General features: G+C 39.4%; 1 long non-coding RNA gene across 1 annotated transcript; it reads left to right on the plus strand.

Moving 5' to 3' along the window:
- Positions 1 to 5849: 5849 nt before the first annotated feature.
- Positions 5850 to 15705, plus strand: LOC118012260. Its single transcript, XR_004679657.1, has 4 exons — positions 5850 to 5860; positions 7075 to 7099; positions 12782 to 12859; positions 15560 to 15705. It is a non-coding gene; the product is annotated as an uncharacterized LOC118012260 (long non-coding RNA).
- Positions 15706 to 72089: the final 56384 nt, after the last annotated feature.

Genomic DNA, 72089 nt, shown 5'->3' on the forward strand with positions numbered 1-72089 from the left:
GATGAAAGAAAGGATTAATAACAGCGCTCAACTTTGCAAATTTGCCAATCAACTTGTTTTCAACGTATAGTTCCACATGAACTCTGAGGTTTTAAGTGTAAGCTCATGGGATGGCAAATTCAACCTAACTCTGTGAAAGTATGAATGGGAGGATGATTTGACCCAAGAAACAGGACTCCCAGAGTCCTTTTCCAGCACTTGTCCCACATTATTACCCACTGTGAGCACTATATTGGTGAGCCTGGGAGCAAGTGACTTTGAATTAAGAAATGTGATCTTCCTTGCTGAGGAAGAAGGGTGACTTTTTTGTTTGTAGCAAGCCTATTAGTAGTAGTATTAAGTACAAAGACTCCGATTTTATCTTCATCTTTAAGACAAAATTATGAAGAAAATAGCCAACAGAAAGGGATAATGAAAATATATGTGGTTTTAAGAGACAAGTAACCACATTATGAATAAAATCAACAAGTCTTCCTTTTAAGGTAACAAATATAAAACCCATTTCTCAGTTGGAACAAGTCAATAAGATTTGAAATCTTTTCTCCAAACAGAAATAATGATATTCGCTGCCATAGCAATGATTTTAATACTTCAACCCTAAACACACTCACAACTTCTTGGTTTACATGGATTTACTACTCTGAAATCAAGAAGAAACCAACTTGAGCCAGTCTCACAGCTGTCTATTATTACCTCTACCTTTTTTTTCTCAGAAACTTCAGCTGGAAGAAAATCAACTTAGCATGATTTTACATGAAACTATCCCAAGTATCAAAAATCATCATTTTAGATCCACTCATTCACTCAACATAAAAGCATTTAAATGATTTAGGAAAAGTGAAGCATTAGGAAGAAGGTAGCACTTTCAAATCCAAATCTTACCTGGTCAATTGAAATGGAACAACACCCCTGAAAGCCTTCTTGATTTGTGCTCCTCTCCTCAAGGGACAACTAAATCACGGCAGCCTATATTCTTAAACCCTCAAAGAAAAATCAGGAAGCTTGATCTGTGCACATAATGGCCTGCATAATGTAAGAAAGCACCGTTTCTTGGCAACTAGAAAACAATCCTTTTCAATTAACTCACAGCAATTGGCCCACATTTGTTGTTAAACACAGAGTAAAGAAAATGTTTTAAGAACTCAAAAGAACTTGGTAATAGCTCCACCAAGAAAGTCGGATCAGTTTGTTCATTTTGAAAAGCATTTTTAATTAATTGACTGCCCATTCCAATTGCCTTACTCTTTCCTAAGACCTTTCATCGACATACCTGTCTCACTTCCTTGTTGCATATTATTTACTTAGAACCCCAATCCTGAATAGTTGCATCTGCTATTGCAGTGAAAACCGGAAAGATAGTTCTAGCAAAGCAGTGGCATGTAATGTTATCCTGCTCTTGTTCATCTTGTATACCATATTTACTTTCTAAAGTAAAGAAAGTAAAGTTTTCTTCTCTGCCAGCTTCAGTGTAGTCCCGGATGTTCATTAGGATACATAATTCAAAGCAGTTGTAGGTTATATTCTCTTAGCTGTTAAAGACCACCTCCAGCAGGCATAAATTTTAGGTGATATATAAGAAGTGCAGCTGGGCTAGATTGATTTTGTGCTACAGTAACTGTTTTGAAGGGGCTCATATATACTTATGAGAATTTGGACAATCTTCTTAGGGCACTGTGCATTCTTACCTATGTATTGGGAATTTCATGTATCAGAAGGAATCCATATATGGGACCCCTATGTAAGAATGTCTGTTCAGAAAAGCAAGTGCTTAAGTGGCTCAGTTGATTAAGCATCCAACTCTTGATTTCCACCCAGGTTATGATCTCAGGGTCTTGAGATTGAGCCCCGTGTTGGCCTCCGCACTAGGCATGGATCTGCTTAAGATTCTCTCTTTCCCTTGCTCTCTGCCCCTCCCCTCCTAAAAAAAAGGCAAGTGGTGAGGAAAATACAAGTTATACACGGATAATTTTTGCTGTTAAACTTTACCATTACAAATAGCAAAGGTTTAACTATCTGTATGATTCTATTTCCCAAATGAGAAGATAGCTAAAGATGGATAATTTCCATATCCAACCAAAGCCAAATTGCTTGAATTTTGTCTTTATCCCTCCCCTTCACTTTGCTGGGATTGACCAAGGGTATATATTATAGTGTTTAACTTCAACAGCTCTTTTATTTTCTTTTTTCTCCTTTTATCATCCAAATCTTTCTAAAAGGTGTCTACCTTATCTTGCTATCATTAACAGGCAATTCTTTTTAGGTATTATTTTTAAACTATATCCTTTGGGAGGCATTATCTTTGCATAAAGCACCTTTCTGTTGGTGGGAATTTGAGGCAGTGTTGTATACTGTTGAAGGTGATGTATTTAGGCAGAACTTCTGGCACCTTCAAATCATACTCTTGACAGCTGTGTTCACTTTCTATGGATAGAATGGGCTGGGATAATTTTACAAGTGTTTCTTCAGCTTTAGTACTAACTCTTCCCCTTGCTCGCTCTATGACCTTTGGCAGATTTGTTAAACATTTTATGTCTCAGTTCTCTTTTCTGTCAAATGAATTTAATAACATTTACATAGTAGAATTGTTGTGAGGGTTGACCAAGATTACATATGTAAAGCTTCTTAAAACAGTGGCCAGAAGATGGTAAGTGCTCAAACGTTAGTTATGTTATTAACATCCTTGTTATTAGTATTCATGAACTAAATAATTTCCAAGGTCTTTTTCAAAGTTAGGAATTCAAAAATCCTATATAATTCTTATGTAAAAATCTGAAGTAATGTAAAAAAAGGTTCTTGAGGCATTTAATATAAAACTATTTTTCCCTTCTTAATAGATCAATCCTCATTTACTATCTGTCTAATATTTAGAACTATTGTATGCCCTTTCACTAATAAAAGAAAACACACATTTATTTAAAAAGTGAGATGTTTCTTTACCTTTATGAAAAATGCACTCATATTAAATACATTGACTTAGCTTAGCCATAGGCATAGAGAAACAGAAATTCTGAAGAATTTTTCAAGACATTTTATTACATGTAATACAATTATTAAAAGATTCACAAGCCTTTCCTCTTATATTCCTAAAATGTATGGACCATTTGCTTCAGTGTTTGACATTCCTTTGGGTGTATTTTTAGCCAGCAGCTGCAAATACTAATATTTGAGAGGAAATATATGCTTTTGAGTATTTGCTGTAAACACAGTCCTGCCAGAGTGGGCCATAAAGACTCCACCTGATCCTCTCCAGTTTGAAAGGCAAGTTTAACCTGAGGTAAATCTGTTCTGCAGCTCCCTCAATCAAAATCCCTTGCCCTCTCTCTGCTAGGAAAAAAGTCGAAATTAGTTAAGAGGCCAAATGAACCAGTTTTCCTCAGAGGGATTAGATTCAGCTACTCAGGTAGGTATTTACTATTATCTGCTCTGTACATGACAGTGCAACCCTTGTTTTTTATTTCTGACAGTCTTGTTTGCCTCAATATCTTGAAATAGCAAATTTTGGCACAGGGGAGATTAACCTATGAAATCTGCAAAACAAAAACAAAAACAAAAACAGAACAAAAAAAACCCTTAAAAGGACAATGTTTGTTTAAAAGTGCTGAACTCTGGAGATTGTAACAGAAATACTCTGTAAAATATCAGTCTGGTGTCTCTCTTCACAGAAGATTACGTGTAATATAAAAGCAGTGCTGAGGGGCGCCTGGGTAGCTTAGTTGGTTGAGCGTCTGCCTTCGGCTTAGGTCATGATTCCCAGAGTCCTGGGATTGAGCCCCAGATCGGGCTCCCTGCTCAGTGGAGAGCCTGCTTCTCCCTCCCCCTCTGCCTGCCATTCTGCCTACTTGTGCTCTCTCTCTCTGTCGAATAAATAAATAAAATATTTTTTTAAAAAAAGCAGTGCTGCATACTCTAGTGGGAAATGTGAATTCTTCATCACAAATTCTATGACGGTCTAACTCACAGAGTAAATTTCCTTCCATAACTCTGAAAAAGTCCTCAAAGTTCAGTCCTACCAGCACAAAAGCATTGCATAGCATGATATATGGCATTTATTAGTAACTTTTGGGTACCCCTATTTTTAATTCAAGTATAATGCTGATTTACATGAGAAACATCAGCATTTAAATAAAAATAAAGTCAGCACTGTTCCACAAATATATGTAGAAGTCATAGATAATCCTTCCACAAATTATCAGTTTGCAAACAAGGCATCAAGTCTCATCTGACACAAATTGATGAGGACTGTGCAAAACAATTCTTTTTTAAAATTTTTTATTATGTTAATCACCATACATTACATCATTAGTTTTTGATGTAGTGTTCCATGATTCATTGTTTGTGCATAACACCCAGTGCTCCATGCAGAATGTGCCCTCTTTAATACCCATCACCAGGCTAACCCATCCTCCCACCCCCCTCCCCTCTAGAACCCTCAGTTTGTTTTTCAGAGTCCATCATCTCTCATGGTTCGTCTCCCCCTCCAATTTCCCCCCTTCATTCTTCCCCTCCTGCTATCTTCTTTTTTTTTTCTTAACATATAATGTATTATTTGTTTCAGAGGTACACATCTGTGTGTGCAAAACAATTCCTATGGATAGTATTTAATGATGAAATATTTTACAAAATAAAGTATTTTATAAGCATTGACTAAAAATAGGAATAAAATTTCAGCAGATTACAGTCAGTCATAATATAATAGAGGCAAACCAAATATTTCAGAGTTCTCATTTTTGGAACAAGGGAAAAAACATCAGGTATAAGAAATTGCTTGAATGTCTATCAAAAGAGTGCTGTTCCTATAGTCTAGAATTTTAATATGCAAGCCTCACAGTAAGAAACAACTGACCTTGGGAAACTTGTTAAACTTGCAGATTCTTTGGCCCCAAGGCCAGAGACACTCAGACATACTGATTGAATGTCTTCAGTAAGGCCAAGGAATCTGTATTTCAGGAAGTGTGTCCCCTTCCCCCTTCTCCCTGCACTGAAGCTGGTGAGTTTAAGGCCATTGTTGAGAACTACCCATCCAGAGAAACACAAGTTGGCTGGGTTTCTGCTTCTCTGACAGAGGGAACATTTGGATAACTGAAAGAGGAGGAAGGTGGCCCAAGGGAAGAAATGTGATTGGTCATGAGAAAGAGTAGAGAGAGCTCAGTTTCCCGGGGCCAGAGAAAAGGATGGAGAAGGGTGGTGAATGAATCTTGAGAGACAAAGAGAAGATGTGGATATACCTTTAATGGTGTCCTATTTCATACTTGTCATGCCATTTAATGTAATGACGTAAAAGCCGGCATTCATAAAATAGGCTATCAATCAGACAGGCCCCTCTTATGTCTCATTTCTTACTATTCCCTTAGCTGACTCCTCTTGTCCTGCTAACTATTCCTTAAAACACAGTGTCTTCCTCTACTTCCTTCACCTCTTTCCTTAAATGTCATCTTCTCAAGAGTCCTTTTCTGACCATGCTACCTAAAACCACGCTCACTGCCCAACCTCAGTGACACTCCCTTTTCTCTTCCTGTCTTAGTTTTCCCTTTATCATTTGTTACTGTGTTCATATTGTTCATTTTCTCTCCCCCCCCCCACTTGACTGTACACTCTATGATGGCAGGGATTTTGACCTGTTTTGTCTCCTGGTATATGCCCAGCATCTAGAATGGTACCTGGAAGACTGTAAGTAGTACTACACAGGATTAAAGAGGTTCCCTATTAAAAGGAAAAGGATTTTATTCAGAGCTAGAAGTAGAGAAAAAGTTTATTTTAAATATTCGATTTTTTAAAAATTCCTCTGTTTTCTTCTAGGAAAAAGAAAAAATAAGAAAGAACTGAAGTATGGGAATCTTTTCAAATGTTTCACTGCTTGAAGGTAGATTTGTTTTCCATTCTTTCACAAAAATAAGCATGGGTAGTTACTGTTTAACTCTATCAAAAGCTAATAATTGTGTCACTTTGGCCTTGGGGAAATGAAAAACAGGAAACACTTTATTGAGGTGCATAGATTCATAAGTAATATTTTAAAAGGTTACCTGAAGGTTGTTTTTGAACAGAACTGTGTTAAGGTAAAATAAAAATATATATTTTTGAAAAGGCATTAAAAAAACTAGAAAGTTGGCCACTGATACTCTGTCTCTTAACAGACATGGCTAAACCTGAGTATTATTTTTTGAACAAAACCATTACAGAAATGAGCTTAAGCAATGGAAATTATTATTCTAATTAATAATGGCAAGATTACTGCACTTTATTGCAGAATGTGTTTCTTCCAAATGACCTGACATATGAAGATTGAGGATAGGAATGACCTCACCAATTCACCTGAAAAGGGAGAAAAGGCCTTGTCCACCTAAAATCTTTCCTTCACTCCTTCCCCAACTCTAGTTCCTTAGAAAAGTCCACTTTTATTTGTATATCACACTGGACTCTCCTCCCATTAATAACATGAAAATACCTCTCAGTTATTTGCAGTGACACTGTAATGGCCTGGTGGCTTTTCAACTGCTTTACCTAGTGGACAGCTGAGTCCTGTTCAAGGGACATACCTCTGACATTGGGTACATGGAAGTACCAGGCCAGGTGCAGAAGTATGGTTGAAATGGAAATCCCAGGGGGAACAGGAAGTGGGAAATGTTTGTGACTTTCTGTTTCTGTACAGAAGACTAGTGAGTTTCATAGTGACATACATTTCCATATATTTCCTGACATTTCATTCCTGTCCCATTCCCATATCTTCAATATTCAAAATCTCTTCATCAGATAAGTTAACATTAATAAATAACCATCACATCCATACAGTGTCTCCAACAGGGTTCTCTATGTCCCTTTCAAAATAGTCTCTCCCTCTGTCTTTCTCCCTCTCTTTGTTTCTTTCCCCCATCGCTCTCCGCCTCCTTCCCTGCTCTCTCATACACACACACACACACACACACACACTACTTACTAAGAGTGTGTGTTTACTCTTATCTAACTTGTTAACTGTGCATGTACTCTGTGCCAAGCACTGGTGAGTAAAATACATATGTTATCTCATTTAACCATTAAACCAATCCTAGAAGGTGAATAATTTTATCTTCAATGTTACAGATATGGAAAACGAGCCACAGAGAGGGTAAGTAAATTTCCCAGTCACATTTATTAGTCAGAGAAGCTAAAACCAGAGCAGACCGACACCAAAATCTATACATTTAACCAACACATTCTATGTCCTCTCCTCAGCCTCCTGCCATGTCCAACAAGTGAGTGTACTTGAAAAGTCTCTGACCTTTGTGGGTTGAATAAATGATAACATAAAATGAAATGCCTGGCAGATCTATTGCTTGTGGCCCTCAGAATGGATTTCTTTAGTGTAATTAATTTTTTTTTTTTTTGCTATTTATAAAACACCATGAAGTACTTTTAAAGACAAAAGAAGCAGACATTTTCCTGCAGTCTTATGTAATGATGAGCAATTTAGACCTAATCCTTTTAGCCCAGAGATGGCAGACTGACACTCTAAACAAAACTCATTGTGTTCTTTTGTGCTGCCATAATAAGGTATTTAAAGGATGAAATTCTGGCTGGCAGATGGATTTCTTGGCATTACTATACATGCATCACAGAAATTATTTTGTTTCAGAGGATTCAAACAAGATACTTGACATTTCTCAGAAGATATTTCCACTTGTAAATATGATAACTTGTTAGGTGGTGGTGTTAGTGGACAATAACAAAGGTTTTTAAGGCTTGTGTCCTGTTTATAATTTTGTGTGATGTGTAAAAAGTGAATTTATTGAAACTCATTCTAACTCAGAGTCTAGGTATTTGGTCTTGGTATATAATATTCCTATAGCTCCCCTCATCCACACGTGGGATTTCTCTGTATCCCGTGGCACAATATATGGAAACACTCTACTATATACCCAAACTAACAGGGAATAGAGAACATTCAGCTGTATATCTTTGTGGCTGGAGTTGTTCCTGGAATTGAGTGCCTGAAGAGCATCCATAGTTCTCTCAGATCACTTCCTTTCCATACGTTACTTGAGGCTGCTATAGGTTATCATAATGCCACATATTCTTGGAGTACGGGAACTTGATTGTCATTAAAAAATTCAAGTAAAAGCTCTGGTTATGTAGGAATCTCCCTTGGGCCTAGAATAATCAAAAAATGAAAAGGGCCAAGAGAAGAACATAAGGGTCAGCCTTTTGCTTTTAGACAAGTGACTGCTTATATCACATAGTGGTGTCTCCTCTTCTTAAAGATCTCAGGGGTGGAGCCCTCACATGGTGCCTCACTAGTGTTAGCATAAACACAGAACTTCTTTTCTTTTTCTACCAAAATTCATTATTTCAGCAAACCCTCAAGGAGTATCCCCTAGGTATCTGGTATTATCATAAAGGCTGGTGATACAAGAGAAGGCAAGACAGCAAGGCCCCTTTGGTGGGTTTTAAAAAATGGTTGCAAAGTTCTTAGATACTCCTCACATTGAGAGATGAGTATACATTCCCTTACTTTGAATGTGGGTGGGTTTGTAACTACTTTGACTATAGAGTAAGGAGAAATGATGCTATGTGATTTCTGAGACCAGGTCATAAAAAGGTGATACATCTTTTACCTTGCTCATGAGAACACTTATACTTGGGGTCCTGAGTTATCATTTAAGAAGTCCAACTACCCAAAGCTACGAGGGTGTGAGGAAGCCAAGCCATATGTACATGCCCCAGGTGACAATCAAGCTGAGCTCCCAGCTGACAGCTGGCTTCAGCTGCCAGACATGAGAATGAGCGTTCTTGGACCTTCAGCCCGGTTGAGCCTTCATATGACCAATATAGCTCTGGACCACATTTGACAATGACTACATGGGTGGCTCCAGGTAGGATCTGCCCAGCTGAGCTCTTCTGAAAATTACTGTCAGAAAAAAATCATGAAAAGAACGAAATGAATGTAAGTTTTATATGGATTTGCTATCTATCAAGAGTAACAGATTTTGTTACCTGGACATGGGTGTTACCAGGACCAGTGAGCCTCAAAATGGCCATCAGTGAAGGCTTGAAGGAGGGTGAGTGGAATGGTATTGGGGGCTAGAAGATAGAAGATCTTTGATATATAGTGATAGAAAGTTTGGGAAAACTGTCACCTGCAGAAATAGAGAAATGTATCTAGTGAACTAATTGATCTGGCTAGGGCTATTTCTACGCTAAATGTTGAAAGTGACAACTAATTTCTTTTAGCTGCATATCATAAGATAAAGAGATATGAGCTAAAGTAGAAACTACTCCATTTTTAAGAAGAATGTAGGACAAATAAAAATGGCCCTTGATCTGCTAGTTTCAAAATAAAATATTTCTCATCCCTATTTTCTCCCTGAAGAAGACTCTCAAAAGTAAGAAAGAGCCTCTGGGGAAAGATCAAATCCAGGGTGCTGTCAAGAAATGTCTTAGAATAAACATGAAGCAAAATGTGTGGCTGTAAAACCCTTTCTTTTTTTTTTTTAAGATTTTATTTATTTATTTGACAGAATGAGAGAGCAGGAAAGCACTAGAAGTGGAAGCGGCAGAGGGAGAGGGAGAAGCAAGCCCCCCGCCGAGCAGGGAGCCCGATGTGGGGCTCGATCCCAGGACTCGGGGATCATGACCTGAGCTGAAGGCAGACGCTTAACGACTGAGCCACCCAGGCGCCCCAATTAAATATTTCAATTCTTAAGAATGGGTTTTACAGGGGCACCTGGGTGGCTCAGTCGTTAAGCGTCTGCCTTCAGCTCAGGTCATGATCCCCGAGTCCTGGGATCGAGCCCCACATCGGGCTCCCTGCTCGGCGGGGGGCTTGCTTCTCCCTCTCCCACTGCTTGTGTTCCCTCTCTCGCTGTCTCTCTCTCTGTCAAATAAATACATAAAATCTTAAAAAAAAAAAAAAAAAAGAATTGAAATATTTAAGGTGATTTCTCATAGACCTTTTCAAAAAGTCTACAGATCTTCAGGATATCCCTCCTAGGCCCTCTATTTTCAATTAACTCTTTCAATAGCTCTTCTAAGAATCTTAAAGGAATAGGTCCCCCATAGCCTCACAAGGAACCCAAGGTAGAGATCCACTCTGAGGTCAACTTTCCAGTTTTTGTTTAGGGACACACTGTTCAAGATTGAATATTTGAAGCAAAAATCAAGGTATCAAATCATTATATAAGCCAAAATCATGCCAAGTTACAGGTGAGGGATTTTTTTAGAGGTTTACCTCAACAGACTCTAAAATATAACTTTTTTTTTCTAGCAGGAAGTGTGTATGTGGCCATTGGGCTTTTGCCTCTTACCAAGCCCTATTTGTTGAGTCCCTCCGATGTAGGACATCCACTCTTGAAGCAGGCGTCAGGCATACATTGGAATCCCCACGAGACGTGGCTAACCTGTTAACCATACACTAGATACATTCTCAGGCCGTCCAATTCCAGGGAATGACAGAAGGATTTTGAGCTTGAAGAGAGCATGCTGGGTTGCAGTAGTGGCAGGTTTCAGAGGCGGAGATGTGAAGATTAAAAGGAAGTTTACGGACTTGGCATTAGGAGGTACATATGATCTCAGTCCTGCCAGAGCTTCACATCTGTGACGAAACACTTGACAGCATCCAATAGTGCACTTGATAATGGGGAGAGTTGCTGGGACTCGCACATCCACTTCCCCACCATGCACCAACAGGAAGGAGAAGAGTTCTCTGGAAATGTGTTAATAATAGTCTTTTGCAATGAGCCGTATGACAAGGTGTTATTGAACAGTTTGGAAAACCGGATTCAGTTAAAGCATGTTATTACAAGAGCAACATACAGCAAGGCCTTATTAGAGAAGCTTTAGAGTTCATGGGAGATCTAAATTCTCCTTGTTAGCAAAGCTTTATTCAAGAAGAGGAGAAAGAGAGGTGACAGATGTTGTCTTTATGGAACCCAACCAAATAGCAGAGTTGAACTGGAGGCCGTAGTTGAGACTTGGGGAGTTGCAGTTGATGGTGCTGGTTTACCACCCTTCCTAGTAAGTCGGCTTCCCTGCAAGTAAGGTCCCACAAAATGGTTTCCGACCTCCAGCCCTGGTCTGAAATTCAGGAAAAAAAAAAAAATGTGAAGCCTGGTGAGAGACTGTGTCCATTAATTTAGTTTTAGTGTATGACATCTGAGTTCAGAGAGAACAGCTAGGCCCATCCAAGTACAAACTACCTTTAACTTAGAAGCTACCCATTTATATGGTACTTACTCAATGCATAAGGTTGCCAAAAAAGGAAAGTATCTTCCTCCCATTTTTTGAAAAAAATTGGTTATAGAAAAGATGGGTATTTTTTAGCAAACAACAGTTGCCATGGGAAGCTTTCCTTAGCCATATAGAAATTAAGATCATAAAACAAGGAAGAACCAAGGAGATGAGTCGTCCCTGCAAGCAAAATTGCCCAATAGATATTCTGGCTCCTTCTTGTAGGAGGCAAGGATCATGCATGCAGGGGCTGAAAAGAAGAGAAGCTAATGCTTTTCCCTGTACGTACGAGTCCTTAACCTAGAAGTAAACCTTGATCCTGAGTGGAAAAGATGATAGAAGACACTAGTGAGAATTTTTTTTCAGGCCCATATTTTATAATGCTACAATCTGCTAGCTAAGGACAACTACATAGCCCCCAGAAGGCCACATGCCAGAGACATGTCGGCTGATGCAGGGAAACCCAGCTCGATTAGGCTGGGCCAGTGGCCGTACTGTCATGGGTGACCAGCACTGTGGAGGTGAATGTGAGAAATTTTCCCAGTATCCCAGTGACAGGGCAGAGCCAGAAATAAATACCCCGAGTGCCAGTTCAAATCCTCAAAGAGAAAAAGTTGTTTGGGCTCAAAGGAGGAGTTGGAGGCTCGGACACTTCAAATAAATTCAGTCTTGTTTTCTTTCCCATAACTTAAGAAGATTTTTATGGAAGGTGAGCAAGAGGCTGACTTTTCCCTCTCAGGGATGCCCTATAGGATGCTGCCGTGCACTACTTAGATGCCCTTGTTGGCTGGAATCTGGATGCTGATGGCTCACAGCTGCGTCCTCCTTCAGGCATTGTCCTTGGCTCACAGAAGCTGGCCTCGCCCAAGGTTATGCCCTCTTCCTGTGACACAGCACACATCCAGTGTCTGGGCAATGCAGGATACAAGGGCTTATCCCCCTGGCCTTGATTCAGGACATATCTAAAGGGCCACGCCACCTTCAGAGATCCTCATGGGATTCACTGAGGCTGTGAGACTGTTCTTGTGAGTACCTCACAGGTCAGCTTCTCTTCTCATGTGTCTTGGATTAGTACTAAATCCCTTAACAAATGAATTTAAATACTGGGTCCTAGCTTGATGTTAAAACACTTTACTAGATTCTGTGAAAATCAAAATTATGATCTGGTCTCTGCCTTCAAGGGGATTTTAACATATAGAAATGATAAATAACTACAAAATATAATACAAGGCTGTGTGGCCTGAGTATAAGGTGCCAAGGCATTCATTCATCAAAGCGTCAGCACCTACTGTGTGCTTTGTGCAGCAGTATGAAGATAGGTAAAATAGGCCCTGTTATTAAGGAATTCAGTGTGCTTGGGGGAGGGAAAATCTATTCTTGACAGGAGTTTCTTCACTGAGTCTCAATTTGTTTGTTTGTTTAAGTCCGCACTAATGTCCAAAAAGAATTTGAGTTGGATCATAAAAAGTAATTAAGTATTTCATGGAGGGTTGGGGTGTGATGGAGTGGGAGGAAAATTCCAGGTTGAAGTAATAACATGAAGGCAATAAATGGGAGACCAATTGCTCACAGTGGTTTCTGATAGGGTCTTCAAAGTGTAGCCGTTAAAAGAATGTTTACCCGGCAAATGGAATCCGAAGTTGGGAGAGGCCTGAAGATAAAGGTAAGGAATTATGGCTTTGTTTTGTATAAAGCATAAAGATTTTTTCTAGTTTATCTCCTATATTGATTTATAAATTCATTGTCTATCTCACAGTCTGTGTCACATCCTTTCCTTGTTTGTTGACAGTGATGTCACAGTCCCTATTCTTCATATCCTCATTTTATGAATTTCACTTTCATTCACTTCCATTTGTCTTCATCCCTGGCCATGTTTGTCATCTCTCTTTAAGAAACCCCTTAGCTTTAGGGTAGTGTGATACACAAGAATAGACAACTGGTAGAGCCTTTGGACTATTGCACCCCCCCAATAGAGCACCAACCCTTGAGGGGACCTACTAGCCGAAGTTGATTACACTGTGTCCATTCCATCTTAGAAGGCAGAAATTTATTTTGAGTGAAGTTCTCTATGTGATTGCCTTTCCTGCCCACTAGGATCACTGGCAGCACCATTATTCAAAGGGAAACAGAATGTTTAACCTGCCAACCTGTGATCCTAAATAAATTGCATTGTACCAAGCAAAGCACTTTACAGCAAATGAGATGTGACAATAGGCACCTAAAAATGAGATTCACCGGTCCTATCACATATCCTGTCACTTGATTCTGCTAGTCTGATGGAATGATGGAATGGCTTTTTGAAGGTACACCTAAGGTGGCAACTGGGAAATTATACTCTACAGTGATATCTTAAATTCTCCAGGATGAAGAGCATTCCTTAAATCATCAACCATTATATATAATGCTGCGTTCCCTAAAAGGAAGAATACATGCATCTGGCAAGTAAGGGTTGCAAGGAGGAGGGACTTACCACTCCCAGTGACCCACTTGGGAAATCTATATTTCCTATCCCCACAACTCTAGGCTCTGTAGTTCTAACGGTTGTGATTCTCAGAGGGAGGATGCTTCTACAGGAGCTCCACTAAACTTTAGCTATGACTGCCCCATGGTTACTTTAGGTTCTTTGTGCCAGGAATCTAGTAGGCCAAAAAAAAAAAAAAAAGAAAAAAATCCACATCCTGGCAGGAGTAATTGTCTTTGATCATCAGGAGAAGGTAGGACTGCTGTTAATAATAGGCATAGACAAAAATACATTTGTTACCCAGGTGATCTGCTGGAGAAAGAGTAGGGTGGAAGGGGGCTCTTGGTATTCCCCATACCAATTTTTATAGTAAATAGACATGTGCAGAAGCCACATCCTGAGAAGGTCACAGCAGCTAGGAGTTCAGACCTCCTCCTCTGAGGAGAGCCTGAATCATCCCACCAAGTAAGTGAGGAGGACCAGCTGATATGATACTCAAAGGTGAGCAGAATTTAGTAGTTGGGTTAATAGATGAGGGAGACTATAAATATCAGATGCATCCTAGAGAAGAACTGCAGGGAACACTATAACTTGTCCCACTATAGCTTTCCTAGGAAAGGATACCAGTTACAATCCTGGAGTTGTTCCCCTATGGAGGCAATATACTATATGAAGCAAGTGGAACTGAGTGGTACAGGAATGGATTATAGTGGATGCATTTGGACACTTCCCAGATTCCCCTTCAAAGTCAAAGCTTCATGATCTCAGATGTTGGTAGTGTTTGCTAATGACTTACAGTTGCATGCAACTCTGGGAATTGACCTTAGGCTGCCTTGCCCAAGTCTATGTACCTGTCCCTGGCTGCAGCTATATCCAATGATTAATTGTTGTGGGCAATGTTCCCCAATGTGGGACATCTTTGTAGGATCATCTCAGCCTTGAGAAATCTCTATGACATTGAGGCTACTGTTTCAACTGTATCTCATTTTAACTTCTCCCTCTGCCTGGTCTTGTCTCCCTTGCTCCTTCACAGATATTGATTCCAAAAGCACTCCCAGTAAACCTCCTGTATGCAAATCCTGGGGGAACTTTACCTGCAACAGTGGGGTAAATTCATAAACCTAAGTTGCTAGGAAGGGGAGATCCTGAGGCCTTTTTGGGGGTTTTGTTTATATAATGCTGAGTGTAAGAGCTAGTTAAACTCCACATAAAATAAGAATTCAGAATTCACAGGGAGCAATTTCATAAAAAGGGAACAAAATGATAGAGTTAAAAAAAAAAAGAGGAAACCCGATGAACATGAGTGGGAAAGCGAGGGAAAGACTTCTTGTTGAAACCAGTGAAGGGACTGAGTTTTGCATCCAGGTTAATGAGAGGAGGTAGGCACATGTAGACATAGGAGTCACACAGGATCTATGCCCCCTCTGACAACCTGGGGACTTCTACGGGTCTTTGAAATTGGTACTTTGAGGGGCAGAAAAATCCATGGCAGATAAGTAATTACAAAATACATTTGGGGGATGCCTGGGTGGCTCAACTGGTTAAGCATCTGCCTTCAGCTCAGGTCAAAATCTCAGGGGTCCTGGGATTGGCCCGCGTCAGGCTCCCAGCTCAATGGGAAGTCTTCTTGTCCCTCTGCCCCTCCCCCAGCGTGTAGTCTCTCTCTCTCTCATAAATAAATAAGATCTTTAAAAACAAACAACAACAACAACAACAAAAACCCAAAGTACATTTGGTGTATCAAGTCATATTTTTCTTTAGTGTTGATTTTTTTTTTTACACTAGTATCTCTTCCTTCCTAAATGTATTATTTTCTATTTAATTATTTGCTGCTCATTGTGATTTATCAGCAGCTCTATTATAAACTATAGGGGTCATCTTTGACTTTGCTTTTTCTCAAAGGTTACATCAAATACACCTGGAAATTTTATTGGCTCTACATTTAAAATATATTCAGAATTTAGGAAGTTCTTCAGGCAAAAGGAATATGAGACCAACCATAAACTTGGATCTACATCAAGAAATGAAGAGCATTGGAAGTGGAATCAAGCAAGGTAACATAAAATTTTTCTTATTTTAATTGCTTCAAAAGATAACTGTCTAAAGCAAAGATGGTAATGTATTATATATTTATCATAGGTGTAAATATAAAATGTATGACAATAACAGCAGATGGAAGGGAGGAATTGGGTATATAGCATTTTAAGGTCCTTATACTACATATGAAGTGATATATTATTTTAAGGTAGATCCTGATTAATTAAATTGCATATTTAAAAACATACAACCATTAAAAGTTGTTTAAAAGGGCATATACTCCTATATTAGAAGTAAACTAAAATTTAAAAAAATATTCCATGATTCAAAAGGAGGGAAAAAAGAGGACCAAAAAAACAACAGATAGAACATTAGAGAACAGTTAGCAAGATGATAGAGTTTGACCTAACCACAGACTAATATCATTAAATATAAATAGTATAAACACACTAAAAGGCTCAGATTGTCAAACTGGACAAGAAAACAAGACGAAACTATATGCTTCTTCTTCACTCAGAGGCAAAAAAATCAAGGGGAAAATAAATGTTTTATAATTTCATTTTGCTAATATTTAAGGGTAGATGTTATATTTGAAGTTTTGGTAAACTCCAAACTACTCGTTATAGAACATAACTACTCTAAAATATTCAGTGCCAAATCTTTTCTGTCTCTCACTCTTTTTTTTTTTTAACCAAGTAAATTTTATTCACAGGTGAGCCATAAGGTACAAACCTTTTTTTTTTCTCTTAATACTTGTTTATTTCTGTGATAGGCCCTTTAGAAGTCCACTTATTGCAATTTTCATATTTCTTCCCATTTCTCAACATGAGTTTGTAGATTTTTCTGGTTTTTAAGTATGGTGTTTTTGTGAGTAAACATGGGATTCATAAAGGGCTGGGGCTGGCTGTGTGTATGTCCACATGTCCTGGAAATTACATTTCAATGTATATATGTATATTTAGTCACAGGGGGATGTACATTCATGTTTCAGTTTGAAAAAAGTTTGAAATCTTCATTGATTGTGTTTATAAGGCAATTTAGAGGTTAAGAATATGTGCCTTGGAATCAGACTCCCCGAGTGGGATTCCTAGCTCTGCCCCTCTTACTAGTTGTGCAATTTGAGCATATGACTAACCATGCTGAGCCTCTGTTTCCTGTATAAAACGGGGATGCTGATACTGACCTGGTTTGTTCTTTGTGTGTACAAGAAGAGACGATACATATACAAGGCTTAGCAGTGTATATAAAACTTAGTATTCAAATGACAATTATTATAATCATTAATATTTGTAAAATCCTATTTTTAAATAAGTTATGTAAAACTTGAAATAGTTTCCCTTTACAATGTTATCCATACTGGGTGAATTCCCAGACTCTATGAGATGGCATGCAGAAAGTCAATAAATACAAATAAATTACATTGTACAGCTGGATTAACTATATAAAACTGTCCTGTAGAAAGAACTGAACTCCTGTAGGAGAAAGAAAGGTCTGTGTTCATTCACTTATTCATTCACTGAACTAACAATTTGCAGCACCTTTGTTTTGCTAGATGTGTATCAGTCGTAATTTTCTTCAAGCAAAATAGACTCTGAGTTATGAAATCCTCTTGCACAGAAGCTCTATGAGTGAGACCAAGACGTTGTCCTGCACAGGGCTCACCCTCTAACCTGTCAGGACCTCCTCACCTTCTGCCATTGGAAATAGTTCCATGACTTTAGCAAGGCCTATACTCAGGGTTATTTCTCAGATTCAGGCTGGTTAACCCCATTTGTTTCCTACCAACAATATTTTTACTACTACTAACTTTCTCCCTACCTCCATCTTGATCCACATAAGATAATTTAGTTTCAATTTCTCTCGAAAGTTAAATGTCCCCAAAGAAAAAGCTACATCTTTTTTATTAGCAGAATTAGGGTGTGAGGTGAGGGCTAATAATAAGAGAGATTACAACTCAAAATATTCCCTCTCCCCCAAAAACCTGCATAAATAAATTATACTTGTAGTATAAAGCAATCTAGGTCCTGAAGTTTACAGTTTTTCCTTGATTTTTAACTACAACTGTATTTGCGTTCTTGAAACTCCCCTGCTGTATAAATGACAGATTCCATTTCGTAAAGTTTGCCCGCAAATTGGTTTTAGTTGTTAAAATTAGTTGTTAAACTTACCAAAAGTTATTGACTTTGAGACAAGATTAGGTTTTGATTTCTTTAAAAGGGCCAAATTGGCAGTTTTTCATTGGCATCACTTTCCAGACAATAATAAACTCATACTATTTAAGTCTGCTTCAGAATCGGAATGCTATATACAAATATGTGTTTATCAGTGTGGGAAGGGATCTTGCTTATTCTGAGAGTGCAGAGCCAGTTGAAATGACACTAGAATGTTGTTGGGATGCCCATCAGCATTTCACGATCTCTCAGTCACCCTGTGTTTTTCTGTCTAAAGCATAGTATATTTTCATCTTTCAGATCTTGAAAATTTAACTTAGAATCACTTCACTGGCTCTGTGAAGAACTGAAATAAAAGTTGTATTCAGCCTTTCATTATGTTTCAATTAATTATGATCCTAGGAACAATTTGGGCATGAGAATTTCAACTGTCAAATTTGCCTTCTGGGATGCTTTTCTTCCACAAATTAGTGTTTCTCAAAAGCATCCCATAAAAATATGACCCCGACATTCTAGACAAACAAAGCATCTGCTTTTTCTTTCAACAGTTCTCTTTGAGCTAGGAGATACAATTTTACATCTATAATTACATAGCCAACTATATTTCAAAAACATTTGTAAAAACTGGCATTCTCTGTCCTGCAGATGACGAAACCCAGGCTCTGTTGTTGAAGAACATATACTTTGTGAATGATTTAAAAAAAATTTTCACAGAAACTTGGCCAATGGCCTGATATGAGTGACGAATTTTTAGGCAGTTATTGAAATGTTTGCCTTTCAAAGCACTTCTTTGGAAAAGGAAACCATTCCCCTTGGAACCACCTATCAAACTTCTATTACCTGCTGCCACCGCTATCATTAATAACATGTGAACAGAACTTCATCTCTATATAACAACTGGAAAATCAACAGCTATTCATTCACCAGATGTTTTTTGAATTCCGTGTGGGCAAAGCTCTGTACTTTGTTTCATATAGGTGGAAAATATGAGACCCGACTTCCTCAAGGGGTTTGTAAGCAAATAAGGGAAAAGAGACATTGATGTAAGTAATTATGTCCTAAGGAAGAAAGGTCCCCTTGAAGATCCATTTTATTTTAATGTAGAAAATAGAAGTATAACCCGAGGTAATGTTTAAGAGACTCACATAAGAAGAATCCTTGGTCTTCTTCACTGTCATTTCACTGGGTCCCTTTCCCATCTCCTGCACTTCTCCTCAGTCCCCTGCACCTCCTGCAAATGAATACAAGCACAGACCCTTAAGATGTACTCTTCTCACGGTATATGCTTCAGAATTTACACACAGCTACCTTTGCCGAGGCTTTTTCCATACTAAGCATAAAATAAATTCTACAGCTCAAATACCAATCTTGTGGCTTGTTTCTCTCAAAGTGTTGCATATATTTGGTGTCATTTAATCTTAACAGCAGGGCATCCATAGAGATTGATTTATTAAAAGAATCTGCTGAGATGTACACAGGCTGTTATCCAATAGTTCACATATCCTGTTAGTTATGAGACTGGCATTAGAAGCTGGTTTTCCAAAAGCTCTGCCCAAAGAAATGCTCTATTAGGCTTTACTGGTAGTTTATAACAATGATTATTAGTCCGTAGTTATCCAGAACAGCTAACCTTGCCATAGAAATGGGCCCTCTCCAGTCTTCCAGGGATCGTAAAAACCAAAATGAGCAGAGTTTAGAGCTACACGGTATCAGGAGACAGTCACTGCTTCACATGCTGACTTCTAGCTACCCCACCTTGAATAATGATTAGATGCCCTCAGGATCCTCTTCCTACCCATCAACTGGGAACACAGAGCTGATATTGGAGAATAGTGTGTACAATTTGGATCCATAATCCTAGATTCCAGTTCTACTTTTCTGAAATCTTTTTTTTTGGGGGGGGGGTCCCACGGATTATACCACTTTCCCCAAGTAGTTAACTGACAAAGTGTACTTTTGCTTTTAACTCTGAGCCCCACCCCCTTTTCAAATCTCCTCTTTCTTTTCTTTTTTTCCATGTTCAGATGTCCCATTATTTCCTCCTCCTGATGCTTCACCATACTATAGGCATTTATAAAACAGGCTGGGGCAAGGGAGTGGTGCTGACACAGAAAGACTATTAAATACTCGAGCACAAGTGCTCTTTCAGACTTTATTTACTTTTCACATCCTATGTTCACTTCTGACTGTGAAGGGCAACCATGTCCTTGGTATACCAATCAACCAAAAACAATACATCAAAGCTCTACTCATGTTCCAGGAACTGTCTAGCACATCATCTCTTTATGTGTAGAGAAAACATCTATTGAATCTCTTCCTACAACTTTAACATTTAGACATCCTTCTCCCTTGAAATGTTGCTCTGATTTTTGTAGTGTTGTACTTTTCAATATAGAAATATCTACCTAAGAAAAAAATGGAAAACATTAATTTAAAGCAGGCTTGCATTTTCACAAAATATAAGTATTCATAAAATACCCAAGCTATTAGCTATGTTGATATCTTTCATGGACTTATCAACAGTGTTTTCTTCAAAGTATCCTGAAGAACAGTAGTAGTGAACAAGATCTCAAATTCTCAACTAAGCATTAAATGAATGTTCAAAGTAAGAACTGGTGCTAGGATATTTGTTTTTTTTAAAAAAAGTCCAAGTCCCAGAAAATTATGTTGATAATACCAAAGCATTCATAATAAAAAAAAATCTTATTCAACTTATTTTCACTAAGGAAAAAAAACCCAGATAACAAATAGAATAAGCAATAGCATCATGCCTCATTTACCTCCAAAGTTAAAATTGTAGATGACTTCCTATGAGCTAGTAATTTATTTCCAAGTCAAGTCTGTTCTTGTTGGAGACTTCATTACACTGGATGATTCTTCATTGCACTGAATCCAGATGTTTTCCAAAATTCTACATCAAACAGCAAAATGAAAGCCAAAATTGAGAAAAGCTGGGTTTGGTTCTTATAATTTTCACTCAATTTTTTCAGGCTAATTTTGTTTTTAATTAAGTAAGAGTAGATTCTTCTAATGACAATGTTGGTAATGACTTCTCCAAGAGAAAAATGAAGCTGTTTGATGTATTGGGAATGGGTCTAAGTTCTCTAAGTCCTTTAGTTCTTATTCTTTTGAAACATTGTTTCTAATGAATTGAGTTATTTCACATTGAAGACTCAGGTCCTGTTGTAACATAAATGCCATTGGCAGTTATCTGTGAAATGCTTTGAAGAATAGAGTTGGCCAGTGTCTCTTCAGGATTCCAAAAAGCCAAACTCAAGATTTCCCACATCCTTAAATGCCACTCTTCTACCACCTCTCACATTTGGCTCACTAAACTTTCTGCCAAGATTCACTGAGGAAGTTAGAGAAAAGAAGGGTGAGGAACAAAGAAAAAGTCACTGAAAACGTAGGTGTTTCGGCATAGACCAGTCCTTTTCTGTCATTTTACAAAGAATGTGCTAATGATATTTCTACTATCAATATTTCCTTAGGTGCAATATTATAATGATCTACAGGGCAAGAACGGGATTTATGGGGTTCTATTAATTCAGTCCTCAGTACCATACCAACAATGGCACTTAATCCATGCTTTTAGGTAATCCTTTCTATAACTCAGTGGAGCCAAACATCATGGATTAGGAGAGTAACGAGCAAATTCCATTTTTTTTTTACATAAATAAAAATTGAATTCCAGAGTTTTGGATGAGACATGGCCTCACACAGGTTCCAAGTCTCCCATTTTAAGATGCCCCCATCTTAAAGCCACATGTGCTGAAAAATATTTTTGCCTAAACTTTTGGTAACTGCTTACACACAACCCGTACAACCCCTCCATCAGTGGAGTGTGCTGTTGTCTCACTGCTCTCCCCTTCTTTGACCATTCTCCCTCTTCTCTTTGATTCATTATTGTGTTTAGAGAATGCTGTTAGTAATCCTGATGCGGTCTATGTTTTTGAGCTCTTAATAGTCTTACACATACAACATAATAATGACACAGTGTTCTACCTGGTTGTGTGGGCTTGATCTCCAGAGCTAGATGGGAAGTGCTTGAATGGCAGAGCCTATGTCTTACCATTTTATCATCCCCTCAGTGCTCCCCATTGCTGGACACACAGGGAGACAAATAATGTCTTCCAAGTTTCCCAGATCCTGCAGAACTCCAGACCTCTCTAGCATGATGCCCTCCTGTGTTCTGCCACTGTAGAGATCTTACCCCTGAAACGTTCTTTCCTCACTCCTGTTTCCTTGCTACATGGTGAAATACCCTGTCCTGAGTCTCCAGTTTGATATGTAATTTTTCTAACAATAATGATTTATGATTATGTTTTATTTATTTATTTTTTTACCAGCAGCCAACTAAAGATAAGGCCCAGCCTCTTTAAACTGATGATGAACAAAGATCATGGCAAATCAGTATTCAAAAATCTGGAGACATGTGGGGTTTTGAAATCCCTAAAATTACATAAAATAGATGGCTAAGTACTCCAGCTGGGCATCAGGATAGGTTTAGTCCCCACATCCTGGTCATTCAGCATGTTGCTTGTTCTAGTTGTTTCCTTTTGGCTTCAGGGGAAGCTGTTATAGCAAATGTTGATCACGAATGAAAAAGGTCGTGCTGATTTTCAAAAGTATAAAGTACACTGTAGAAAAGAAAAAGAACAGGTGAAATGTTTTAAAAAAATGGAGCTACTATGTTTGACAGACTTACAGATAGAAAACAGAACTCTGGAACTAGCACAGGAGACATAGGGAAAAGGGCCTCAGTGTTTTTAAAGAGCTAATGAACTAAGCAAATCGAAAAGAGAAATAACTAGAAGTGAGTTGACAATAATGGCAAAAACTTGAATTTCTTAGAAACATTGTATCTCAAGCATTAGTCACACTATGCATTGATCTTAACCTCATGATCAAAAACATGATGTCAAGTGTGTGAGTAGTAAAGCAGGGCAAGTTTGAGGGAAATAAATTGTGAAAGTTGATTATCTTCTTATAATTACAGTGAGGCAACAATTTTGTATTTATAGTGAAAGTACAGTCTTTAAGGGTCTCTGGAAGAAGACTGATTGATCTTTAAAAATTTCTTTTAATGTTGAATTAGATAAGTGTATTTCTTAAAAATTTTTACATTTCATGCAAGAGAATAGAGTTCGAATCCAGGCTGTTTGTGAATAGCTTATGGAAGGGGTAGGACTGATTTGTGATATGCAATTATTGGCCTTTTGAATTATTTATGGTTTTGTGAAATGTTGAGTTTCTTAATTTTAATATTTGATCTCACCATATGTATTTCCTTGGTAAACTAAAGATTTATGGCAGTATAATTAGGATTTCATTAAACAGGATCACTAGTCATCAGATTTTAGTCCATTATGGTCCATTAGATCTTACTAGCTGCATAAACTTGGGTAAATTACTTTTCGATGCATAATTTTCTCATCAGTAAATTAAGTTACTAATAGTTTCTATCCCATAGGATTATCGTAAGGATTCAATAAAAGAAAACATGTAAAATACTAAGTATGGATCAGCTATAAAGCAAGTATTTGATTAATATTATTTTTTATTCCAGTGGTAATATGGGTACCAAATCTTAAGCCATGACTTGTAGAAAATGTCTTAGGGAAAATTGCAAAATCCAGCAATTAGTACTAGGGAACCATCACTTCCAGAGATTCTGTCTGTGACATACACATACTTTGAGCCTTTAACAAAAAGCAGTAGTGGATTTTCATAGATAAAAATATACATATTAAAATGTTGATTGATTGTCATTAGGGAATTTTTAAGCTTTATAATATTTTGCTTGTAATGTATTTCTGGGCAAATTAGTTCTTTATATGTATCAGAGCTTACCATGGTTTTGGCCACTTTTCTCTTAACATAATACTTTAATGATCTGATGTCTTTGATCACCAGATCTATTGTTTCTTTCGTACTAATTTTAACATGTTCACCAAATAAGTTGGTATAAAATTCTTAATTCTTCCTCTTAACATTATTTTCGACATTAATTATAAGTTAAATATGTGGAAAATATGATGTTGGGGTGGAAGGGATTGGTAGAATGAAGAGGTAAAAAGAACATTAGACTGAGTTTTTTGTTTTTGTTTTTTTACGACAGCTCCATGCCCCATGTGGAGCCCAGCACGGGGCTTGAACTCACAACCCTGAGATCAAGACCTGAGCTGAGACCAAGAATCAGATACTTAACCAACTGAGCCACCCAGGTGCCCCTAAACTGAGTTTTTACAGATTTGGATTCTAGTCTTGGTTTTGCCCATGAATAAATCATGTGCATTTGGCATATATAATTATATAATGACATTAATGACCAAACTTTATTCAGTCTTTAGTCTTTATGTGCCAGATACTCTTCTAGGCTCTTTATGTTTATTTGCTTTACTCAGTTCTTATAGAAATCCATTGTCAAGAACTGTGAAGGGTCTGAGATTTTACCTTTCTTGGAAGCTAATATGTTAACCTGCTACAGTTACATGGATGTTGGCAGAAGATGTGAGACTCCTGAGTCACAGATGAAGGTCTTTATTACCCACATAAATATTAATAGCCAGAATATCAGCATTTGCATCAGTTCTCTGAGGTCCAGGCAATGCCTACACACACAGAGGGTCATAGTGTAGGAGAAGAATCCTGGAATAAGGGAACCCAGATCTTTTATAATGGGAAGGAAGCACACCTGCAGAGGAAGACATCTTTATTTTGCTGGATAGTAAGCAAACTTGCTCTTTGCCCTGAGCCCTATGAACCTTCAAGGCTGTCGTCTATACAGTTTTGAAATGGTAGTCTAGAACAAAGGTAGTCAGTGTGTCTGTTTAAAAGATAGACAGAATCACGGGAAACCTATGGAGAATTGTCTACCAATACCTCTGAGTAGATACTATAAAAACTGATTTCACCGATGCAGAAACAAAAGATCTGAGAGGCTAAGTAATTTGCCCAAGGCTTGTGTGATTGTCAGACCCAGACAACTGATTCCAAGAGCCTGGGATCTTCACTAGTGTAATCACTAATATTCTCTGGAATGCCAACATTATTATTCAAATATATAACAACATGTAAACGTTAAGTTCTAGGTGCCATCGTCCCTGTACCTCAACTTCCTCATCTATAAGTGGGCACGGGGCCAGGGCAGAGAGGGCTGAGTGAAAGGCTCTTTTGGAGTTCCTTTCAAGTTTAATAAGCTATGATTCTAAGGTTTGCCTCTTACAATGAAGAGAGCATGTGTAAGTGAATGTGATGCAGACTAGAAACACCAAAAGGAAAATAAGAGCATCTATTTCATTGTCAGTGTACATTTTAAAATTTTTTATCAGGACCTTTGCATTCCTTAATTAAGTTTTATGAGATTCTTGAGAAAAATGAGTGTTAAATTACTACTTATGGTATTTTGGGCCTTTCTAATTATAGTTCATGGCTAGAGTAAGCAGATACTTTATTTTCCAACTACCCCTATCATAAAACTTCCTTTTTCTATAATATGAGTAAGAATATTATCTAAGGATAAAATGAGGGCAGTCTTCAAGCTGCTCGTGCCTGGCATGATACCAGGGAAGCATGTCCTGGATAGAGCATTACCAAAGAAGGGAAGGAAAAGCAAAGAAACTGTAATAACATTAGTGAGATAGTCAGGCTATGAGTCTTCTTCACATCCAGAGGAGCTCAAGAGATGTTTTCTTGAGCTGGAATCTGGCTTGAAAACTATATTTAGATATGGACTGACGCTCTAGCCCAGAACATAATATCAGACACTTTATCTTATCATCATTGTGGGTCATATGCTGCCTGTTTCCTGGAGCCCTTTGAAGCCTCATTTTCTTGCCAGAGAAATGCAATAGCAGCCCTCCTCCTCTTTCACAAGTTGATGTAATGAAGGGAGTCTCTTTTTGAGCCTCCTCTTCTTTCATTCTACCCACTTTCTCCAGGGTGTCTCATCTACTCTCTGAGCTTCAAAGGCCATTTGTATGCTAATGAACCCCAAATCTCTAAATATGGCTCAAAATGCTCTCTGAGCTCCTGACCTACACAATCAACTTTGTGTTTGACATCTCTACTTGAATATATCAAGGATATTTCAAACTCAACTTATCCAAAAGGGAATGCACTATCACCACCCTGCAAAGCCACTTTTTAAATATTCTCTATACATGCATTCAAGGGCATTACTGTCCAGTCAGGTTTCTAAGCCAAGACCTAGGCATCTTTTACTTCACTGCCCATATCCAGTTAATCACCAAATCCTGTGAATACTCCTTCCTAAATTTCTCCATTTCCACTAACAACATCTTTGTAGAAATTGCTGTTAATTTTGATCCTGACCATTGTATAATTCTCTAATTGGTCTCTTGTAGCCTGAATTACCTATATAAAATGTATATCTGAGCATGTTAGCCTTCTGCATAAAACCTCTCAATGGCTTCCCAACTACCTACTAGATAAAGTTTGAATTCCTAATATGATATACAAAGCCTCTATAATTTGGCCTCCCCTTACCTCTCCAGAATATTGATTATCTTTATTCTAGACATAATAGTCTATTATTAAGATCTTTGGGGGTCCTAAGCATTTCAGTGGCTACTTGGGCAAGAAGTAGATCTAGGTTTTCTTCAGCTGAGGGGAAAGTGAGTAAGAAGAAGAAAACTGGGTCATACGCTTTCTTTTTTCTTCTATACCACTTCCTACAAACTATGTTGTTTTTGTGAACCAATGATAAGTAACTGTGAACTGCCTGAGAGGAACCTTGGGCCTTTCGTGCCAGCAACAATAAAATACGTAAATGATTGTGAAGTTATATCAAGAGATAAGGAGTTCTGACGCCTCCCTTTACCCTATTAACAAAGCAACATGATTATAATTAGAGTGAGCATACCTCCAGATTTGCTCAGGATAGTCTTCGTTTGGCCGGCTATCCTGAGCTAATTATTAATAGTGACCCCTTCACTCTGAAAAAAATGTCCTTGGGGTATAAAGTATATTATATGGTTATCTTAAATATAAGGGACAGTTAGCATAATGCCAATTATGGGTTTTCTTTCTTTCTTTCTTTCTTTTCTTCTTTCTTTTTTTTAAGAGTTTACTAATGTGCCCGCTGTGATGACTTTTTCATCTGCAATCTAACTTATTTTTTTACAATAAAACCAGTAGGTAGACAATATCACTCTTATAAAAGACAGGAAATTTATGGTATAGAAATATTAAGGCATTGCCCTAGGCCACACAACAAATACATGACAGCCACAATTTAAACCCTTTCTGGGCAACTGGAAAACCCTTCTCTTTCATTTACATTATGTGCAGGTTCAAAGTTGAGCCTTAAAAACACACTCCCACCTTACCCCATAAATAAATAAAACACACAGACAGAAGCAGCAAGCACTCCAAAGTGACTAGATGCAAGATAGTCTAGTTTACTTCTGGGTAATGAGGTGTGACTGACTTAACCACAGACTTGAATGGATTATAAATTCTAGCACAGCTTCATTGTCCTGAATATGTTTTCAGATGACTGTATACACATGCTGGGGGCTCCCTTGAATAAGAAAAAACTACAGCAGGAGAACTTTCACTACGTGCTTCTCACTCGCTCTGTGGCCCTGGAAACAGAACGGAACTCCTCCCCTGCGTGCTGCCCACTGCTACCAGTCTTTCCCACACCCCAGATATGAAGAAAGATAATAAGGCCCTCAAATAGAAGTTTCCTGATTGTGAGTCATGGCTTACTCAGCCTTTGTTACAGAGAACCTGGAAGCCTTTGAAATACACTGTTGATTTTGGCAGTCTTAACTCCCTGCGCTGTTATCAAGAAACAAGTTACACGACTAATTTGCTTGAGAAATTGCCTCTGTAATGAGTATATTAAGAACAGCCTATGCTGAAGGGGCTAGTGTTTAATATATGGTGTTTAATGCTTGTATTTATGAATATGTACTCATTTCCTTGAACAGTGCTTCACAGCTTATAGTTCCTAATAAATATCTGTTATATTGAATTAAATAAAAATACCAATAAGGCTAACATTATTATGGGGGTATTTAATATAAGTACGAGCCAGGCATTATATTAAGAGCTTTATGGATATTATCTCTTCTCCCTTCCTCCCTCCCTCTCTCTCTCATAGATATACTATGTGTATTCTTTATACATAATGTCTTATGCATAATAAACACCTAAATATACAATTAAATTTAAAACAAATTTCATATGAAAACAACCACATACATCAGCATATCTCTCTTAACTTTAGTTATTGCTTTTGATATACTTCTGATACTTCAGAGAGGTAATTTTTAAAACAAATGAGTAATGTGTATTATATAGTTATCAAGAAAAATGCCTCATTATATTCATTTAAATTAGAGTAGACAATATGTATTATTATATAATACTGAAGTATAAATACTGTATAATCCTTATCTGCAAAACATAGATAATAATGTTACCTAATTATTAGGGTTGCAAGCAGGTAAAATTAGATAATGCATGTGAAATACAGTTTTTGGCATATCTCACCTATAGATTAATGACTCCCTCTTCATAACTACAATGAGTCTTTGGATATAGACAGCTACCTATTTTATTTGGGAAAAATCTCATTCAGTATCATGTGTTAAAGGCACTGTTTAGAAATATATACACTTGTGCTTTAATTGTAAATCTTGTTATATTGTTATTAATATATAAACTTAAAATATTAGCTTTAAAGTTGACCTGGGAAGGCAAAATTTTATAGTCTACAATTTTCCAAAGATAGATTCTGAAGATTTTTCTTGAAAGAAAACTTTTCTTTGTCTTTTTTTTTATGTGCTTTGAACCAAAACAATAGAAAAGAAGGTAAAAGAGCGAAGTTCTTTTCCTCCATCTAAAGACTACAATTCTTGCTGTTCCAGGGTAGTTCTTGAATGATGTTAGAGGTAGGCCATGCTTCTTGACTGTGACTGGTTCAGGAACACAAGCCTAAGCCAATCAGCAAACAGTGCTCCCTCCCCAGTAGAATTTGTTCAGAAATAAAGAGGTGATCTAACTTAGGTTAAGACCCAATGAAATTTTCTGTAGGCTTTGGTAAAGGAATTTCCTCATTCTTACAAAAAATGCTGAAAGAGTGGGCTTCTTTTTTCTTGGATATTTTTACACACAGATTAAAGGATTAAAATGGCTGTCATCATCTTGCTACTGTTTGAAGATTAGGTAGAGACACAGAGGAGATGAACACCTAAGAAAGATGCAGAGAAATTGAGTTGGAGAGATTGGGTTAAGCCAACCTAAGACCTGAATCTTGACTTCTACAGCCTGTGCTGTAGAATTTTCTCAGAATGTGGTCTCAGCCCAGGAACAGCAGCCTCACCTGGGAACTTATTAGAAATGCAAATTCTAGAGCCCCATGTCAGCCCCTGGAATCAGAAACTTGGAGTGGGGCTCAGCAATCTGTGTTTCAAGAAGCCCCTCAGGTGATTTCCAATGCAGGCTAAAGTTGAAGACTATTGGTTTAAGCCAGTTTGAATGACATTTTCTGTTACTTGTAGGCAAAAATAGATTAAACTTAACATGTAGACTTGTAAATATACACCAATCATACACTTATTGAAAAAGATTGCTTGGAAGTATACTCAAGTTGATTAATGATGAGTTAAAAAAAAAATCAAAAAGGGAAGTCATGATATAATAGGAATGGAAGATTGTCTTCTCTGAGGCTAATAGTAAAACTCAAAGGCTTTCGACCCAGACTGGCTGGGTCTATATCGCGGTTCCAGTAGTTATTAACTGTTTGACCAAGGGAAAACTACTCTAATTTCTTCCTCTGTAACATTTAGAGAACTGTACTATTCTTTTGAGTGTTAAATGAGTTAATAAAGGAAGAGCAGTTAGAACTTTTTCCTAACAAAACTAAGCACTCTGTAAATGTCAGAGCTAGTATTGTTCTTGCCATCAACAGGCAAAATACCACATCAGAGAAGCTCTAAAGAACAAACTGCACCTGACTAAACTGACCACATCAATATTCTTTCAATAATATGGAATTGGTGCCAAATTACTCTTACGATAGCATTTGGATTCAAAGTCAATAATTTGATTATGAAATTTATATCTCATTATGGGGATAACACTATAATTGTTCTTCAAAAAATTCCTCTTAAAAATAACTCAGAATTTAATTGAAGGTTATTTCTAATTTATTCACCATATATTAAAGGCACAAATGTTAATATTTTGTTATGTGAAATACACACACATAACCCTCTCTTGAAAGCTAGAAAAAGGTTAGATGATAATAGACCTGTTGCAGTGTTTGTCTTTGGGTAATGGAATGCGGTTTATATTTTTCATTTATCCTCTATTAAAAATATGTTACTATTTAATGAAAGATGAAAAGCACTTCTGAAAAGCACATATAAAAATTACCTTTGGGTCGCCTGGGTGGCTCAGTTGGTTTAGCATCCGACTCTTGATTTCAGCTGAGGTCATGATCTCAGGGTCTTGGGATCGAGGCCCATATCAGGCGCTGCACTGGGTATGGAGCCTGCTTAAGATTCTCTCTCTTCCTCTCCCTCTGTCTCCCCCCTTCCCCCTTCTTTCTCCCTCTTTAAATAATAATAATAAATCTTCAAAAAAATTACTCTTAAGGGAATACAGAGGTCCAATCTCAGAGGACCCAAGTAGCATTTCCTACTTGTGATACAGTGGTCAGTCAGCATTTAGTTCCCAAACTGTGGATTTGTTTTTGTTCCTATAGCCACATTGGGTCAGAGTTCACTGCCTGAGTTCAGTACCAACTCATGTCTTCATGATCTCAGACTTCAGGGTAGAAAATCAGCTGTGGCTACTTTAGGGCGGGGCATAAGCTCCAAACCTACAGCCAGTTCGGCAGATGTTAATCAACTAGTCCATTCTGTGTAACAGTCCTGGAGCCATCAGATGGGAAATACACAGTAAGGAAGTTGACCAAAGGATTGAGGTTAAATATCTCAAGGTGAATCGTGAGCCAAAAGCCAGCCTAAGGTCTTTCACACTTTGATTCATCAAAAGTGAATTCTCCTGGCTCAATTTAGCAATGTTAGTAATTACGTACACATCAACCATGGTAGTGAGCTGTCACCTAGGACTCTAGAAAATAGCAATTTACAGACAAAGTAATGGGACACACATTCTAATCAATTTTTAGTTTTGTTGATTTGTAACCATTCATTTTCCTCCCATGCTTCTATCTCTGTCCCAAACTGAACAGGGGAGGCAAAGCATGGCAGCCAATATAGCAGAATTGTTACGAACTGGACTCTGTAATCAGACAGTCCTAGGTTCGAATCCCATTCTATCACTAAAGAATTATGACTTGGCATATACCTAAACCTCTCAGAATCACCTCCTCAGGCTGTTGTAAGGGTGAACTGAAATAATACACGCAGTGCTTAACTCAATATGTAGTACAGAGGAAACACTCAGTAAAGGCTAATACCTAATAATATCGGTTGTTCTCTTTCTTGATCTTTTCTTCTGTCTGTATTCTTTGCTATTACAACATATGGGATCTAAGCAGCAAATGCTATTGAGGTAAAACCCTCCAAATGTATGTGCTTTCTTATTCCTGTAATGTAAAAAGAAACAAAAATAGAAATGTGTATAATATTTTCCAGATTGTGAAATTTTAATGATTTCAGAAATTCTGGGTTCTGAGAGGACAAATAGCTGAAAGAAAATTAGTATATTTGGCAAGCTGTTTTCTGGTGGCCTACAACTCAGGCCTTCCTTGGGCAAAGTGACACCACAAGGAAAGAGTACTCAGACTGATTGCCAAATGTGAGGGCACAACACTGGGCAGCCCCCTGTGTAATAGTGAAACCCCTAGGAGCTCCCAAATCCTTGCTTTCTCTCTGACACACAGGATTCACGTTGACTTGGAGCTCCAGTTATCTCATCTCAAAATGTAAAGGGAACACCCTGAGCAAATGCTCTGGCAAAATTCAGGATCTCCTCTCTCCATTCTTGAAGTCTGTATCTAAAGCAGGTCAATGCCAGTGTCCCCTTGGACCTCAAATGGAACGGGTTACCTAAGGTCCCTCCAAGCTTTGGACAGCTAGGGTCAGACCAGACATCATATGCCCTCTCCAGACCTTACTGTACCTCATTTCTCTCTTCCCTTTCTTTGACCCTTAGCCTCTCAACTGTGCAAAACCCAGGAAAGGGGAAGTCTAGACCACATTGTCAGATACCATCTTATTTCACACAGCCATCTCATATTCAGAACCTCCAAAGGGAAATGTAGCATCGATGCGCAATACTTTAGTGTATATTATTGAAAGAGAAACTTAAAAACTAAGTCGTTTCTTTTTTTTTTTTTTTAAGATTTTATTTATTTGACAGAGAGAGACACAGCAAGAGAGGGAACACAAGTGGGGGGAATGGGAGAGGGAGAAGCAGGCCTCCCATGGAGCAGGGAGCCCGATGTGGGGCTCGAGCCCAGGACCCTGGGATCATGACCTGAGCCGAAGGCAGACGCTTAACGACTGAGCCACCCAGGCGCCCCAAAACTAAGTCATTTCTTATGACAAAGGAGACAGAAGAGATTTTCAGAGAACAAATTATTTTCCACAATGTCATTATGTTCCTTCTCTACTAGGCTCATTTGGGAGGTAAATAAGTAAGGCCTTGAAGCCAGTGTTGAAATACATTAAGTCATAGAACTGAAATGATATAAACAAATGATGTGTATCTATTAAAAAAATCTCATGGGATACAAAGGACAGTACTTTAAAGGTTAACAAGGATACTTTGCTAATTAGGGTCTTCTTTCTCCTGCCAGAATACCTTGTCATAAAACCTCAACTATGCCAAATGTCTAAGACTCAGAATTATCACTGCATCTGTTCCGTGATCTGGAGAATATCAAGGTTCTCAGATTCTTTTTGTCAGTGAAGTAAAAATGTAGAATTCTGAGTTTCTTGTGAGGTTTAAAAAAATAAAAAGCATATTCACTTCCTATTCAGGTTCTATTTTCTTAAAAAAGTAACAGTTGCCTTTTGCCCAGCCCTTACTTTTCCTTTATTGTGTGCTACATTCTATTGTTAATTAACAATAAGAATATTCACTAGGGAACCGTTTGATGAATTCATTTTTCAGAATAAAAATAACTTGGTACTATTAAAACTTGTATATAATCAGAGATTTGGAGTCTGTTAGATGTGGTAGGAGCTCTTAAACCTCTAATTCAATGCAGGATTAATTCTGAAATGTTCTTATACCAAACAACTAAAGTTATTTTTACACGAGTTTTAAGGAATGCAGAGATTCAGCAAGGATTAAAGCATCAAAGAAAAATAAGATAAATTCTAAATACATTTACTGATTATAAAATGCCCATACACCTAGTCTCTTCCATTGAACCCTCCTCAAAGATTCACCAGGTTAGAGGGATAATCACAATGGAGAATTATTCAGGAAGAATTTTGGAAGTACATGAAAAAATGGTAGACACATTGAAGTACAACAAATGAGTCATTTCTAAAAAGGCAATTTACTTTTTAAAAATATTTACAATTAATGCAGTCCAAATCCATGCCATTGTTATGATTTCAGCATGTCCTGGGCCAGAAGATTCCAAGTCAAAGAGGGAAGGCTCTTAGCACAGAGACCCTGTCAACTATAAGAACAGCCATTTTTTCAGTTGTCAAGTCCCTGTGTACATTTTCATGTTGTTATGAATTGAATTATGCCACCTTCTGATTCATATGTTGAAATCCTAATCCCTACTACCTAGAATGTGACCTTATTTGGAAATAGGGTTGTTGCAGATTAATTAGTTAAAATGAGGTCATACTGGACTAGGGTAGGCCCCTAATCTGATATGACTGGTGCCCTTATAAAAAGGGGAAATTTGGACACAAAGACAAGGGAACAGCATGTGAAGGTTGGAGTTATACTACCATAAGCCAAGGAACTACCAGAAGCTAGGAAGGAGGCCTAGAACAGATCCTTCCCTAGGGCCTTCAGAGGGAGATGGCCCTGTTGACACCTTGATTTCAGCCTACTAGCCTCAATTATGAGAGAATAAGTTTCTTTTATTCTAAGCCATCTTGTTTGTTATGGCAGCTCCAGCCAACTAAGATAGGTATCACATTTTTCTCCTTACTCTTCCAAATTTTCCTTTCCCCTTCAAATGACACAAAGATGTCAAGCCAAGTAAAGAAACATAAAACAGAGGCATGACTATGCACAATTTGCATTCACTCTACTTCCCTCATATCCAGATCTCCAGCCATCATGGAGATTATTTCCACAAGTAACACTGCTTGCTGCCTTTCTTAGCCCAGGCTTTTACAGACGGAAAGCAGTCAGTCTTCTCTGTGGGCCCCATTGGGTATCTGGCTATAATAAGCTCCCCTTCATCATAACTTTTCCTGTCTTATTAGGTTTGTCATATCAGAAAGAAATAGGCCCCTTTCCCAAGCAACTGCCCCAATTTTTTTTTTCAACTGCCCCCAATTTTAACCAAAAGTTCTGAAATTCTGTCAACAAAATAAGAGTCTTTTCTGTTGACACCTGAAATAAACTGTTCCCTCTCAACACACACACACACACACCAGCAAACTTGCCAATGGCATCAGAGTGTGATTAGTGCTCTAATAGGATGTTGAAAAAGTGATATGTGAACAGGCTAGCACAAGTTTTTGAAGAATAGTGTATTTGAAAGACTAACATGTCATAGCATATATAAATACAGAGGAAAAAACAAAGTAAAACATGATTGTATTGTACATTCAGCAGGAACCCTGTTGCTTGTTGACTGAGAATTTTGAAACTTGGGGACGATCGGTATATGTGCTGTGCAATTGAGGTCTCCCGGACTTTGACCAGAACTGCTGCTACCAATTGGCCAACTTTTGTAAAAACGCCTTTGTTTCTCTTACTCTCAAACACACTGTAAATTCATTAAATGGCCCAAGGCTTTGCCACTGATTCTCGCTCTCCTGGAATATCTGATAAATGGAGTGTTTGGGGCCAAAGCTTCTATGCAAGATTCTAAAGGGGGAGGACATATGCTGATGATTCATCCTCTTCTAAGGTGATAAAGTATTTTATTAGATACCAGCAATCTGATGACGAGGGCTCAGGGGAAGTCAGCCTCTGTTCCGAGCACACAGTGAAGGCATATCTTTGGGGATGGCTAACCCAAGGCCACAAGCAGACCTGTGACTCGGCCAGAATGAAACACAGGACAGGAGACCCCCGGCCATGCTGTCTACTTGCCAGGACTGCTCTCCGCCATGATCTTTATTCTTCTCCATTCTGGACATCTGGAAATATATAATATGGCTGAGTGCTTCTGCATTAAGTGGGAGATACTATAACACAGAAACCAAGTCTACAGATAATCGGAAAAGCACATTTGGGCAACCTTTTGGTATTCTGTATTTTTTTCTTTTCCCCCTGTAAAAATAATCCTTTTCCATCTATTGAGAGATTGGCAGAGAGGATGAGGCATGACTATGCACAATTTGCATTCACTCTACCTCCCTCCCCTACTCTCTCACCCTCCAGCATATCCAGAACTTAAAACTTAAGAACTTAAAAACTGGTGACCTGACCCTGAACAACTGAATGTACTGAGAGTGTGCGCATTTCAGAAAGTTTTTGTTTGGAAAAATATCTTTAGTACTTAGCATTTTAGAGAGCATCAAGATTTCTCTGCTTTAAACTGCTTACTGGTTGCAAGCTAGTTGTCAGTGTGAAGTAGAAACCTGGAACAATTTCAAATGTGCAATACAAAATATAATACTTTTTAATAATATAAATTATCTTCCAAAAATTAAAGTAAAATAGTGTTTCCCAATTCCATTTTTTAAAAAAGTAGTGTGTTCCTATTGAAACTATGTCTATCCTTCCACCTCTAAAAAATTACTTAAAAACCTTTGGCAAGGGGCGCCTGGGTGGCTCAGTCGTTAAGCGTCTGCCTTCAGCTCGGGTCATGATCCCAGGGTTCTGGGATCGAGCCCCGCATCGGGCTCCCTGCTCTACGGGAAGCCTGCTTCTCCCTCTCCCACTCCCCCTGCTTGTGTTCCCTCTCTCGCTGTGTCTCTCTCTGTCAAATAAATAAAATCTTTAAAAAAAAAAAAAAAAAAAACCTTTGGCAAGATCAAGATGGTAAGTCCTGTGATTCTGGGCGTTGTGGAACACATATCCCATTATTTCTACTGAAAACATGTGTGAAACTGACTCCATTCTGAAACTCTGCTCAACACATTTTTTAAATAAACTTTTGAGTTTCTTTTAGAACAACTTTAAAGAAAAATTGCAAAGAGAGTACAGGGAGTTACCATTTACTCCACAGCCACTTTCCCCTGCTAGTAACATCTTACATTAGTATGGCTCATTTGTTACAATTAATGAACAAATATTAACTCAGTTTTATTAACTTAAATTCATACATTACTCAGATTTCTTTAGTTTTTACCTAATGTCCTTTTTCCTGTTTCAGGAACCCATACAAGATACCATATTTCAATCATTCTATCTCCTTAGACTTATCTTGACTGTGATAGTGTCTCAGACTTGTTTTTGATAACATGTATAGTTTTGAGGAGTACTGGCCAGGAAGTTTGTAGAATGTCCCTCAATTGGGAATTGATTGATGTTTTATGATTATACTGAGTTTATATGTTTTTTTGGAAGGAAGACTGTTGAGGTAAAATGCTATTTTCGTCACATCATATCAAGAATGTATGCTCTTGAGGCACCTAGATGGTGCAGTCGGTTAAGCATCCGACTCTTGGTTTTGGCTTAGGTCATGATCTCAGGGTCTTGAGATCAAGCCCCAGGAAGGGCTCTGAGCTCCACAGGGAGTCTGCTTCAGATTCTTTCCTTCTGCCCCTGCCCCTCACTCGCTCGATCTCTCTCAAATAAATAAATCTCTCTTTTTTTAAGATTTTATTTATTTACTTGACAGAGAGAGACACAGCGAGAGAAGGAACACAAGAAAGGGAAGTGGGAGAGGGAGAAGCAGGGAGCCTGATATGGGGCTCAATCCCAGGACTCTGGGATCGTGACCCGAGCCAAAGACAGATGCCTAACGACTGAGCCACCCAGGCACCACAAATAAGTCTTAAAAAAAAAAAGACTATATGCTATCAACATGACAGTATGTTGAAATCACTGTTGTTATTAACCCTTGTCATCTAGCTGAGATGGCATTTGTCAAGTGTCTCCACTGTGAAGTTACTCTCTTCTGTCCCACCTTTCGATCATATACACTGGAAGGGGGTCCCTCTGAATAGCCCACATGAGGGGAATTTTGCTCTACCTTCTTGAGGGCAGAATATCTACAAAAATTATTCGGAGTTTTTCTGCAAGGGAGATTTGTCTTTTCTCCCTCATTTGTTTATTTATTCAACCATTTCTTTGTTTCAGTATGGATTTACGGATATTTATTTTATAGTTTGGATTATAATCCAACTCTCATTTATTTTTTGCTCAAATTGTTCTGGCTTTTACCACTGGGAACTCTTTTCAGTTGGCCCCTGTGTCCCTTTGACATACCTGTATCATTGTGCATTGTTTGTTTTCTGAGATACTACAAGGGGCTCTAGCCTTATCTTATGTTTCTAGTCCTAGAATCAGACATTTCTCCAAGAAGCCCTTGTTCCTTTTACTGGTGAATAGTATGAGAAACCAAGGTCTGGGTATTTGGTATCCAGCCTGGAGTGTCCTTGCTTCTAGGCCCTCTCAGCTGACCGAGTAAGGAGACCTCTCTTTGTAAATAATAGCCCATGTATATTCACATCTCTATGAATATTTGTGTATGTAACCATCTGCAGCTATATTACACTAAATGTGAGTTCATACTGATATCTCCGACTCTATTCTACACAGATTATTCTAGCCCCTTCCCCTTGCTCGTCTGTAACCTCTCATTTCAACAGTGAGAAATCTGAGTTCGATGACTCATTATCCATTTACTTCATTGTTCAATTCCAGTATATGTATATAATGGTATTAAAATTGTTAACTTGTACCCCTATGGGAAATAACTTCATCAGCTGGAGTACAGTGTTTATATATAGTTTCCTTTGCTTTTTTTTTTTGAGTCTTAACCCCACTCATTTCCAAAGTACATAGGTCAGTAGATTTTCCTCTCACCCCCTGCAGGGAGGTTGTTTGCAATACACATTTGTTGTGTTGTTACACATTTGTAATACAGTTACATTCTTTTGTCACATTGCACATTCCATCCTGGGATCCTCTGACCCCCTAAATGATTGTCTTTCATTGGCATACATTAGGGTTCACTCTCTATACTGTAAATTTTGATGGGTTTTGACAATTGTATAGTGACATGAATCTATTATAGTATCATACAGAAGAATTTCACTCCCCTAAAATAACCCCTGTGCATCGCCTGTTCAGTGCTCTCCTTCTCCCCCTTAACCTCTGGCAACCACTGATCTTTTTAACTGTCTCTATAATTCTGCCTTTTCCAGAACATCGTAATTGAAATCTTAAAGTATTTAACCTTTCACACTGACTTCTTTGACATAACAATATGTATTTAAGATTCATCCCTTTTTGTTGCTTGATAGATCATTTCTTTTTATCATTGAATAGCATTCCATTGTATGGATGTATCACTGTTCGTTTATGTATTCGCCTATTAAAGAATACCTTGGTTTCTTCCAGTTTGGGGTGATTATGAATAAAGCTGTTCTAGATATTCACATGCATATTTTTTGGTGGACATGCGTTTTTTAGTCAGTTGGGTAAATAGGACCAAAATTGTTGGATCATATGGTAAGACTAGGTTTAGCTTTGTAAGAATCTGCCTTCTGAAATGGCCAAACCATTCTGCATTTCTACCAGCAGTCAATAAGATCTTGTTTTTCTACATCCTCAACAGCAATACATTGTCATGTTTTGTGTCTTTGGACAAGTCACTTTAATATGTGAGGCCTCTTTCCTCATCTGCGCATAATGGAATGATTGTAGATAACTGAGAGTTTCTTCTAACGCTCGGGTTTTATTCTTTGCTTCCTTTTACAGTCTCAGACACTGACCCAGAGGCTCATTAACACAGTATTCTTTTCTTTGGCCATCTTTCTTCCTACCATTACAACGAATTTCCTTTGTTTAGTTGTTAGTACTCTTTCCAGACCACTCCTTTAAGTACAACATGCAATTTTCCTGGCTTTTATTATCTGGAGATCACTTTCCTTTGTTAATTTGTTGCGTTTTAATTTTTTCACATGAAATCGAATTAGAAAGAACTTGCTTTGTCTAAGAGTAATTAAATTTTATCAGGTCAAATTAAATTCAAGTCAGTGGCCTTATAGTTTATCTAAAAATTATCCTAGACTGCTTACTAAAATCTAATTTCAATTCCTTCCCATCCCTTCCTGTAGAAAACCTCATGAACAGAATTTAGGCTCTTGATCAGTTTCATCCTTTGGACTACTCTCTTTCTAAGGGACAGATCTTAGATGCTAAGAAATTAAGCCTGAAAAACAACAAACCACCAGAGGGTCTCAGGATATATTTGATAAACTCTTTTCTTTGCTACTAAATGTGTCCTGTTGCCTTGAAAGAAATGAAGACACCTACCTTATACAGTGAGCAATTTTCTCTCCAGGGAGTATTTTACTCATTCAAGTTCACCAAAGGTCAGGCTAAGAGCAGTCCTAGTGTAATTCATTTTTCTTCCCACAGACATCCTTAACTGTTTCAGGATGTATGACTAATTAGAAAAAATATACACAACAGGCACAGTATGTGACACATGGTAACCACCTACACAGGTTACCATTGTGTTTCAGTCACACAGAATGCCCTATGAGTCATTAACTTTTATAAAAAGTCTTCAAAATCAGTGTCCTAGCAGAGAATGTATATGAATGCTTTCAAAACTTCAGGTAAGCCAAGCGATAGCTAACAGGAAAGCAGCATTTCCTTCTTACAGGGAGTGATTACAAACCTAAGGATTATATATTCAAAATCCAAAAACTAAAATTGTCTCTAATGGGCAACTGTAATGATTTTTCAGTCTCACACAGATCTTGAAGCGTTCAAGGGCCTAAAGGCATTCATTCCTCCCCAAAACACATTTGCCATTTCATTTATGAGTATAAAGTTACTCTGTCTGGGCAGACACATACTCTTGGCCATGTAGGTATTTGAAGTTCAATAAATGTTTATGGTTGAATTAGAAAAAGGGAAGCTAGATGGTCTTTGAATAAGGGCTTAGAAGATCTCATCTTTGAGTGAAATGTATGACTGAACTATAAGCATGCCCCAACAAGCATCTTTTTTTTTTTTAAGGTTTTATTTATTTATTTGAGAGAGAGAATGAGATAGAGTGAGCATGAGAGGGGGGAGGGTCAGAGGGAGAAGCAGACTCCCCGCGGAGCAGGGAGCCCGAGCGGGACTCGATCCCGGGACTCCAGGATCATGACCTGAGCCGAAGGCAGTCGCTTAACCAACTGAGCCACCCAGGCGCCCCCCCAACAAGCATCTTAAGGCAGGATTGTGTGAGGTGGCATGCTTATCTGATCTTCCCACTCTGGGTGGGCCCTAGGACTCGAACAGCTAGCGTATGTCCAGATATTAGTAGGTGGAAGGGTTTTATATTGAAACTTTATGAAATGATAGATTTAAAACTAAGGAATAACTATATGTATGCAGAATACCACCGAGTTTACTTAAACATAAGATCAACTACAAAAGGTCTTCAAAAAACAAAAACAAAACTACAAAAGGTCTTCAATAGTTCCTTTACCTACTAAGGAATTGATTCTCTTAAATAAACAAAACATCCTTATATGCTCCTTGGATCTAAATTTCTAGGTTTCTAAATTGTTCTACACATTCTTCAAACTGTCTAGGTTCCACTGATATTCTTTTGTGGGTCCAAGTTCTTTTCCTGGATTAATAATAAGTAAATAATAAAAGACAACTTTCATTAAAGACCTACCACATTTGCAGAATTGTTCTAAATTCCTTATGTGTCTTAGCTCACATTTCTTTCTTCTATCAGGACCTCCATTTCTGTTTTCCAGGACATTCTCTATCAGTCTACAGTTGCTGCTCAATTTTAGACTTTAAAGGCTGTCTTATCAGGAAGGAGTTTACTTTTTTTCAGTGTTCTCTGCCATGGGTGGGGAGTTAGTGATTGTCTGGGAATAGCTGTTCTGCCTGTGTGGCCTTGAAATCTGTAGGAGTCTCTGTGTGTGTCCTACATGCTGACTGTAGGAGTGAACATCTAGAATGTGACTTCTAAAATAGGACTAAGTCGGAGTAGCTTTGCCCATTGCACATGAACATGGATAATATAACCCTCCCTATGAAAGATCAATAATAGAGCTACATGAGAAAAATCCTGATTACCATTGTAGAATATTTTATAATAGTCTGTTGTCAATTGCTCATGATGTACTTTGTGCCCATTATTGGTACAAGGAACATATATACTTTGTGATACCTAATTTAGCCGCACTGATTCATTTTTCATTTACTTCCCATCTCCCAGATATATTCTACACAGATGGGATTCTGGATCACAAGAGTTCCTCACTGTCCCTTACTGCAAACCACATTATTGATGTATAGTGTACTCCTTTTAGAAGGATTCTATACTTGGCATTGGGGTCTCAATTTACAATCTGTATCCTCTTTAGTTCAGAAATAATATAATTACTATTTTTAAATGATTAACACTTGAGTCTACTTATGCTGAGGGCTTTATATTCATTATCCCCTTTGATCCTCACAGCACCCCTACGAGATAGGTACTGTTCTTAGTCCAATTTGACATATGATCAGAGTCTGATTTGATAATGTTAAATGACTCAACTGTTAAGAGTTTGAAAGCAGATCCACTGATTCTGTAATCTGGTTTTTACATTCTAGCTGTAGCTTACATCTAGTGTTCATGCTAAGAAAACAAAGCAATTCACTTGTTAGATGAAGGCAGATCCTAACATTCTCCCTGGTCATGTAAAATAACAAAAGAGGAAAATGGGGAAGAACAAAAGAAACCCTTGGTCTTCAGCAGCCGCTGCAGAGCTCTGACAGGTTTGCTAGGGTGGATATAAACACAGCCAAACAGTTGAACTGAAAATGTTGCTTTGAGCCAAGGTAGTGTAGTCTGAGATTCAGTGCCTATCATACTGCCTTGTGCATAGAAGACACCCAATAAAACCTTGAATTCAAATATGTTTCCCAGAATAGCTAGCTTCAGTATGAAAGGAAAGGTAATAGAATGACCTAGCCTTTGGATTACCATTTTCTGGTTTGCAATCTGCTTTTGAAGCCAGCACATACAGCTTGTGAAGTAGCTAACGGTAATGGCATAAGCTGATCCTACTTCTTGGTGTTTAGAGATGCTACTATGTTACCCTAACACACAATACTTTTTTCTTTCAGTCATCCCAATAGTCCGGGTTATAGATAGGGCCGATCTTATTGTTTAACTTAGTGATAATACTAATATGTCTAGTAATAAACACGTTTAATAATGTGTGACAGAGATTTGATTCTAATGATTTGGAAAGTTGAAAACTAAGCAGGGAGAGGTAGCAAGCGGTTGACACCTCATACCTCATTTTGTTCTGGGAGAATTCACTTTGGTGAGCCTTTTAAATTTAAGATATAGGTATAGATGAAGACCTATATTTTCAGAAAGCCCTGGGTTATAAAAAGTTGACCCAAGTGCTGCTACTTCAGACTGGTACATTGAATTTTTAAAAATTCTACAATTGGGAATATCAGCAGGACTTTGCCCCTGGAGGCAGAGAAATCTCCTCCCCACCCCAGTCTTGATTTAGACTGCCTTAAAATGAAGAATATCTTGTTCTTGGAAAATTTGTAAATTTTTTTTGTCTAGATAGTTATTCACAGGATCCTGGGAGCTGAGGCCAGGCTATGACAGGAGGGACTTGCAAGTCTCACACTTTCTCCACCCCCTCCTCCTCCTATTACAGGTGAGGTTATGATGGGGAATTGACTTGAGGCTTATGCTCTGCTGCCTAGACTGATCTGTTAATAGCCCAGACATATGCTAGTTAAGACAGAGCAATCAGGATTTTGAGAAATAGGGAGAACTATTGTGATGATCTCTTCCAGGCCACTGTGGTCAAATTATACACAAGTGGGGGTGGATGGGTAGGTGGGATCTTATCTCAAGGAAGCAGATTGTATTACTGTCAATCATTCTGGTTTCAATAAAACAGGTGTGACTTCATCTGAAACAAGAACAAGAATAACAATAAATAGTTGAGCTTAGACTAGAGTTTGGAGATATTGAGAGATTTGCACTGGTGGGATTGAGCTGGTCTCCACAATACCAGACACTGAGGGAGCTAGTGAGGGACTCTGCAGTCCAGCTGGGTTTGCAGGTCCTAAAAGTAACCATTGCTAGGTACAGCTGTTGGTTACTCTGCATTAGACTTCAGTTATTTCCAGGCCTTCAGTGAAATCTTACTAAAATCATGGACTGGTATGACTTGTGCTAAGAGGAATTAGCAAGAGCAGAGCCCTCCCCCGAGCTGAAAAGGAGGTATCAGTGGTGATCACCTCACTCAGACAGGCCTACCCCAGCATCCACAGGCCGGGGTAGGAGTACAAAGGAGACATGTACATGCATGCCCAAATATTTAAACATTATGGATCAAACTACCTAATTGTCTAGAATAGGTCCCATCCTCCTACTTTGACAAATCTATCTTCTTAATGGCCTGGAGGGCCAGTTCAAATTTAAAATTCTCTTCCCCCTTTTCTGTCTTTTGCCCACAACCCTTCCCTTTTTCTTCCCACCCTGGCTCTGTCCCATATGAGAAGGGGCCTTGTTCAACCATGCATGGATATCCCAGGCCACACTTCCAATCTCCATACATATTCTCACAGCAAATGGCTACCTTAACTACCCCTTGAACCTATAGGGTATACATATTCATGTGCTGTAGCTTCAGAATGAAGGGCCCAGGTTTAAAGCCTGAAGTCTCTCTGGGCGGATGAATCTGGAGTCCTGGGTACCCAGAGCAGAAACTAGAAGGGGGCAGGTAGGCCCAGTGTATGCCTTACCACCTAGAGTGGAACATAGCTGGAGGAAAGAGAAGACCCTTTACCTAGTTCTAAGAGCAGGAATACCAATAGAGGATAGTTTTCCCAAATAACTATCTCCTAAGAGTAAGCAGCAGCAAAATCAACAGTGGACTGGGAAAAGAAAAAAAAAAAAAAAAAAATATATATATATAATATATATATATCAGAAAAGAAGAACTAAAAGGATTCTGCCAGAGATCATAAGATCTCTGAGTAACTCTGAAATGTAGCTAGGGTGGACCATGAGAGGGGCTCACTTCAAGCAAATCTGCCCTTGGAAGGTTCAACATAAAATTATAATTTAGAAATAAAGGAGTGTATTTTTTTAGTTAGATGAAATAGGAGCGGGTCATATCCACAGTGGATTTCTACTTTGAGTCAACATCATTTGCCTACTTCCCCAGTGTGAGATTACTGACCTTACTGAGAAACTCCTTGCCTCATTCTCATGATTTGGGGATTTTTCTGGCCATTTTTAATGCTTCTTTTCTCATACTGTGTGACTAGTCTTATACCTCTAGACTTCTCCTGCATATATTCAAGAATAGGTATTATCTGTTGAGCACCTAAATTGTACTGGATGCCTTTTTACTCATACCAGTCCTCTGTGACAAAAACAACACAAATAATGACTAGGCTCTGTTGAGTACTTCCTGTGCCTGTCACTATGCTAAGCTCTATACATCTATTTGGTTATTTGCTGTCATCGCCACATCAAGGAGGAATGATCACTCCCATTTTATAAGTGAGGAAACTTCTCAGAGAGCATTACATGAAGTGCTTAAAGCCATTAACGGTGAAGTTAAGATCTGAACACCAGTCTGATTCACTCCATGTCCTTTTCATTGTACTGGGCTCCTCCCTTACCTTGTAATATATTAATTTAGGGTGGATGTTTTTTTTTCTGAAAGAAGTAAATCGTTATTTATAGTTATTATTCTCTGTCCCATAAGGTGTGGTTGTCCTGGGAACATCAGAGCTAGAGAGAACGCTAGAAGGAACAGCTAGTCTGCTATTCTCATTGTATAGTCAGGAAGACAAGCTCAGAGGCATTCAGTGACTTGCCAAAGGTCTTGCAGTGAGTCGTATAAACGTAGAGCCATACAGTGGCCCTATGAATACATTACTGAAATGAATTATGCTACTTGCTGTGATTTATAAAGCAAGGGATGAAGTGTGGCAAAATTTATTGAACTTCACTGATGTAACCCATTCCCCTGTCTCCAGCAGTAGTAAGCTCAAATAGAATGGCTTATTAACCATAGATTGGAAGGCTAACACGTATAGCAACATGTACTAGATTGAATAAGGAATGAACATTCATTAGTAGTTCAGTCTTGATTTCCAAGTATGCTGCTATCTCTACCACATCATTATCAGGCAATAATTACTATATCCTATCTGAGGCCACCTTCCTCCCTGTGTCCTGTGAATCCCACCTCCAATCACCTTCTGTGGAACTTTGCACTATTGATTATTTCATCTCTCTCCCTACTACTGTTTCCCTTTCAACAGGATTTAAACATGCCCAAGTCCTTTACTTCTACACACACACACACACACACACACAGTATTCTCTTATCCTACTCTCCTTCACAACCAAGCTTTGTGAACCTTGCTTCCTTGATTTTCTCATTTCCCATTCACTTTCTTCCTTTTAGAAAATATATTAAAATATTTCAAATGTGAATATGCTTCTCAAGCTGCTCTAATCTGAATCCCACTCTGCTGGAACCACTCTTTGCTGAGGCCCCCAGGGACCTTCGTGTTGCTAATGCCAATGGCCATGTTCAATCTGGGTCATATTTGACATCTCAGCATTCAACACGGGCCAGTCATCTCCTCCCTGCCGAAATGCCACTGTCCTCTCCTGACTTTTCTCTGTCTTCTCTACTGTTCCCTCGCAGTCTCCTTTAGCATCTCTTTATCTTCTACCCATGTTTCAATGATAGACCTCTTCGGGGAACTCTTTGAAGTGTTCTTCCTTCCTCTTTCACAATACTTCCTTCCTAGGCAACTAGAACCACTCTAAGGGCCGCGTACCACTTGTGCACAGACAACTCCTGGCACCTATAGCCCGCCTGGACCGAGGTGCTGCCGTCCAGAACAACAGATCCAGTTGACAGTATAACATCTCTCTTTAGGTAAGGCATAGACAACTGAAACTCAACATGTCTAAGTCTGAATTCATTTTCCCATCCAAATCTTCTCTCTACCAGTGTTTCCTACTGAGAAGTGTATCACATACTCCTTGTTGCTTTGCCAGAAACCAGGGAACAGGGTTGGACAAAAAAACACAGACAACAGCAAACCATTTGTTCAACATTTATTTAGTGGGTGTATTAGTTTCCTAGGGCTGCCATAACAAATGACCACAAACTTGGTGACTTAAAACAAGAGAAATTGATTCCCTTAAGATTCTAGAGGTTTAGACATCTGAAATCAAGGTGTCAGCAGAACCATGCTCCCTTTGAAGGCTCTAGGTGGAAACCTTTCTTGCTTCTTCCAGTTTAGGAAGGCCCCGGGCATTCCTTGGCTTGTGGCTGGTTAATGAATCTCTGCCTTCACATGGTCTTCCCCTTTGTCCCTGTATTCTCTATTCTTCTTATAAGAATACCAGTCATTGGGGCGCCTGGGTGGCTCAGTTGGTTAAGCGACTGCCTTTGGCTCAGGTCGTGATCCTGGAGTCCCGGAATCAAGTCCCGCATCGGGCTCCCTGCTCGGCGGGGAGTCTGCTTCTCCCTCTGACCCTCTTCCCTCTCATGCTCTCTCTCTCATTCTCTCTCTCAAATAAATAAATAAAATCTTTAAAAAAAAAAAAAGAATACCAGTCATTGGATTAAAATCCATATAAAATCCACAATGATTTTATCTCCAGATCCTTAATTAATTCATCTGCAAAAACCCTGTTTCCAAATAAGGTTGAATGCTGAAGTTCTCGGCGGGAATGAATCTTTGGGAGTGTTATTCAATTTACTCTAGGGCTAAAGGAGAGGGATGAATTTCAAAACCAAAAAAGTATAAATAGAAACTTATTTACTTCCTTTTTAAAAAAATTTTTTTATTTTTATTTATTTGAGAGAGAGAGAATGAGGGAACACAGAGGTAGAATGGGAAGGAGAAGCAGACTTCACACAAGCAGGGAGCCTGATGTGGGGCTTGATCCCAGGATCCTGAGATCATGACCTGAGCTGAAGGCAGACACTTTACTGACTGAGCTACCCAGGCATCCTGAAACATATTCACTTCTTAATTCACTTATACTGGCCAAAGCAAGAAAATGTTCTCAGTGAAAATGACAAAATTCTTTTCAGTTTTCTGCAATTTTTGTTCTACCAAATGTCTTACTTTTTTCCTTCCAAAATTAATAATTTATTGTTTGGTAAATGGCGGGATATTTAAATTCTGATAATTTAAAAAAAAACCCACAATATATTCCCTGTAAATAGCACTATGCCTAGTTGGTTTCAAGATCTTAACTGGTTCTAAGGCCTAATTTTCAGCTGACTCCTCTGAAAATAGTTCAGAGACAGACCTGCACTAGTGGAGAGGGCATTTTTGTGTTTCAGTTTCCACTCATAGGCATTGTGTACTTTAGCACTGTATACAGTGGGCTGTATTTATAGTTCACTAAGTTACCCAGTGGAGTTGTAATGCCTTTGAAAGATCAGCATTCTAATAGCTGTCTTGCTGGACCTCTCAGGAACCTTGTATGTTTGAGGTCATCCTTGACATCTGCTTACCCCTCACTCCCCACATCCAGTTAAGTCTACTCTACCTTTTAAATATCTCTCCAGTCCATCCACTTCTCTCCATCTTCACTGCCACAGCCCTAGTCCAAGCCACCATCTTTGCCTGCTTGACAACCTCAAGAGATTCCAAACTGACCTCCCCAGATAACTCTTTCACAAAGCATCAGCAGAAACTTTTCTAAGTGCAAGTCTGATAATTTTATTCATCTGCTTCAATATCATTCCATTTCCTTATTTTAGAGGTCAGACTCTTTAACAAGGCCCTCATGGGGGCACATGATATGATGAGCACTAGGTGTTATACTCAATTAATGAATCATTGAACATTATATCAAAAACTAATGATGTGTTATACCTTGATGATGTATATACCTAATTTAATTTAAATAAATAATAAATAAATAAATAAATAAATAAATAAATAATGAAAACAAAGAAACAAACAGAAAAACACCACAAGGCCCTCATGGCACACTGCTTTTTGGATGCCACAAAACTCTGTAGCCTCATCTTTCACCACATTCTACTAAGCTGTTTGTTCTTTGATGATGTTAAGCTCTCTCTAACTTACCCCAGGACCTTTACACATGCTCTTCCCTTTGTCTGGTATGTTGCTTAAGAATTTAAAAGTGCAGGCTTTGAAGTCCAGCTGATCTGTATTTGAGATCCTACTCTATTGTTTATGAGCTGAGTGGCCTTTTGCCAGTTAATGAACTTCTCACTTTCTGCATCAACAAAATGTAAACGAAAGTTACATTCTCAAGACTGGTGTAAATTCCAAATAAAGTGGATTTAAATTTTTTTCCAAGTTATGTAGCACTATATAAATCCTAGTTATAATCATTACAGTCATTCTAATAGAACTATTCAGTGGAAGGCCTTGAATCTCACTTTAAAGTACAACTTGAGGACAATGTTAAATTGTTAGACCTATATCAATATGTAAGTGCTTAGGGAAAACATTCTATTCCCCTTAAATTGATTTTATTCTGCCTATATGCCTGTTATATAATTGGTCAAGCATGAATTGATCAGCTTCTATTTGAATTAAAATTTCAAGTTCCAAATTAAGGATTTATTGGACATACAGAAAATGAGATGATTCCCTATATGGTTTTATGTACAACAGGGTGACCAGTTCATCTTGATTCACCTAGGGCTTTCCCAGTTTGGGCACTAAAAGTTCTACATCCTGAGGGCCTCCTCAGTTAATTATCCCCTGTGTATAACTGATGTCTTCAACATGCCTTCCACCTGCAAGAAAAGTTTTTCTGTGCCTCATCTAAGGCTCCCACTTCTTCCTGATTGTATATCCAGGGATTCCCTAATGTTTATGGGAATTGTGGATTCAGGAGAAGGGGAATATTGCCTGGCTTGGTCTCTGTCTAAGTCCTGATAATGAGGAGTGATGCCAGTGGCTTAGGAATCTGGCCTTGGAGAGCTGTGAGTAAAGATACAAGCTGAGAGCAAACCCCAGCTTCTGCAGCAGCCACAGGGGTCAAAATGGTATCCTGCTCCATGGAAGCAAATATTCAGGATGAGGAAATAGGAAGTACTTTCACCCCTCTAGTGATATGTGGGGATATCCTGGTAGATTTCTCTAGCTGAGCAAGCCAGGCCTGTGAGTTACAGCTCTTTCAAGTCCTGGTCACCCCACAGGTGTTAAGCAGTACAAATTAAGATTGTATTGCACTTGTTCTGCTGGGAACTGCTTTGCTGCATACTAGCCATGAGATGTCTTATGATAACTAGGTGCCAGGCATCTCACCAGGGGGGACATGGGCTTAAGGACTCGAAAGTGCTTCCCATGCCACAGAATCACCATCCTTAAAATCTGGCCCAGAACAGGACAGAGGTAGGGTTTACTGTTCCAATGGCCACCACTAGAATCAGGGCAGGGGCCTGCCATGGAGGTTCATAGGAGAAAGGCAGCCCTTCCACAAGTGTCTTGGGTTTTCATGCCCTGCCTGGCCAAAGACCAAAAAATCTATAGCTCTGGGGCTCAGCCTCCTGAGTTTGCACCTACAGCCATCTGCTGGGTACTTACTATTATCTCATAGAGCCAGAGTCACCATCTTTCTCTCCATTTTCCCTCCTCTCTCACTCCCTCCCTCCCCTCTTTCCTTCCTTCCTTCCAATATTTATTTAATTGGGGAGGAAGAGGCAGAGGGAGAGGGAGAGAGACAATCTCAAGCAGACTCCCCACTGAGCATGGAGCCCTACACAGGGCTCTATCCCACAACCCTGAGATCATGACCTGAACCAAAATCAAGAGTTGAACACCTTACTGACTGAGCCACCCAGGGGCCCCCAGAGTCACCATCTTTCTAACTTCTCCTGTCTTCCCAATGTCATCCTTCTCCTGGGTGGCATCTCCCCTTTGAAAAATGAGGTGTCTTCCCTTACATCTGCCCTTTTAAGGGAAGCCACCTTAGTGATTGGCTGGCGATTTCCTGTCTCCATTTATATTATGATTTATTGTTAATTCATTTCCTAAAGAGAAGAAAGCAAGCCTTCAGTTTAATATCTGGCTATATGCCCCTTTTGCTAGGGCTCACATTGTATCTTAGGCAAATTATTGATGGAAAAACCGGAAGCATGGCTACAAGGAAAACATCAAGAAGAGTCCCAGGATTTTATAACAGAGGGCCCATTCTGTTGTCATGGTATTTTTGTAGTGAGGACATAGGATTCTTCTGCTCCTTCTGGTCATAAACATCCTGGGTTGGGGCCCAAGTAGCTGTGGGGTGGTTGACTTAAAAAGTACTATGCTGTTGTCTTAGCTTTTTACATTTTGTCAGAAATCAGCAGCAATGAGTCTGATGCTCTCTGTGGCTGTTGCTGGCTTGTTTGTCTTAGCCCATAGCTCAAGCCATCCCTTTGTTTATTTTGCTTCTTTTTAAAAGGCCCTCTTTGTGATCTTAGGCACTGTGAGTAGATGGAGTGGAACCAGGAGTTAATGTGTAAGGTTTTTCATGTCTGGAGAGTTTCATTTCAAGCTAACTTTGGGTCACGTGTGCACTAAGTTCAGTTTTTGTTTGGATAGAATGCTCCGGCTTGGAGAGAAAGAACAGGAAGTAGTACATTCCAGCCCCCAGGCAGCAGCTTCTGCTTGTCAAGACTTTCTTGACAATAGGGTCACAGACATTTAGTAAGGGCGGCTCTGGGAAGTCATTTACAAATTGTGCTAAGAGCAACCACAAAAAGGTTTATTATTAAACTAGGAACTAGATGAGCAGACTAGCAGAAACCAGTTGTAAAATGAGTTTACCTCCAATCCAAGTATCAGGAGACTGTGCCAGTTAGAGAGAGAGAGAGAGACACTTCAGGTGGTAGGGAAACGAAGGCCAGAATTGGAATCATCATCCCTGCAAAGCAGCTCCTGGAGCAAGAACATGGAGGAAGAGAAATAACAAGTGCCTCCCAGATTGTGAGGGGGGGCAACCAGGAGACAGAGAGGAAGCATTGCTCTTCATTACACAGCAAAGCCCAGTCACGTTTCAGCTGTGAAGCCTCAGCTGTCAACACCAGGTTGGTGCTTTCAGAACAAGGAACCAAAGAAAGAGGCCAGAAAGTCTGGCTGCAGCTCAGCTGTTACAGATACATCCTGATAAATACATACATTCAGGTCAGAGAAAAATGATCACTTCTGGTTTTTCCTCAAGTCGGTGCTTAACAATTTCTTGGAATTAAGAAACTATTGCCTGTTTCTTTCATTCCATCTCCAAGGAGGTCCCAGCATACAGTGTGTAGCATTGCTCTCCTGGAGAAGGGACCCTGTATGGGCCTGGCTGAACCATGGGTTGCCATTCTCATGAGTCTTGACCCTGCTCCTGAATTCAGACGAGGCGGTGCCAGCATTGGGGAGGAGATGCAAATACCATCTAGTGTCATGATGATGAGTTTGTGGTTAGTTTAGCATGGCCCAGTTTCTCAGTTATGCCAGATGATAGCCAGACTGTCAACATCCTCAGAGAAAAAAGATGGTGGATAAGGTAAGCCTCCTTCATCATCCTCAAACTCCACAAAAATCTGCGTGTACCTGAATCATACATTCTAAACAGGACAAGAAATCATTCACAGGGTAAAAATGGAAACTGTCAAGTTCAACAAAGCACAGCTGCCTGAGAAGTTAATGAAGTCTTATTGATGTTCTTTTTTTTTTTTTTTTTTTTTTTAAGACAAGAAGGGATAGTCTGTCAAATGAGATCATTTATAGTCTCAAAGTTACCCAGGTCACCCTTTAGTTATTATTATGCTCAGAAGATGGTAGCCTATTCTTAAAGGCACACAATCTCCATCTAGCCTCCTAGCATGTTGCTTTGTTATTAGTAATGCCATTTGTGTTTGAGCTAGGAGGAAATCCAATGTCAAATGAAAGGGATTTCTCCTTTTCATGAATTAGCCTTTCTTTTGCCATGCCATCAGAAAAGTGAGGACACTGCTAATTTCCCAAATCTTTTCCAGGCTGGCAATGAATGATTCAAGTAAATCACTGGATGCCTTTATCTCTGAGTGACTCATGCTATTGAGAGCCAGCTTTATGGGTTTGAAACCCAGCTAAGTTCTCAGTGCCTCCTTTGTCTTCGTATATAGCACAACTAGGTTTAAGTGAACTCAAAAGTTGTTCTTGAATTATACAGCTTGTTATTAGATATATCCCATAAAATTTTATCTGCTTGCTTGATTGAATCTATTATGACAGTATGATATTCTCTTTGCAATCTGAAACATAATCTTGACATAATTTTGCAAAGTTATGACTCTGTGATGTGGCCCCATAATAAAAACATGTTTTATATTTTTTATGTGTTAACAAAAATGAATCTGAATAAATGAATTATTTTTGTTACCTATATATTTCTTCCTTCAGTAGTTGACTTGTGGAACATGTTTTGTTTTTAAAAGGAAAAAGATATAAACTCATCTCTCATCTTCTCTAACTGAATTTTTTAAAGATTATAATGTGTAGGAAAATATAATTCATCACATTTTAATATTTTAGATGATAATCTTCTATATGCAAACTTGAGAAAATAGCAAAGATGGGATTTAGCCAAATGTTTTATTAAAATAAAAATTATTGGGGCGCCTGGGTGGCTCAGTTGGGTAAGCGACTGCCTTCGGCTCAGGTCATGATCCTGGAGTCCCGGGATCGAGTCCCGCATCGGGCTCCCTGCTCGGCAGGGAGTCTGCTTCTCCCTCTGACCCTCCCCCGTCTCATGTGCTCTCTCTCTCTCTCTCATTCTCTCTCTCAAATAAATAAATAAAATCTTTAAAAAATAAAAATAAAAAAATAAAAAAATAAAAATAAAATAAAAATTATTAAAATCCAATACATTTTCTCAAACAAGGTAAGATCATCTCCACCCTTATTAGAAAAGGAAAAAAAATCAATTTGATATTAAGAATGTGTTCTTTATCAGAATGGTTAAAGGATTTGAAACCTTCAGGTTGGAGTTTCCAGTTAACAAGAATTGTCTCCTAATTCAAGACTTGCTTCCTCCGGGTGAGTTTCTGAAGAGGTAAGGATCCTGCAGATTTGAAATCAAACAGAATTTTCAAATGATCTTAAAGATCAGTGTCATCTTTACTTTAAGTCATATTCCTCACGTGTTTGATAAAATCATGTTTCAAGAGTAAACAAGCAATATGAAGTTAGTACTCCTCCAATCCTTTCATTTCATAGATCAATATCACGTTCAACTGAAGAGCCATAAAGATAAGCACTATCAACTTGGTAAGCTATTGTCACAAACACAAGGACTAACTTACCCAAACCCGTTTTATGATCCGTGAAAGCAAAAGGTATTTCTTATCCCTCATTGTGAATAAAAATACTGTTGCTTATTATCATAAAACAAATATCAAATATTAACATTTAATTATAACATTAATATAACATTTAATTATAACATTAATATAACAAAAATATAACATTAATTACTGCTGATGTTTGTCCAGTTCTTTCATTTGAGACTCTGATAGTAATAAATGTACTGTTCAAGAATGTGAAATGACACATCCAACACTTTCAATCTATAGCTTATTAAAACTAAAAATGTCCAAAATGCCTGTAAGAGTCAAATTAAACAAGCTTTATTTTAACAAAAAAGGACAAGGAATTTTAGAGTACTTAAGCTTAGACAAAAACAGACTTATGTTTCATCTAAGTTTGGGTACTTACCAACCGCAACTCCTCTGAACCTTGGTTTCCACATATTAAATATGGGATAATGAACCTTACTTTGGAATGTTACTTTGCAATTTAAGTAAAAGAACATTTATAAAACAATTACTACATGCTTGATACCTAGTAGACATTTAAGTTGCTAGGAGAACTTCCGTTTTGTACAATGTCAGTGTTATTGTTAATGAGAACTTACCTGGTTACACTGGTTGATGTTTTCAAACAAAGTATCCTTCTAAAAATAGAAATAAATTGCCCCTGGTAATACAGTAATTCAGATAGGAGGGCTAATGAAAATTCAGCAGGAGTGGCATCGCACCATTCCAAGATCTCCAGGAACCGGAAGATGGTGCTGGTGAGACCTAGGCCTTTTTTGTATGCTGCTGTTAGCTCCCAGGCTTGAAACAAGGAATTCACTTAAAGTGCCCCGCTTTTCTTATGCTCTGGCTTCTTTACATAAAATGGACTTTCGTGACCTGTGTCAACCATGTAGTATTGGGGGTAGCATAAGATGAGACAGATGGACAAATAAGAAAAAGGATAACGTGAAATGACAGCACTTTAGTCACTGAGGTTCTGCAAAACAGGATGTTCTTTCCACACCACCTCTTCCTCTCATTCACTGGGGATGATGAGTTACAGTACTTTGGTGCTTATCCCAGAAGAAACTTGGCATGTCCATGAACCAGAGGTGTGTGTGTTGAGCTTGCTTTCCCTTTTTTTTTTTTAAATAAGGGTTTCCAGGGTGCTAGCAGAGAATATATAACTTTCTAAAGTCCTTGAAAGAACTATGTGAGAAGGAAAACTTAAAACTATTATAAGAACTATTAGTACAAAGTTTCTTTTTAAGAGCTGTAATTGTTAAGGAATCTTAAATAACACTTGGGAAGAAATCATAAAGAACTAAAAGATCTAGTAAAGATCAATCAAAAGATGTTGGTATCCAAGAGTCTTGGGTAAGGCATACTTCAATATCCAACCAACACTTGCCCTTCATGCAGCCAACAAACATTTGCTAAGTGGCTATTGTGTACAAGGTACTATGGAAGCCATATGACATAACACTAATATGAAGCAGTCTGTAGCGTCTATAGCTTAGTGGTGGAGACAAACATATTAAAAATTAATAATTCTGTAATATCACAAAGCATAGTAACATTTGTGGACATTGCATTATAGCACCACTAAGGAAGGGTACATAATCTTGTTTGGGCAGTATCAGAGGAGGATTCCTGGCAGATATAACATGAGATCTGAGCTTTAAAGGTTGATTAGGAGATAGCCACTGGTAATGAAGGGAAGAAAAGCCATTCCAAGACTAGGAGACCACATTAAAAGAGTCTTAGAGGTGAAAAAAGGCAGATGCAGGGAACAATAAACAAATTGATGTGGAAGCTTAGAGTATGGCAGAGAGTGGTAAGAACAGTGGGATGTAGTTTGCAGAGATCTTATTTTCATGTTAAGAATCTTAAATGCTAGGGGCACCTGGGTGGCGCAGTCCGTTAAGCATCTGACTCTTGGATTCAGCTTGGGTCCTGATCTTGGGGCTGTGATTTTGGGGTCATGAGATCAAGCCCTGCATCAGACTCTGCACTCAGGGCAGATTCTGCTTGAGACTCTCTCTTCTCCCTCTGCCCCTTCCTGCCTCTCTGTCTCTCTTTCTCTTTCTCTCTCTCTCAAATAAATAAATAAGACTTAAAAAAAGAATCTGAAATGCTATCCTGTGGTGAAGAGTTGAAGAGATTTACGCAGAGAACAATGGGAGTCACATTTCCATTTTGTTTTATTTTTTATATTAGGTTTTTATTTCAATTCCAGTGTAATTAACATACAGTATTATATTAGTTTCAGGTGTACAATATAGTGATTTGCCAATTTCATACATCACCCAGGGCTCATCACAAATGTACTCCTTAATCCCCATCACCTATTTTACCCATCCCCCCAGCCCCTTCCCCTCTGGTAACCATCAGATAGATAGATCCTCCAGATAGTATTGTGGAGAAGGGATTTGAGAGGGAGAGGAAACAATTAGAAAACTGTTGCATCAGTTCAAGTAAGAGATGATAAAGACTAGAACTAAGGTCATGACAGTAGGGATGAAGAAAGGGGAGTTATTTAAGAAGCATTTGGAGACAAATCTAGCCAGTCTAGACAACTGATAGGTAAGGGATGCAAAGTAAACTTCTGGATTTTTAATTTGGGTATTTGGCATTTTGGTGCAGACACTAAAGGAAAGAGAATATTCTAAGAGGAGCCAATGGAAGAGGAATGACAAAAATTCTGTTTGAGAGGCCAGTAAATGATGTAGGTAACAATGACCAAGAGGAAACTGGATATGGAAATCTACAACTTGAGAGCTGACACTGGATGTCTATGTGGGGGGTCATTAGCAAGTAGCTATCAGTTCAGTCAGAAGGGCAGTTTGACTCAGGTGAAGCATCTAGTATGAGAAGAGCAGCATATGAAGGACATCACCCAGGGCTATGGCAACATTGGTGTGGGTGGAAGGAGGAAGTGTCGGGAAGAGGATGGTCAGAATGATACAGCAGCTAGATGGATATAGTTTGAGGCTATTAAAGAAAAAGAGAGCTTCAAGAAGTAAAGAATGAGCCACAGCATCAAATGTAGCAGAGGCTTAGCAAGATAAGACTGAAAGCTTCCTCTCGATTTAGCAGTTAGTAAGACTTGGTGAGTGCAGGGAGAGCTGAGAAATCAATGGGAAGGAAGCAGGTAGAGAAAATCTAGTAGAAAAGTGTACATCAGTGATGGTAGTCTAGGAAAACTCGGGAAAAACGGGTAGTTGCCTCCTGGTTGTAAAAACTGGGATTCACTGGAGCACATTCGTAGGTTGAGAGGAACATAGAAAGATCTATTTTCTTTCATAAATAAGATTCAAAGATATTATAGGTTATAAAATCTGAAAGCATTTAAAAAACTCATTTAAAACCATAATTTCTTTCTCCCCAAATCTTTCATCTATATGCCTAGCGGCCTTCAATTTGGACTGATTGCACTTTTCCTGACTTTTTCAGCCAACATTTGTGCTGGCACCACTAATAAGCAATGAATGCAAGCAACATAATGGAGAAGGAAATAGGAGGGGGGGATAACAAGGCCTGAAAAATTCGGACTGGAAAATCACCTTCTGAAGGGGTCCTGGTTGGCTGGTCAGACCCTGAGTAATGCCAAGTTGGCTGTGCTTCTTTGAAATATATCCAAACTACAATCTCAAATGCTAAACATTGCAGAATCCTAAAAAGTCATATGCTATAAAATATGGGCTTGGTCCACTTAAAGGGTTATTATTTTCCAGAGAGAGGCCATAGTCTCTGTAAGTGGTAGCTTGAAAGCAATTATTTAATTGTCTTATTTCCCAGCAGAAGATGACATCTAACAATTACTGTTTGGCTGCATACCTTTGAATGTCATCCCTTCTCTGTGAACACCCAGGGGTGGTGAAATCCAGGGCGTTGTGACAACACCCCTGGGTGTGTTGTACTGACTTTGGCTAGCCCCGTAGTTCTGCCCAGTTTCAGGTGGCACACTCCTCTTGATTAGGAACCATGATGATAATACCAGTGCAAAATCAGCACAGAAAATAAAATTTAGTTTTGCTGCTTATCTGTCACTTCGGGTTAGCTCACATGTTTTGCACAATGACTTAAAAATAAATCTAAAGACCTCTTGCATCTGGGACACAGCCTTGAAGTAGAAAAACTTCACTGGGTATATTTTTATAAGCTGCCTTAAATTCTTTTGGGGAAAAGGTAAAATATCCATAAACTTGAAAAATCCCAATAATACTCAGTTGTGGATTCAGAAATCATTCCATGACAAATTCAGTGACAAAATGCAATGAGCAATATTCTCTGAAGAGAATATATAACATAAGGCTAGAAATGTTGCTCTCCTGGTGGTTCCTAGAAATAAGTGCAGTACTTAGATCTCTCCCTTGTTTTTGAAAGATAGTTCTAAGACTTAAGGATCCTAGCCAGAGTGGTGAAGATGAATGTAGATCAAGGGAAAACCCACACTAAATGCATACTTGTGAGTATCAACACATCACCAAGGAACCTCTTTGTAGTTCCTTTACCTGTCTAAACTATCCAGTTATATTAGGGGATTTCACCATGTGCCTGGGTCTCCTTCCTAACACTTCACCCCGCCAAGTCCTCTCAACTACTGTCCAGATGTCCTACTATAACCTGAAATTAACCAAGATTTCTAAGAAATCACAATCTACATATAAATCAACAAATTCTCTTTACTCAAAGCTCTCAAGGTGACTGAGAAAAGCCTCCAGGTGAATCTCCTGAGAAACATTTGAGTTGCTCCTAAACTCTGGTAAGTATGGCTAAGTTGAGATGGAAGCTATGTCTTTGTTGCCCTTCTGAGCCACCAGTTGCATAGCTGACGATGGTAGCTGAGGTCCAGAGAGCGCAATGAAAATACTGGGCACTTGTTAAGGGTTTAAAATCTCATTCATTCCTAGGGATTTATTCTTCACTGTTTGAAAGTTCTGGGAGGATGCTGCAGTTTCTTGTGCTTAGTTTTGGAGCTACTTTTTAAAAAACCACAGCTATTAAAACACTGAGTTTCATAACGGGTAGCATTTGGTTTTGTCCATAGCCCAGGAAAAAAACTAATCAATAAATAATAACAAGAGATAATTATACAAAAACTGTATTTGTCTATTGACAAAATAAGAAACAGGAACACTGGTTTCTTCAGACCTCACATATCCCTTTTCTAGAAAACTATAAAATATGCCCAAGATAAAAGATTTAACTCTAACATTTATAACAATTAAGATTAAATTTTAAATATGACCAAGAGGGGCGCCTGGGTGGCTCAGTCATTAAGCGTCTGCCTTTGGCTCAGGTCCTGATCTCAGGGTCCTGGGATCGAGCCCCGCATCGGGCTCCCTGCTCGGCGGGAAGCCTGCGTCTCCCTCTCCCACTTCTCCTGCTTGTGTTCCCTCTCTCACTGTGTCTCTCTGTCAAATACATAAATAAAATCTTTAAAAAAAAAATAAATAAAAATAAATAAATAAATATGACCAAGAATCTAACATTCTACCTTTTCTAACAAACTACCTTTTCCAATACTGAGATGGTAAGTTTTTGGAAATCAGAGGACATTTTTCTCTTTTCCAGAATCTAATTATACATTGTTTGGTACATAGTGGATGCTAAAGTAAAACATTTTTAAATTATAAAATTGAAATAGATACACTCTTGCCTAAAGTCAGAGAGAATTAGAAAACAAAGGACCATTCTTCTTAAAAGTTTTCTTTGGGAAGGTAAGAGAACAGTTGAACATTTTCTTGATGGTTCTTTGAAGTGGAGGAAAGAATAAATCTTCAACTGACTACCCAGAGAAAAACAACTTTATATTTAAAAAAAGAATCTGAAGCTGGGATTCCTAACTTTTATTAAGAACCTATATTGTACCGGGGTGCCTGGGTGGCTCAGTCGTTAAGCGTCTGCCTTCGGCTCAGGTCCTGATCTCAGGGTCCTGGGATCGAGTCCCACATCGGGCTCCCTGCTCGGCGGGGAGCCTGCTTCTCCCTCTCCCACTCCCCCTGCTTGTGTTCCCTCTCTCGCTGTGTCTCTCTCTGTCAAAAAATAAATTAAAAAAAAATTTTTTTTTAATTGCTTTCAGTTCTCGGGCGCCTGGGTGGCTCAGATGGTTAAGTGTCTGCCTTCGGCTCAGGTCACGATCCCAGGGTCCTGGGATCGAGCCCCGCATCAGGCTCCCTGCTCGGCGGGAAGCCTGCTTCTCCCTTTCCCACTCCCTCTCTTGCTATGTCTCTCTCTGTCAAATAAATAAATAAAATCTTTAAAAAAAAAAGATTGAACAAGTATAGGAGAGAGTATGTAATTGACTAAATATATAGTTGTTTTTCTTCAGCACTCAGAGGAAATTGAATAACATAAAAGAAAGAAACTTCTGGTCTTTGTTCACACTATTATTTCTAAATATGTGAAATTTCACTATGGTGCCAAACCATGCAATGACCAACCAATGAGAAGCCAATAAAACATGACAGATGCCAGGGGATTAGGGAGCAGCGGAAGCCTGAGGCCTTGTTAGGGATGTGCCTGACGCTGGCCATTCACTGTCAACCACCTATGCCTGTTAGTAGAGCCCAGCATAGACACAACACTGAAGATTTCTTTTTAAAGAATTTATTATTTGAGAAATATTACTATATTCTTCCACATTGAATCCTAAAAGGAGCTGCGAGAATAAAAGCCGAGACTTTCAGTTGTTCCCCTCAACACTCTAATTATTTAACATTTATATAAAAGCAGTTTTTAAAACAAGAGGCCTGTTGATACCTTGAAGAAATAGTATGTCTGTGACAACCTTCTAATTGATTGAACTAAGACTTTGATTTTTTTTAAAAAAATTTTTAATATTTTATTTATTTGTTAGAGAGTGTGTGTGAGAGAGAGCAGGGGCAGGGGGAGTGGGAGAGGAAGAAGCAGACTCCTTGCTGAGCAGGGAGCCCAATGTGGGGCTTGATCCCTGGACTCTGGGACCATGACCTGAGCTGAAGGCAGACAAATGCTTAACCGGCCGAGCCACCCAGGCACTTTGATTTTCGAGCACGAAAACTTCACTGTATCTAGAGGGGTAAGAAAACCTACTGGTTTTCAAAAACCAGGTAGGAAGTTATTTTTATGTTGCTGCCTAGAAACTAATGATAGAGGGCAAGCTGTAGAGTATGGATAATGACATTCTGTTTTTTGCCTTCTCGTAGAACTTAATTCAAGTTATTTAACTCTATTCTTAATTATCTCATCCCCTGAATACAGATATTTATGGCTTTTCCCCCTGCTAAACCGCTTAGAGATCAATTAGATAGCCAATTGAAGAGGTGTCATGATCTTTACAGACACGAAATGTATGGCCCATTGCTAAGAGGCTTCTGTTCTTCCTCCTTCGGTGGCGGGGGGGGGGGGGGGGGGCTGGCTTCATTTGAAATATCGGGAGAGGAATTAGTTATAAAGGCAACATAAAAACACTTTCATTCTTGCCCTTCCCCATTAAATTGTGACTCATTCTCCAAGTGTGGTATTGTTGCTTCCTCTGAAAGTTTAGTGTCACATGCAGACTGCTCCCTTCGGTAGCAGATCCAGTATCTTGGACAACATGATCATATAAGTAGTATAATTATAACATTCCTTTATGTCACACCAAAAGGTGCAGTAAAATTATTCACACAAGGTCTGATAGTAGTATTAATATGATTGGAAAAATATGACTAACTGTGGTTTAAAATATTTTGTGGTAAATCTGAGGGTTTTTTTAAAATTATTATTAAGGGAAAGAGATGAACAAAGTTATCACCTATGAAACCCTTTGGAAGGGACAACATTTTCTTAAGTCATAACACTCAAATACATAGACCTGGCTAGATTCAAATATTAACTCCCTTCCCACCCCTTTTTATCTATGGCCTTAATTCTTCTTGCTTCCGTTTCCTCCTCTCTAAAGTGGGATAATAATAGCACCCAATCTCAGAGTTGTAAGAAATGAGGGAACACTTGGCACTTTAACCATTGGCAATTAACTAAAGGCACTTAATAAAGGAGATGTCATTTTATGTTTATGGTGTTGTGTTTAATGAGCACATAGTAAGTGCTCTTTAGTTTTTGTAGATGAGAGGACCCATGTGTTTTTTTAGAAGTACTGTACTGCATTTTGTAACTTCCACAACAGTTATTTTAGTCTCACCTTGGATGTGAAGTGCTGGGGAGTTGAGGCCAGTGAAGAGGAAGTATAAAGATGCAAAAAGAAAAACAAGATCAAAAATGGTAAGAAATAAGTCCCCTTGAAAGATACAGATTAATCCTCGACCTCAGGGGAATCTCAGAAGTGGGCGAGACCTTAACAGCCTCGTAAATTAACGCTTCCCTTCACGCTGATACTAAAGGGTAGGCTACACTTACCTAGAGATGAAGGAAAATGCTAGGCCTTCACCTCTCAAATGCCTGCTCTCCCACATCCATACTTGTGAGAGAGCACTCCTCTGGAAAAATAACACGATTCTCACGATTCTCACCCACCTTGGGCTTTTGTTGCTCACTGTCAACAAAGCATTTGAAATAAACATAGCGTGTGAAATCGCCTTCCACTACGGCCTTCAGTGCTAGCGGTTAAATTAAAGGCAACCCTTATGTTGGGCAATATCATCATACCCCTTTCAGAAACACTTCCTGTTAATTACTGTTCATTCATTTCCAATTAATGTTGGCTAGGCAAAAGCCCCACTCAGGCAGGCCTTCTTGTAGAATATTTTCATGAACCATTTGCTGCCCTATCCGAACGCCAGACTCCCCATCTGACTTCGTACCCTGCAGCAAAACCCCGTGTGCCGCGGGAGCCGCCGCGGCATTCCTGGGGAGACGCACAGAGAGGGCTGAGGGCGCCTCTGCAGGACCCCCCGCCCCGCGCCTCTCCGCGCGGCCAGCACCCGCTCTGCTCCGCGCCCCGGGGGGCGCCCCTGCAGGCGAGTCCGCGCGGCGCCTCCCCTTCACAGAAGCTTGGGAGGCAAGTGAACAACGAGGACGGAGAAAGGTTTCAAAGTGCCGGGGCCTGTCTCTGTCCTGTCCTCCCACGCGGTCGGAGGCTGGGAAACTGAAGCCGAGGTCTGGCTTTCCCCCAGACGCGACGCGCGTGTCGCGCGGTGGCCGGGATCGCCGCCCCGCGTGACCCGCACGTCCGCCCTGGCTTGATGCGGGTTTCCAGGCCGAGCCCCGCGGCCTCGGTCCCTTTTTCTGCACCGCGCGGAGCACCAGGAGCCAGCAAGCCGGGCGGCTGGTGCTGGAAACAGCAGAGGTCACTATTGAAGGGAGCTGGCCTGCCAGTGACTCTAATCTCTAATAGCTTTCAAGGGGCTTGGCTTTCTAATTCGCCTTTGTCCCTCTGGCTGGAGGGGATAATGCTGTGATTCTTTTCGTGACAATGACAAGGCCGTGCTCTGCTGGCGCTCCCCTTTTGATCAGCCACACTCGGTACACACTGAACTTTCTCCTCTGCCCTCAAAGTCTCAAGTTGCCAAACCGATGTCTGCAAAGTAGTACAGGGGATGCAGTTTTAGCCACCGAAGACCTGGAAAGAGCCTATCAGATGTCTACTTCCATGCTGATTTTTCAGAACCCCCCCATCCCCACCCCCCCGCCGCGGCTTCCTACGGAAGAGCTGCCCATCATTTTCTTAAACTCTAACATTACTTTAACAAATGACATCCCCCCCCCAACCCCACGCTTTTATCAGCTGTCACCCTCCAGGTTAGGAAGCTTCCAATCGGAAGCCAAATTTCTGACATGAAGTTGTTTAAGATTTTGATTCACATACAATAATAGTGAGGAAAGACGAAAGAATCTTACGAAAATGTCATTCTTTCAAAGTTTCCTTTATAGTCTTTCCCCCTGCAAACTTGCCCTACATCAGCTTATAAATGCCCGGGTAAATCCTTGCTAGCCTGAACAAGCTGCTAATCCACTTCATGATCTTCTGAAAAGCCATACTGAGACCCCAAGCCCTGAGGGCCCTCAACATTGTTCCTCTCTCCAGCCGCCAGTCCTTGAGAGCACAGCCAAACGGGGAGAGAGGGGAAAACTGCCCTACCTAAATTAGGCAAACAAGGTGTTGCGGTAGCTCTTCTTACTCTTCTTTTTTTTTTTTTTTTCCTTTTCTTGATCCTTTGCATAATTGCAGTACTCTTCTGATTCACTTTGCTAGTCCAGACTTGGCTGCTAGCCCTGTAAATTGCTTTCATATAAATCTGGAAGTCAAGAGGTAAAGCATGTTGCTCCAATTAGCCTAAAACTCAACCTAATTCCCTGTTGGACCAACAGAGGACTTTGTAAGGACAAATAAAATGTGTGCCTATCACTTTAATATCCGATTCCTAAAGAAAAGTTTGGTTTACTGTCTTCCCAGTTGATACATAAATGAAGCCTTAACATTCTCCTTCAAGGTCATGGCTGTGTTGTCCTCTTGTGGGAGTTGCAAAATAGACTGGAGTAGGGGCAGGTGGTGAAAGATGAGGGAAACAAAGCTTCATTACTGTTCCCTAGTCGGCCCCTGCCCACCAACTGGAGGTCAAGAGGGTACAAAGAAGCAAAACTCACCTCCACCAGGGAAAGGCCGGAGGTGGGGGAGAGAGGTTCACCATAACAGAGTGCTGTATATGTTGGCTGAGGAACACACACTCTGTTGTCTGTTAGTGATTGCTCAATTTGTTTACATGGTAACTCATTTATGCTGCTGTTCTTTGTTCTTTCCTGAAGATAAACTATTCAGCAGAGCAAATCTTTGTTCCTTATGAGCTCATCTGCTCCTGCAGTCTGAGCCACACCTGTAATTTTAATTATGGCCTACTGCTCAGGATGCTGTAATCCTTTCTAGTGAAACCAATTGTGGGTTCACCAACAGGGTTACTTAGCAAAGAGAGAATGCCTGGATTGATCGAACCAGCTTCATTAGTCTCCTCCATTGGTTATTCTGGCTGCGTTTAGCCTTCTGTTAAGATTCAGGTGATTAACGTTTTGCAGTATTATGGAGGCATCCTTGCATTTTCAATGGAACGGTGATATTAATCAACTGTAAGTGGGACACTCTGGACAAACATAATGACATGAGGCTTTCTGGGGGGGAAAAACAGCTGATACCAAGAAATAAAAGAATTAGTGATATTGCACCTCAGGTATTACATTGATGGAAGAAAGAGAATTCACATAGAATGGTGTCGGTAAATCATTACATGTAGACTGGTTAGCCCGTATCTCTCTTATGAGATGGGTATAGGTTTCAACACTGACAGACTAAGTGCGATGCCAAACTATTTCTGCAGGATGAATAGTCCACCATTAAGTAGGAGCGGTCTGGTGGTTTTACGAATTCATTGTCCTTTAGATGAAAAAATTTAACACAGAACTTTTTTGTTTCAATTATACTGAGACTTAGGGACATGCAGGCCTTGTTCTAAAGTAACAGAGTTCCCTTTCTTAAAAATTTTTTCTTCTGAAGAGACATTGTTTCTCTTTGGTATAGTGTTTTTTCCTAGATACTTGATAAGAAAAGGAATTTGTGATTGTGAGTGTGTATGCAGTTTGCAGTTATAACCTTTTCCCCCCCGGCTTTAAAATAGGAGTGGGTTTTTTAAATCCATGTAATGCAGATAAGACTTTTTTTTCTTCTACAAGGTTTCATTTCTAAAATCTCAGCCCAAATATTACAGCCTTCAATTGGTCTATTGTATTTCAGACAAACAAAGGATTTAGTCAACTGCAGTGGCATTTCAGCTTTTTAATCCTGTTGCAAATTACTGGATGTGCCGAGGGACTTCTCTCTGGTGTATCAAATAAAATTCAGCTTGAGAAACTAAAAGAAACAAAATGGAAACAAATAAGAATGGTCTAGGACAATGATGATGAATTTGATTTGTCAGTAGGCCCATATTCATCGCATGAAAAGTGCTTTTGAATACAATGAGTGTGTTTCACAAAATCTATACTCATGAAAAAAACCCTGCTTTTTAATAAGGAAGAATCCCAGAATTTTACAATTAGCAATGAATATTGCCACAAGCAGTGGTTCTCAAAGTGTGGTCCTTGGAGGAGCAGCATCAACACCACTTAGGAGCTTGTTAGAAATGCACATTCTCAAGTCATGCTCAAACCTACTCGTTCAGAAACTGAACCCCGGCCCCACAGTCCATATGTTAACAAGCCCTTTAGGTGATTCTATTGCCCACAGACTTAGGTCAGTGCAGTAGCCTCCTATCAGACCTGCTCAAGGGTTTGCTTCCCACAAATTATTCTCCACACTGTCTCCAGAATGCTCTTTAAAAATATTCATGTAATTATGTCAGCCCTCTCCTTAAAACTTTTTCCTAGTTCCCCACTGCTGTTGGGTCAGGATATTCATGTTCAAGGTTCTTCACCCACTGGTCCCTAATTCGTTCTGCTGTTCATCTCTCCCCACTTCCCTTGATTCACGCCACCGTCACCCTCACTTGCCAGCCCACATGCACACACACAAACCACACGTTCACAGCTTGCACACCCACAAACTCCAGCCTTTCTGAGCTCCTTGCAGCTCAGCATGACACTACTGTCTTCTCATTCCCGGGCTCTGTACATTGTTCCTCCTGAAATACCCTTACCCCTTCTTTCCCCTCCGCTCCTTCCCACCTCTCTTTATCTAGAGGACTTGTTCTCAATCTTCCAGGATTTGTGTTGGTTGTCACTCATCTCCTCTAGAGCGCTTTGCTTAGACATTTCCGCCTACCCATGCCTAGGCTAGATTTCTTTCCTAGTTTTGCCACGGAGCATTCTGTATATTTCCATCCCTGCACTCGCCACCTAGAAGTACAGACTTACAATCACTTGTCTTTTTCCCCCTGACTAAGCTGTATGCTTCTCAATGGCAGTGACTGTCTCTTAAGGTCTTGATATCCCATCTAGCACAGGGTTTGGTTCATAATAAGCATTTAATAAATTCGTGTTGATTGAGTGAATGAATGAGTACCTTGGTACTGCAGGTGAACAGAATTGGGTCCAAAGAGGAAAAGCGGCCTGACCAATCTACTTTGTGGGGATTAACACCCCGATCCACTGTTGCTCAATCCAGTGTTCTTACCATTAAATCATACCATTTTCAGACCGAAGGAAAAAGTTCAGATGTGAAAAGTTCAGCTTTAACATAGTGGTACTTCCCCCCACCCCAGCTTTATTGTAGTTTAATTGAAAAGTAAAATGTAAGATAGTTAAGTGTATACTGTGATGATTTGTGAAAGGATCCCCCATCTCATGAACACATCTATCACCTCACATATTTATCTTTTTGTGTGTGTCAGAACATTTAAGTTCTTAGCAAATTGCAATTCCACAATGCCGTGTTATCAACTGCAGTCACTATGTTTCACATTAGATCCTTAGAACTTATACATCTTATAGCTGAAAGTTTCTACTCTTTTACAAACCTCTCCTTATTCTCCCCACCCCCTGCCTTCACTCCCCTCAGCCCCTGGCAACCAGTTTTTACTCTCTGTTGCCATGAGTTTGACTTTTTAGAAATTCCACACATCAGTGATACCATCCCGTATTTGTCTGTCTGTGGCTGGCTTACTTCACTTAGCATGATGCCCTCACAGTGCCACTGTAATGTAAGGCATTTGTTAAGGCCAAACATTTGGGGATTTAAAAATTCCCTCTTTTTCCTTTGCAAAGAGTAAACACACTATTACCATTGTAGAGTTAGAACACCCACAGGATTTTTTTTCAGTGTGTAAGTGCTGTGCATAGGTTTGAGTATGAAAGAATATGGCAGACTTTTCCAATTCAGATTCAGACACTTCCTGCTTATTGAATCATGTTCAGCTCATCATCTTACTCTGCACTCTTTAGAATGATCTAAGCATTAGGCCTCTCTTGAATTCAGTGGGAACACTATGCCCAGTCAGGCTGCATGAACCAGAGTGAGAAAAAGGACAGTCCTACAATGAAGAATGGAGTTTCAATTGTACTTAGATGATGACGTTAGAGATGTTATTAAAAGGAGGGATTCAATAAACTAGGCCTGTAAGTATGGATCTCAACTGGCCCTTTTAGACAGAGGCCCTTGTTAGAGATGACACTGCTTCTTTGATTCTCCAATGACTTCTAAAAGACAGTAAGCACTCTGCTTAAGAAGGGTCAGGAAATCACTGGTTTTATTGAGATGTTAATGTGTCAGTAAACATGGTCACCGAGTAATTAAAAAGAATCCGAAACCCTTTCTAACAATGAACAGATGGTCAATTTGATTACAAAATTGTCGGACATTTGTTACCTACACATCTTGATGCTGTACTAGGGCCGAGACAGAAATCAGGCAAATACATACTCTATATTGAGTCTGCATTTCGATATACAGAAATCTGGCTCCAGAACTTACCAGCTGGGAAATATTACTTCGCTTTTCTAAGCCTCAGTTTCCTGGTCAGTAGAATGGAGATCTGTAAATGTCTGTATCTTATTTAGGGTCTGAAGATTGGATGAGATCATCTCTGTGAATAGGGAAATATAGAACTTAGCTCACTGGGCTCAGCAAATATTACCTATTAAAGTCCAGATCCAGTGAACCAAATATATCATTGGAGGATATATTGTGGGAGAACCTGAGGGTTCCTATTCCACTGTATAGCCCTCAAGTAGTTAAAAATGTGGATATCACACAAGCACACGCACGCGCACACACACACATCCTCACCCGTCCTTATTAATACTCCAGTGGAAGCTCAGAGCAAGAGGCTGTCATGAGGGGGTGCTGTAGTTCTCCTCCTCATCCAGGAAGTTCTGGGACACATTTGGGTGACAAATACATCTGAACACACCTGAAATGGGGCAAAATTACTACTAAGCAACATATACTCAGCACGTGAGAGAAATAGGACTGAAAATATTTGGGTTTTTTCTCTCCTTTCACCCACAGCCATAAAGAATGCAGCTTGGTCCTCCATCTCCCCACTTCCCTGGTGTTTGATGTCCTGTACTTTCTCTGCCACACACCTGCCCCTGCCTGCCGCTCTTGCCAGATCTGTGTTCTCGCTCTCCTCCCACCCCCACCTCCCCCCAGCACCCCCCCCAGCTCCATGTCCCTCCTTGCCCCTCTCCTTCTCAGGTTTACCTTCCATTTCCCTCCCGTTCCACTCTCCACACCCGCTTCTCACTAGCGAGATCTATAATGCCTTTGAAGAAAGCTATGCTCTATGTACTTCATATTTTGCATGCATTGAACTGATTTGATTGATTAGATCATCACTGGTGTGACTGAGCCAAAGAGGAGCCAAAGAGGGGTGAACTCAACTCTGGGTGGAGTAGGGGACTTTCAGGGGGACTGGTTAGAACAAAAATATGAACTTAAAGGTGAGACTGTTGAAGTCTCTGAAATAATGAAGGACAACAGACTGAAATAGGCTTGTTTGTTCTATCCTGGAATTTGAGAATTCATGAGTCTTCCTTGGTGCCTGAAGGGGGTAGTCTTTTTTTTTTTTTTATTTACTTGACAGAGAGAGACACAGCGAGAGAGGGAACACAAGCAGGGGGAGTGGGAGAGGGAGAAGCAGGCTCCCCGCAGGGCAGGGAGCCTGATGTGGGACTCAATCCCAGGACCCTGGGATCATGACCTGAGCTGAAGGCAGTCGCTTAACCGACTGAGCCACCCAGGCGCCCATGAAGGGGGTAGTCTTAATAAAACTAAAAGAGGCATAACACTGTAAACTTAGGCAACACATTCCCCTGCAAGGTTTTACCGATTGGAAATGAAAATCATTGAAGAAGGGATTGTTTGTTATGACTGGTAGATCGTATTAAATTAACCTTCTTTGACCAACCTCCATGCTGTTCTCAGGGTCAAATTATAAATTACTTTTTCTTCAGAGCCATCTTATCAGCTCTGAGAACACAGGGAACCCTACTTTTCATTTCCTACATCTCTCCAGAAATGTAAACTATCATGAGCCCAGAGTTCTGGAGTGAAAATGTGACTTCAGATTTTAAGAGTGAAAGGACAGAGCATCAAGGCTGAGGTGTGTAATTGAAGTTATCATCATTATTACTCCGTAGAAGTCCTCTGACCTGTCTCAGCTTCCAGAATGCTGCATGCTTCACCTTCTGCCCCTGAGGGTCATGGCTGCTGGGTTGTTTGGCTACATTCTCTTAAGAATGGTATCCATTCTGTAATGTAGGGATGACTGCAAAATAACATGTCACCAATGTAGTGAATCCAAGGCATGACCCCTAATTTGCCAGCAGTCATAGGTGACGGCAGTTTCGTAGCTGGCATACCCAACAGGTAAATACATCTTCACATGTGACCTCTGATGACTTTTTTCTCTTATGTACATGTGCATTCCAACACCCAGGCCAGAGGAGGAACTCACAGTGCCTTGTACTTTTTGATCATCAATTTTAAAATCAGCATATACAGGCTTCTATACAGGCTTAAAGAAAAACACTAGAATCAGTATTTAGGAAGTTGGGTGAGGTCCGGAGTTTTTGCTTCTGTGTCCTTCCCCGTACCCCATTACGCTAGACAGAAATGTTCGTGGATACACAGAAAAGCTGAATTAGGAATTTAGCAGATTACTAACATTTGTTGCTATTTTAAATGATATATATGTTTATTAGATTTCAGAAATTTGCATTTATTAATTGTGATTACCCCCTTTGAAATGATCGAATTTGACATGTATTTTTTAATCACAAGTGTCTTATTTGAGTTTCTGGCTTCCCCCTCTCCCAGAATGAATTGACTATATATAGCTTTTTGGATTCTTTTGCTAGGGGGAGGTTGATTTGATAGTGCAGAACAAAAAGACTATCAGGAATGTTGAAAGCTCCTTTGCAAACCCTGCATAAAATGGATATGCTAAGGCACTTTAAGCTCTCCTGGATTTATTTAGTAGCTTCTCTTGCAAGAGCTAGAATAAATTGGGACTATGTTTATTTGAAAGAAGGAAGATTATGAGTTACATAGATAGGAGTCACAGACTTAGATGTGTTGTTTTCCTTACATGTGTTTAATTGAGACTACTGTAAAATCCGTTTGTAAAAGGTTAAAATAAAATTTGCAAAGTGTAACAAGAAAAACAGGATTTATAACTTGTGCCTGATGGGGGTGGGGTGGGGGGGTGGCGGGGGAGGAGGGGACTGATCTCCTCAGGAAAAAGCAACCCCTTCAAATGAAACATGAGCCATGCTGTGGTCAACAGATTAGGCCTATATTTAGAAAGGAGGCAAAGCAAGATAAAGAGCTTGGTTGGCAACACCCCATTGTTACCTCCACACATTTTCCTGCCTGGGAAGCCTCTGCAAAAGGATCAGTCCCCCCCAGAGATATGTTAGGGCTTCAGAGAGTCCCGGAAGCAACCTCCTCAGAAAAATGATGAGGGTCATTGTTCCCACAACTACTCAACATCCAGCACACTAAGGTGCTTATAAGATTTCACCTTAGGGGCGCCTGGGTGGCTCCTTCCGTTAAGCGTCCGACTCTTGATTTCGGCTCAAGTCAGTATCTCAGGGTGGTGAGATCAAGCTGGGTGCTGGGCTCCACACTGAGCATGGAGCCTGCGTAGGGTTCTCTCTCCTTCTCCCTCTGCCCCCCCCCCCGCTCACACACACTCTCTCTTAAAAAAAAAAAAAATTCACCTTAAAGTTGGTGGGACATAAAAGCCATTTTAGCGACAATAGAAAAAAAGCCAAAGTTAGCATTATGCCTGATGTCCCACAGCTCAGTCCAGGGATTGTACTCTCTCTTCAGATTCTTCTCTCCAAATTATTACAGTGTCGATTTCAGTTGCCTCCTACATCTCCTTCCCAGCAATGATGTCCTCACCTGCTACCTGCCCTGGGTATGTCTGGGGTGCCCCATTTCTTTCTCCTTCAAGACTGTTCTCAGTATCAGTGCTACCCTAAGGAGAAGTGGAACAAGTTTTTAAGCAGTGAAAGAACTCAGTCGTACCCGTTCTGTTACATGTATTCTTCTCTGGTTTCCAAAACGACAAATGATGCCAATGAATCACACAAAAAACTAAAGCCTAGCCAAACCAAAGCCAATACACTGATGTGCTGATTATTAATAAGTTTGATACGAGAGGGCTAGGCCTGGTGCCCTCTTTTTTCTATCAACATGCTCTAATGGGAACCTTGTGGAGGAAACTTTTGGTGATTATATCTTAACCCAAAGAAATATCTCAAAGGCTGGAAATTCCAGACCCTCTTCCTCAGGTAATAAAGGAGATATTTCAGAGCAGGTGGGTCTTGTGTCTGCTTCCATATATAAACATTTAGGTAACTCCTTTTCCACCCATAATTCGTCCCATTGTCTGCTATTTTACAAAACCTTGGGGGAAAAAAATCTCTAAAGGAAGATTTGATAAAGATGCAAAGTGACTGATTTGTCAAGGTTGAGACTAAAAGGTACCTCTGAAGTTTCTTTTTTTTTTTAAGATTTTATTTATTCATTTGAGAGAGAGAGAGCACAAGCTGAGGGGGAGGCAGAGGAGAGGGAGAAGCAGACTCCCTGCTGAGCTGGGAGCCCAATGTGGGACTCCGTCCCAGGACCTGGAGATCATGACCTGAGCCGAAGGCAGACGCTTAATCGACTGAGCCACCCAGGCGCCCCGACCT

This window comes from Mirounga leonina, unplaced genomic scaffold (assembly GCF_011800145.1).
Source record: "Mirounga leonina isolate KUSES-001 unplaced genomic scaffold, KU_Mleo_1.0 Mir_151, whole genome shotgun sequence".
NCBI classification, from domain to species: Eukaryota; Metazoa; Chordata; class Mammalia; order Carnivora; family Phocidae; genus Mirounga; species Mirounga leonina.